Raw genomic sequence first — 72,089 nt, 5'->3', positions numbered from 1 at the left:
AAATTAATCTAGGCCATTAGATCATCAACAATCGATGGCCTGGATTGATCCGCTTAAATGGAAACGACGTCGTATGGGTTAAGTGAGACCGGTGGGTCTTTGGGTGAGACGAGTCGGGTTAAAACGTGGGTATGGAGATGTGATCTTGGCCGCTGATCATTCTGAGATCAACGGCCCAGATCAAGCATGATCAAGACGACGTCGTCTGGACGTCCCGAGGTCAGCTGATCTGGACCGGGCAAAACAAATACTTTGGGCCCGATTTGGGTCCAATTTGAAATGGCCCAATCCTGATTTTGTCCAATTTAAACTTATTTCTTTTCTTTTCCTATTTATAATTAAAATCCGAATTTACAAAAATCCTAAAAATATATTATAAAAATATAAAAATCAAAATTATATCACAAGTCATTAATTGATATTTTTAGTAACAATTAACACACAATATCATATATTCATTAAACAAAAATCAACCATTGACGCTAAAAATGACAAAATTACCCAGAAATAATATTTTTTGTGATTTTTTATTCATTCAAAACCAAATTCTATTTGATTAATTCCTAATAGTAGAATGATGTCCTAAACTTACACGCGACATATATTTTTTGTATTTTTATTTGATAAAACTAAACAATCACAGACAAAAATCACGTGCTCATAATGGTCGATGTGATCCTCGGCCCTGAAGCATTTAACCAACATGTTGTCGATGTATACCTCTATTGTTTTAATGAGCTAGTTTTTGAACATCCTCCTGACAAGTTTTTGATAGGTAGCTCCCGCGTTCTTCAACCCGAATGACATGATCATGTAGCAGTACGTTACTTGTTAGTGATGAATGCAGTTTTCTCTTGGTCATCTTCCTCCATGAGTATTTGATTATAGCCTGAGTAAGTGTCTAGAAAGCTTAGCAGCTCGTGCCCTGCCATCGTGATGATATATAAGTTGGTCGATGTGTGGTAATGGGAATGAATCCTTTGGGTAGGCCTTGTTTAGATCTAAAGTTCACGCACATTCTCCACTTTTCGTTCTTCTTTTTAACCATTACCACGTTGGCAATCCACTTGGGGTACTTTGACTCCATAATAGAGCCATTGGCCAATAGTTTCTCTACTTCCTCGTGGACGGCATCGTTGATGGTGAGGTTGAACTTTCATCGAATCTGCCTTACTTGGGGGGTAGTAGAGGTCGACATTCAAATTGTGCGTGGCTATCTCTTTGGGGATGCCGAGCATATCTGCATGGCTAAAGGCAAACAAATTTGTGTTAGCTATTAAGAATTGACTGAATTTACCTGGGTTTTAGAGTTTGCAACTGATGTGGGCCTTTTCGTTGGTTTCGTTGTGATCTAGCTAGACGGGATCGAGGTCCTCTATGGTTTATCCTGCAGCTTTGACCATTTCTAGGTCCATAATGGCATCTTTGGATTCTTCTTGATGGGACCTCGACCTTGCTGATTGTTATTCTTCTTTTTCCTTTTCTTTATTTTGTTGGTTGTCGTACCATCCAGGGCGGTCCGATAGCATTCTCGAGATGTGCGTTGTTCCCCTCGTATGCTGAATATTGCCCAAGGGGTCAGGAACTTGATCACTTGGAACAAGCTGGAGGGAACCACCCTCAAGGGGTGTATCCATGGTGGACATGCTATGGTGTTGTATGTGGTGTCCTGATCCATGATAAGGAATGTGGTCTCCAGCATCACTCCACTGGCGAGGATAGGAAGTGTGATCTTACCCGAAGTTCGTTCAACTGCATTGTTAAAACTGGTTGGTGTAATCCAGCACGACACTATCTTATCATCGAGTCGCATTTGCACGGGGACTCGAGGATGGATGATGCACGCTCATTGAAGATGATACTTTCTTTGAGTCCGTCATACTGTTCGTGGGTGATTGATCTCTTGAGTTTATGAGTAGTGGTGAACTTGATTCCTTAATGGATGCATCATCACTGCCACCAATAATCATGTTAATGGTGCGAGCGGGTGAAGGTGGTTTTGGTGGGCCTAGGCGTTCTAGACCCATTGCTGAAGTGTTCCTGCCTTTGTCGCTGTGTAACTTTTTGAGGTGTCCCTACTGCAGCAAGTTCTCCAACTCTAATCTTAGAGCGTGGTATTCTTCTGTTTTATGTCCACATTCTTGGTGAAACTTGCAGAAGGCATCAGACTTCTTGGTGCTTAGATCAGATTTCATCTTTGGTGGCGACTTCATGTTTGTTCCGAGCTTCTCAAATGCGTAGACCACCTCTGTAGGTGACACATAAAAGTTATTGGTAGATATTAAGGGGGAATACCTCAATCGTTTCCGCGGATGTCTGATCTCAGCCTAGAGGGGCCATCTTCGTGGCGGAAGTTGGGGACGAGTGCCCTGATGTAAGGTTGATGTCGATCTCTACCTGATCGCGGTACCGGAGGGTATTTCCTCGTGTTGTCCCTGCATTCCCTCCTACATTCGGATTGTACTGAGGTGAGTTGTGGAGTTGACCCATTGAGGTCTTCATCATCTGCCCTGACCTCGTCATAATAAGCATTGTGGATATTGCCCCATGTAGTTGGTGGGTATTTCATCAATTGGCTCAATAGCTTTCTGGTCGCCTTTGAGCCTTCACTATTCAGCCCATTTTGAAAGGTTGCCACAGCCATTCTTTTGTAGATGTTTCGTAAAGTCATTCTCACCCTAATGAGCCGGGCAAGGAAGTCCTTCAGTCCTTCCCCTGGGGATTGTCTGATGACGAAGATATCATCCACTTCTCGTTTTGGCTTTTTTGGCCTTGGTATGCGCCGTTACGAACTTGTTTGTCATCTCTTCGAATGTTTCTATGGAATAGACTGTCAGCTATGAATATTATGTCAATGCCTCTCCTGTGAGGGTTTCACCGATTTTTTTCAGCGAGATGGAGGACACCTGCTCTTTGGTAAGGTTGTTGCCTTTCATGGTGGTAACATAGCGGGTTACATTGTCCTCGTGATCAGTTGTTCCATTGTAGATTCGAAGGTACAGGGGCATTTTGAAAGTTTTTGGTATGACATGAGGAGCCGCTTCCTCCCTGTATGGCTATTCCGCGAACTTGCCGGCATCTCTTGTTGGTAACAATTGGGGGAACCTGGTATCTTGTCTAACCGTTTCCGGTGCTCCATCATCTGTTCTTTGAGTGCCTTGTTCTCGTGCTCCATTTCTTTCATTTTCTTCAGCACGGTGGCGAGGACGTTGTCACCTACGTTGTCAACAATAGCATGAGTGTTACTTGAAGTAGTAGGGTTTGGATGGTCATCTCATTCGTTCCTATGTTGTGCTGCATGAATCATCGTGGTTTCTATGGTCGTGCATAGGGCTTTCTTGTTCATTACACTGACCATAATATCGATTAGCCAAGCTTTGAGGAGTTTTTTCACAGCGGGTGGTGCCCTTTCTCCTACTGACATGGAAGCCCCCTTTCTATTCGATTTGGTTATGCTGCAGAAGGGTGTAGGCAAATTCCCTAATCTGAGGGATGCCGTGGGGGAAACCTCCTCATCTTGGGTGTCATACCCTTCGTCGATGGCATTCATAAGGTTGAACTGGACGTTGTCCGTTACTTTTGTTCCATTTCCTTGGTTACGTGCTATAGAATCCTTGTATACATAGAGAGAAATGATAACTCTAAAGCACATTAGGTTAAGAAGTCAGGAAAGTTGTAAATCTAGATGAAAACTAAGAATTTGACTAAGAAATCCTCACAGACGGCGCCAAACTGTATAACCCTAAATTCAAATCTAGGTTCTTATATAGTTAGATTTATAGAGAAAAATGTGTTAATATAAGTCAATATTAATATTTAAATAGCATATCTAGTGTTTTATGAAGAGTATTAGACGAATCTTGTTAGGTGAGACTGTTTTAGAGCAATAATAGAGCAATAATGACTTAAGAATGTGAAAGATAGCAATAAATGACAATAAATGACAATAAATGGTATTTTAGTAATAAGTGGAACAAGATTCACTCGATAAGGGTGAGAGTTTTTCCACTTAGCTTTCTGTCAATGATGGATGATGATAAGCAATATATTCAGATTCTTCTTGGATCGGGAGAGAAAGGTAGAAGAAAAAGAGGTGTAAAGGTAAACTTTGTTTGTATTCAATAAAGAGAGTGTTGATACCCAATTTTTCCCTCATATATTTAAAATGCATATATACTTTCAAAATAGTGCATGAACATCAACCAGTATTTTTTCATAATCTTCTGCAATTTTAAAAGGTTTTAATTGATTTATTCCAGTATTTTATTATCTAAATAATTACTAATTACATCACAAATGATTTTGTAATAATTTTGTTACTTAATTCTATCATTTACATTTATAATTAAGCTTTAATTATTTTATACATAATTATATTTAGATCTGTAGGTTATAATTACAATAACTTTGCAATAATTGCCCGTGTATGCATAATTTCTTTATTTTTACACGAAAATGACTCTTGATAATTTTATAATATTAAGTAATTATTTTAAATTATTTTTCATACATAAATATCACTTTTTATCATTTATTAACTATTTTTATAAATTATTTTATTAAATTAAATAGGTATTTAAAATATGGCCTCTTTTAATTTGATTTTCGGACCTTAGCCCAATAACTACCCCAGCCCAATACCCTAACCTAACCCAATACCTATAATCCAAACCCAATAACCCAATTGTTATAACCCGCCCCAACCCCAGATTTAATCCTGGCTGTTGATCTTAGAATATCAACGATCCAAGACAGTCCTTCCATTTTTAATTAACCAAACGACCTAAACCCTATCTATTCCCCAAATCTGCCGCCCTTGAGACCCCTCCCCCCTCTCTTCTCTCTCACCTTCCTTCTAACCCTAGCCCACCGTCACTGAAACCCCTTTGATTCATGGGTTCTTTTTTCAACCTCAGGCCTTATCCAGCCTCATATCTCTACTGGTTGTTCAATTTTCATGATACTTGATGGAATCTCAAAGAGATTCGAACCAGATTTGGTTCAAATCTCCCATTTTCTCAGTTAATCCATATGTGTATTAATATCTTCGTGCTTATGGCTTCAAATATCTAGTTCAAACCAGATTTTTTCACCTCTGTTTATTTTTTACATAACCTAACTATTTCTGGCTAAATCAGATCAGATCCCTTTAGATCTGAAGAGGTTTGAGTTTGTTTGTGTCACGACCTCGATTTTTCACCCTCGAGAGTCGTGATGGCGCCTATTAGTGAAAGTTAGGCAATCCAATTAGTCCAATTATTTCACCATTTTCATTTTTAATCTCTTAGAAATCCCAAACAACATAACAAAAATAGCGGAAATAATGATAACAAAAATAGTGCGGAAGACGGAATTTGATAATTTAGATTAATACAAACTGCGAAAGTCTAAGTACAACTCTACTCAGAATTTGGTGTCACAATTTCATAGACTATCTAAGAATACTACAAATAAGGGTCCGAAAGATAAATACAAGCTGTTTCAGAAATACATAGAAGAAACAGTATAGAAAGATAGAAGGAGACGCCAAGGCTTGCGGACGCCTGCAGGACTACCTCGGGTCGCCTGAATGGACTGAAGACAGCACCCTCGCTGCATTCCAAAAGCTCCTGCATCGGGATTTGCACATAGTGCAGAGTGTAGTATCAGCACAACCGACCCCATATACTGGTAAGTGCCTAGCCTAACCTCGGCGAAGTAGTGACGAGGCTAGGACCATACTACCAAATAAACTTGTGCAGTTAAATCATACACAATAGAAAAATAAAAGCAGATATTTACAGTTAAAGATGGGAAGGGAAAAACATGCTGCGGGGAGTATCAGATAACAATAGAATGCCAAAAGAGGAATGTAAAGAATCCAAAATTCAATTGCTAACAAGGATAAGGAAAACAAACAGAATATTCACTTTCATTTCTTCCTTATTGCAGGCGTGCAACCCGATCCTATTTCAAATATTATGTGGCGGCGTGCTACCCGGTCCCATTTCATATATCTTGTTGTAGGCGTGCAACCCGATCCCATTTCATATATCACCATGGTGGCGTGCCACCCGAACCCATTTATATATCTTGTTGCAGGCGTGCAACCCGATCCCATTTCAAATATCATCATGGCGGCGTGCCACTCGCTCCCATTTCATATATCTTGTTGCTGGCGTGCAACCCGGTCCCATTTCAAATATTATTGTGGCAGTGTGCCACCTGCTCCCATTTACAAATCAACATCAATCATAAAAGAATCCCGGCAAGGGAATAAGAGTATAACAACAACATCCCGGCAAGGGAGACAATATCGTAAATAATATCATCCAGGCAAGGGAACTAACAATGATAATCAACATATTAAGCATGAAAAATAACAACAGAGTCACAACAATAACAATACGAGACTCACGGGCATGCTTGACACCATTGTATAGATACTCGTCACCATGCTTATACGTCGTACTTCATAATTAACATATAGTGTAACGACCCGACCGGTCGTTTTGAGCTCTAGCACGTCGTTTCGTGGTGTGATGCCATGAGCAACTTCACTTCAGGTATTACGACTTGTATGTGTGGTTGGAATTGAATTTCGGGAGGTTCAGAGTTGATTTGGAAAGAGAATTCTCATTTCGGAAACTTTAAGTTGAAAGAATTAACTAAGATTGGATTTTTGAGTAAATGACCTTGGAATCGGGATTCGAAGATTCCAGTAGGTTCGTATGATGATTTCGGACTTGGGCATGTGTCCAGATCGGGTTTTGGAAGAACCGAGAACGTTTCAGCACCTATTGTGGAAGTTAGTATTTTTGGAAGAATCTCACAAGTTTGGGTTGAAGTGCATTTCAGTGTTATCGATGTCCGTTTGGGATTCTGAGTCTGGGAACAGCTCCGTGTGGTGATTCTGGTATTGGGAGCGCGATCGGAAGTGAATTCGGAGGTTCGTGGGTCATTTTGGAGTCATTTGGCTAAAGATAGAAATTTGAAAGTTTTTGAGAAGTTTGACCGGAAGTGGACTTTTTGATATCGGGGTTGAATTTCGATTCCGGAAGGTTCCAGTAGGTCCGTAATGTCAAATATGACTTGTGCACAAAATTTAAGGTCAATCGAACGTGATTTGATAGATTTAAGCAACGAAAGTAGAAGCTTAAAATTTTAAAGTTCATTAAGCTTGAATTGGAGTGCGATTCATGATTTCGACATTGTTTGATGTGATTTGAGGCCTCGAGCAAGTTCGTATCATGTTTTGGGACATGTTGGTAAAATTGGTTAAGGTCCTGAGAGCCTCGGGTGAGTTTCGGACGTGCGGGAGAGGTTGGAAACACACCAGATTTTCTGGTGTTCTTGACAGCAGTTGCAGGTCTCGTAAATGCGAGAAATAGTTCGCATTTGTGAACTCACATTTGCGATGGAGCCTGGCCTGAGGCAGAGTTCGCATTTGCGATGTTTTAGTTGCATTTGCGATCTCAGCATAGTCCGCATTTGCAACTCATTGGTCGCATTTGCGACCTTGGCAGGGGAGGCCCATGTTCGCATTTGTGATCATTTTGTTTCAATTGCGACCGTCGCATTTGCAAACCAGGTGTCGCAAATACGACATCTGAGGCCTGTACACAGCTATTAATTTCGAGACTTAGTCCATTTAGCTCATTTCCTTTCATCTCTTGGGCGATTTTGGAGCTTTTAGAAGGGGGCTCTCACCTAGAACTTTAAGGTAAGTAATTTCTACACAGACATGAGTTAAATACATAGATTATGGGTAGATTAACATTTGAAAATTAGGGAAAAATCAAGGGTTTTAGATGAAAAACCTAGAGTTTGATAAAAAACAAAATTTAACCACGAAAGTTGTTAGGGAATGGAGTAAAATCATATATTTTTTATCCTTAGGTTGTGGGTAACAACTTTCTTCAAAAATTTCCGAAATCCGGGCACGTGGGCCTGGGGATGAATTTTAGGAACCTTGCATTTAGGGTTGGAAAATTGGTTTAATAATTAGAATATGAACTTTTGAGCATGTATTGACTAGTTCTTACCTCACTTGAATAGTTTTGGATCATTCGGCTCCGAATTGGAGGTTTGAGCGCGTTCTTGAATCAGAGTATAGACTTCGGAGAAAAGTGAGTCTCCTTTCTAACCTTGTAATAGGGAATTTTCCCCATAGGTGAATTAATTGAATATGTGCTCCTAATTGTGGGGGCTACATACGCACGAGGTGGCGAGAGTCCGTGCGTAGCTACTACTATGCTTATGTTCGGGTAGTTTAGGACCCAAAAGGCATGCTTTACTTGTAATAATGTAAACCTTATTGACAGTTTAAATTGCTTTAATTTCATCAAAGTGGCAAATGATTTTCTAAAAGAGTTAAACTTTGTTTTCTCAGCTTGTAAAAGAGAAATTGACACTTCCTTGAATAATTGTCTCCCTGATGAAGTATTGATTGACTGTTGAATGTGTGTTTCTATGTGTACCTGCGTCGCATGTATGATTCGCAAGCGGGGTGATTGTTTATTTATATTTGACCGCGTCGCATGTATGATTTGCGAGAGGGGTAATAGATGCATCTATGGTTCGAGTCGTTCGACCCTCAGTAGTACACATTTTACATTTATATTGGATCGGGCCGTCCGACCTCGGCATGATATGCGCATGCTTATATTGCTTGCCTGAGAATTATAAATGTTGATACTTGCTTTTCCTGGCCAGAGATAAATTGATAAAGATAATAAAAAGTAAATCTTTGGAAATCCCTTATTATTATAGAAGTTGTTTACCTGCTTTCTGGTTGTATGAGTTTATTTTTGCTTTATGAAATCCATGATTTCCTCATATTTTTAATATATTATCATTCGACCACTAGTAAGTGTCAAAGTCGACCTCTCGTCTCTACTTCTTCGAGATTAGACGGGATACTCACTGGGTACACGTTGTTTTCAAAGTCATACTACACTTGCTGTGCATTTTTGTTGCACAAGTTCATGTGTGGCTAATGGCTTGGTGGCATAGCGGCATGGTTGATTCTTAGACTTAGGAGCACTGCATTTATCTAGACGACCCGCAGCCAGCAGAGTCTCCTTCAGAGTATTGTACTGTATTTTCATTTCTGTCCATTTTGTATTCCAGACAGTTATTATATTTTATTGCACTCCCTAGTAAATGCTCATGCACTCGTGACACCGGGTTTTAGGATGATTATGGGGTACCTTGTATTAACCCTTAACATCATATTTAATTTGAAATGATTACATTTTACTAGAAAATGCGAAGGAAAATCATAGTTTTCAAAATTATTAGAATGAGAATTTAATTAAGTAATTTGGTTGGCTTACCTGACAGCGGCGTCTGGCGCCATCACGAACCTTATTAGATTTTGGGCCGTGACAACATGGTATCAGAGCTCTAGGTTCCCTTAGGTCTCACGAGTCATGAGCAAGTCTAGTAGAGTCTTGCAGATTGGTACGGAGATGTCTGTGCTTATCTTCGAGAGGTTACAGGGATGTTAGGAGCACTTCCCTTCTTGATTTCTCATCGTAAAATTTGATTTCTTTGAGTCTTATGCCTTTGTTTCCTTCCTACTCGATCTTATGCAACGCGAAGCGCTCATTATAAATCAGGAATTGAGGAATTTTAATGGTACTACAGATGTGGTGCGGGATGTTTCTCCCTGCGTGGTTGTTTGGGATATTGTCATCTCCTTGTGAAAGGGTATTCTATCATTTCAGCTCCGTAGCTGTACTTCTAAGAGCGTTGAGCTATGCACAGGTTGCTATGATGCTCAGGAATGGTTATTGCACGGTATTTGATGTGATGGTGGGATGTTTGTCGATGTGTGGAAGAAGTGTATGACTTGAAAGGAGGTCTACTCAGTGCATGATTCCGAGATTCGGTATTTCATTTCCGGTGGAGAAAAGCAATTGGCCTATGAATGTCCAAATTTGGATCGATGGAGTAACGAGACTTGGTGTTTTCAAGTGTGGTGGAAATTTTTATCTGTAACACGGTGTCGTCATCTTTGATGGAATATGTTAAGGTCATCGGTGTTATGATCTTCTGCGATTCGCCTTTGGGGATGGATATTGTGAAATAGTATTAGAGAAGCGGCTGCCAGAGATCGCGGTGTGCGGTGGTTCAGGATTGAACTGGTGATTCTAGTGGTCATGGCCCGAGAAAGATGTTCTTCAAGGAGATTTAAAGTCAGTGGTGATCTATTGATTCAAATGCTGCAGAAATAGGGTTCAAATCAAGGCAACAACTAGCATCAAGGGAAGAAGAAGGACATGTGAGAAGTGTCATGCAATGGTTAAATTTCCAAGGAAGCCAGGTGTAAGGAGCAAAAGTCGAATAGTTTCTTAAAGAAGGGGGTTCGGCCAAAGTGGGAGAATGGCACAGTAGTATATGGATTCAGTGGCAGGATAGCTACATTCTTGAAGAAAGTTTGGAGTGATTTAGGAGATCTAGTGGACGGTGATTGGGTCTGCTGATTTAATTTGAAGTATTGACTATTATGCGGTGGGAGATTTGATATAACGGAAAAGAGCTGCTTGATATGAAGGAGAATTCAACATAACTTTGAATTGGAAGATATTGTCGCACATTCAGTTGAGGTCCACGAGGAGGGAATGGACTTGTGCAACTAGTGAATGAGCATAGGCTCAGGATGGGTTATGGATGTCGTGGTGAATGTACCCCATGCAGCAACGTTGGAAGATGTCGGTAGGTAATTTCCACAGGTGATTTATCCCATGTGAGCAGGTCAGCGGTCGCGTGGTTGGCGAAGCTTCCGCGAAGGATTTACTGGCTATCCGGTAAGGGGTGGAATATGTGGATGTTGATAGAGACTCAAAGTGTTCATGAAATGCTAATTGAAGGATTTCGAGGAATCTGGCAGTATAATTTCGCAAGGTCATGTCAGTAAGAAATAAAGAATTTTGGTGGGTTTCAAAGATGTGTAATAGTGGCTTCAAGCTAAGTGGGAGAGTCCCACCGCTTGCGGTTGGAATGCATGGCCGTCTATTAGTGAGATTTCTGGTCATTAGCATATTGATGGGTTATTTCGGCTAAGGGAAGAGAACATAAGAGGTAATTTGAGCAAAGGAATTGTTAAGGTGTGCTATGGTTGGCCTTATCGACTCATGTTCAGACTTGGGGAAGGATTTAGGATTATGTCTTGTGTAGATGCGGGTTTCAATTAAAGTGATTCGGTCGAGTGCTTTGTCGAGGGGGTATTCATGCCAAGTCAGAGTGGTGGCTCTCAACAACGGTCCTAGTGGATTCAAAAGTTAAGGTATGGTGCCGAATGATTTCGAGCCTATAAGTATGGCTAAGAATCGAGCTTCTATAGAAGATGATGACGAGAGGCTCGGAATGTTCTATGATATTTTCGACTTGCAGTGTAGCATTGGGAGGAAAAAGAGAAAAAGACTTTGGATTTGTAAAGGAGTTATCAAAACGGGTGTATTAGTTGAAGATGCGATTGTGCATGCAAGGGGTGTATAAAATGATTTATAGGTTTGGAGATAAGGTGGTCTCGTGGAATGGGGTCACTCAAGGTGAGTGCGGATCTAGGTTGGTGACGTAAGGGATAGAGATATTATTATCTCTAGGGCAAGTTAAGGATGAACTATAAGAAGATAGGTTGGTTAGCCATGGTTGAATTGGCATAGTGATGGCGGTGCGTGCGAGGCTCGACGGTTGCCGTAATTGATTAAATTTGGAAGTATATAAGTGTTATGGCCTGTATGTATAGGCGAATCCCGGAATGGTTATGGTGGTTTAGACCACTACTTGAGGATTTGAATGTTCTTTGGTTATGAGAAGTTTCTCGCGTGATGCTATGGTCCTCTTGGAATGAGTTAAGTAAAAAGTTTCCAGGTGAGGAAGTGTTTACCATATCAGGGGTTCGAGATGTTATCATGAAGATCTTGTGCTATCGCATATTAGCATGTTGGGTGCAGTGAGTGTTACAAAATTTGAAAGTGAGGATCAAGGTTGCGGTTCGGTGTTGGCAAGGATGTCGTGCTCTCGGATGAGCAGGAAAGGAGTTTGGAAGTTTAAAGTAAGTTGGTATTGTCTTCAGCGTCACCTGAGATCAGTGCCTTGTACAAGAGGCTTCGTGTATTGATTTGTGGATTCTTGATTGCTTTATAGCATGGTATGGTCGGTGGTGGGGATGTGCAGACCTGTTATCCGTTGCATAAGGTCGTGGGAGCGTGCCCTACGGGAAGGTTGTATAAGTGTGCCAGGTAATCACTTGATTGATTGAAGAATTAAACCAAATATGAAGATTGTGGTGATATCGTTAATCTAAGAATTTATGCCTGGAGGGCACTCGATTTATCGGGTTGTGGACTGTGGAGGATTACTCTAGTTATGATGGTTGTTCATGTGTGTATGGGAAAAAGATGGGGTTATTATGGACCCAAGAAAGATTATTGGCCTAGTTCAGTACAATCAAAATCAGCTTGAGTTCTGCGAATGGATTTAAATATGAATATGGGCTCTATATCAGGCCGGATATGTTCATTTCAGCATAGCGCTCCTTATGGAGGAGTATTCGGACGTTGGATGTTATTTTGTCATCTCTGTTTCATGTAATGCTATATGGTGCCGTGTGAGTTGTGAATGGCTTGATAATTTTCTTACGTGTTGAGATTTCGCGTAGCAATGGTGTTATGTGAGCAGGATGGCTCTTTAGTTTCAGAACATGTATCACACCTTAGTTGTGCTTGAGTTTGTGGCATATGGCGCTATATGTCTCCCCAGGGATGGTATTATGCACTTATCTTGCTCGGGATCGATATTTGGTATTTTTGTTGTAATGAGCAATTTAGCTTGGTGTGTATCTCCTTATGCAAATTTTATGTGTGGATCGGGTGGCACGCCGCCATGGTTATGTTGTTTGGATCGGTTTGCGCGCCGTAACAGTGTGATGTTGAATACAGTTCCCTATATCTGTTTTATGTGTTTTGTTTCCCATTTTCTGAGAAAACAAACTCATATTAGTTGCGTGAGTTGAGTAGTCCATTCAAGAATTCGTTTTCCTTAGGTATCACGTTTAAGTCTGTAGCCTATTGGCACATTGTGGCATCATGTGAGACTTTTGACCATGTCTAGGGTGGCTTATTGCCTGAGTAGTTCGTACTGGGTGAGACGGGATTATTGGACCTAGGATCGGTTCGATCGGATTATATGAAGTATATTAAAGAGCAAAGACCATTATTTAGTTCAGAATGAGGTGATGGTTCTTGTCAGGAGTATAAACCCAAGGATTTGTTGATCCGGCAGTTGGTTATGAAATTCTACACGTCTCTTCCGTTGTGGCGGTATCGTAAGATTTAGAGCAAGACCTATGTATGTCATGAAGTGCAATGGGAACATCAAAATCGTGGAAATTCCGGCTATTGCTATCAGAAGATGTTATTGTGGTCCTGTGAATAAAGCGGTGCAAGGTGTGAATTTAGCAAAGGTATGCAGTCATGTTATAGTACATTGTTGGGTGATTGATGCGATGTTCATATATTGGAAACAAGCCTGGCAGAGAATTCTGGATGTTAGGATTGGGCTCTAAGGCTTATTCGCTTAAGTGAAAAGGGATATCTTCAGATTGATCAAGCTAAGGTGCCCAGCTGAGTTTTGGTAGCATGGGCAGGTGCTCGAGGTGTTAAACAGTGATTCCGAACAGCTCCAGCGCAGTTCTCAGCACGTTCGAGGACGAACGTATGTTTAAGTGGGAGAGAATGTACTGACCTGGCCGATTGTTTTGAGCTTTAGCAGGTCGTTCCGCGGTGTGAGGCCATGAGCAGCTTCACTTCAGGTATTATGACTTGTATGCGTGGTCGGAATTGAATTTTGGGAGGTTCGGAGTTGATTTGAAAAAAGAATTTTCATTTTGAAAGCTTTAAGTTGAAAGAATTAACTAAGATTATATTTTTGAGTAAATGACCTCGGAATCGGGATTTGAAGGTTTCACTAGGTTTGTATGATGATTTCGGACTTGGGCGTGTCTCCGGATTGGGTTTTGGAAGACCCGGGAACATTTCGGCGCCTATTGTGGAAGTTAGCATTTTTGGAAGAATCTCATAAGTTTGGGTTGAAGTGCATTTCAATGTTATCGATGTCCGTTTGGGATTTCCAGTCTGGGAAAGCTCTATATGGTGATTCTGGTATTGGAGTGCGATCGGAAGTGAATTCGGAGGTCCGTGGGTCCTTTTGAAGTCATTTGGCTAAAGATAGAAATTTGAAGGTTTTTGAGAAGTTTGACCGGAAGTGGACTTTTTGATATCGGGGTGGTATTTTGATTCCGGAAGGTTCCAGTAGGTCCGTAATGTCAAATATGACTTGTGCAAAAAATTTAAGGTCAATCGGACGTGATTTGATAGGTCTAAGCAACGAAAGTAGAAGTTTGAAATTTTAAAGTTCATTAAGCTTGAATTGGAGTACAATTCATGATTTCGACATTGTTTGATGTGATTTGAGGCCTCGAGCAAGTTCATATTATATTTTGGGACATGTTGGTATAATTGGTAATGGTCCCGAGGGCCTCGGGTGAGTTTCGGACATGCTGGAGGGGTTGGAAACACACCAGATTTTCTGGTGTTCTTGGCAGCAGTTGCAGGTCTCGTAAATGCGAGAAATAGTTCGCATTTGTGAACTCCCATTTCCAATTGAGGCTTCACATTTGCGATGGAGCCTGGCCTGAGGCAGAGTTCGCATTTGCGATGTTTTAGTCGCATTTGCGATCTCAGCATAGTCCGCATTTGCGACTCATTGGTCGCATTTGCGACCTTGGCAGGGGAGGCCCATGTTCGCATTTGCGATCGTTTTGTTTCAATTGCGACCGTCGCATTTGCAAATCAGGTGTCGCAAATGCGACATCTGAGGCCTGTGCACAGCTATTAATTTCGAGACTTAGTCCATTTAGCTCATTTCCTTTCATCTCTTGGGCGATTTTAGAGCTTTTAGAAGAGGGCTCTCACCTAGCACTTTAAGGTAAGTAATTTCTACACAGACATGAGTTAAATACATAGATTATGGGTAGATTAACATATGAAAATTAGGGAAAAATCAAGGGTTTTAGATGAAAAACCTAGAGTTTGATAAAAACAAGATTTAACCACAAAAGTTGTTAGGGAATGGAGTAAAAATCATATATTTTTTATCCTTAGGTTGTGGGTAACAACTTTCTTCAAACATTTCCGAAATCCGGGCACGTGGGCCTGGGGATGAATTTTAGGAACCTTGCATTTAGGGTTGGAAAATTGGTTTAATAATTAGAATATGAACTTTTGAGCATGTATTGACTAGTTCTTACCTCACTTGAATAGTTTTGGATCATTCGGCTCCGAAATGGAGGTTTGAGCGCGTTCTTGAATCAGAGTATAGACTTCGGAGCAAAGTGAGTCTCCTTTCTAACCTTGTAAGAGGGAATTGTCCCCATAGGTGAATTAATTGAATATGTGCTCCTAATTGTGGGGGCTACATACGCACGAGGTGATGAGAGTCCGTGCGTAGCTACTATTATGCTTATGTTCGGGTAGTTTAGGACCCAAAAGGCATGCTTTACTTGTAATAATGTAAACCTTATTGACAGTTTAAATTGCTTTAATTTCATCAAAGTGGTAAATGATTTTCTAAAAGAGTTAAACTTTGTTTTCTCAGCTTGTAAAAGAGAAATTGACACTTCCTTGAATAATTGTCTCCCTGATGAAGTATTGATTGACTGTTGAATGTGTGTTTCTATGTGTACCTGCGTTGCATGTATGATTCGCAAGCGGGGTGATTGTTTATTTATATTTGACCGCGTCGCATGTATGATTCACGAGCGGGGTAATAGATGCATATATGGTTCGAGTCGTTCGACCCTCGGCAGTGCACATTTTATATTTATGTTGGATTAGGCCGTACGACCTCGGCATGATATGCGCATGCTTATATTGCTTGCCTGAGAATTATAAATGTTGATACTTGCTTTTCCTGGCCAGAGATAAATTGATAAAGATAATAAAAAGTAAATATTTGGAAATCCCTTATTATTATAGAAGTTGTTTACCTGCTTTCTGGCTGTATACGTTTATTTTTGCTTTATGAAATCCATGATTTCCTCATATTTTTAATATATTATCATTCGACCACTAGTAAGTGTCAAAGTCGACCTCTCATCTCTACTTCTTCGAGATTAGACGGGATACTCATTGGGTACACGTTGTTTTCAAAGTCATACTACACTTGCTGTGCATTTTTGTTGCACAGGTTCATGTGTGGCTAGTGGTTTGGTGGCATAGCGGCATGGTTGATTCTTAGACTTAGGTGCACTACATTTATCGAGACGACCCGCAGCCAGCTGAGTCTCCTTCAGAGTATTGTATTGTATTTTCATTTCTGTCCATTTTGTATTCCAGACAGTTATTATATTTTATTGCACTCCCTAGTAAATGCTCATGCACTCGTGACACCGGGTTTTAGGATGATTATGGGGTACCTTGTTTTAACCATTAACATCATATTTAATTTGAAATGATTACCTTTTACTAGAAAATGTGAAGGAAAATCATAGTTTTCAAAATTATTAGAATGAGAATTTAATTAAGTAATTTGGTTGGCTTACCTGACAGCGGCGTCTGGCGCCATCACGAACCTTAGTGGATTTTGGGTCGTGACAACATTGTATCAGAGCTCTAGGTTCACTTAGGTCTCACGAGTCATGAGCAAGTCTAGTAGAGTCTTGCAGATTGGTACGGAGATGTCTGTACTTATCTTCGAGAGGTTACAGGGATGTTAGGAGAACTTCCCTTCTTGATTTCTCATCGTGAAATTTGATTTCTTTGAGTCTTATGCCTTTGTTTCCTTTCTACTCGATCTTATGCAATGTGATGCGCTCATTATAAATCAGGAATTGAGGAATTTTAATGGTACTACAGATGTGGTACGGGATGTTTCTCCCTGCGTGGTTGTTTGGGATATTGTCATCTCCTTGTGAAAGGGTATTCTATCATTTCAGCTCCGTAGCTGTACTTCTAAGAGCGTTGAGCTATGCACAGGTTGCTATGATGCTCAAGAATGGTTATTGCACGGTATTTGATGTGATGGTGGGATGTTTGTCGATGTGTGGAAGAAGTGTATGACTTGAAAGGAGGTCTATTCAGTGCATGATTCCGAGATTCGGTATTTCATTTCCGGCGGAGAAAAGCAATTGGCCTATGAATGTCCAGATTTGGATCGATGGAGTAACGAAACTTGGTGTTTTCAAGTGTGGTGGAAATTTTTATCTGTAACGCGGTGTCGTCATCTTTGATGGAATATGTTAAGGTCGTCGGTGTTATGATCTTCTGCTATTCGCCTTTGGGGATGGATATTGTGAAATAGTATTAGAGAAGCGACTGCCAGAGATCACGGTGTGCGGTGGTTCAGGATTGAATTGGTGATTCTAGTGGTCATGGCCCGAGAAAGATGTTCTTCAAGGAGATTTAAAGTCAGTGGTGATCTATTGATTCAAATGCTGCAGAAATAAGGTTCAAATCAAGGCAACAACTAGCATCAAGAGAAGAAGAAGGACATGTGGGAAGTATCATGCAATGGTTAAATTTCCAAGTAAGCCAGGTGTAAGGAGTAAAAGTCGAATAGTTGCTTAAAGAAGAGGGTTCGGCCAAAGTGGGAGAATGGAACAGTAGTATATGGATTCAGTGGCAGGATAACTACATTCTTGAAGAAAGTTTGGAGTGATTTAGGAGTTCTAGTGGACGGTGATTGGGTCTGCTGATTTAATTTGAAGTATTGACTATTATGCGGTGGGAGATTTGATATAACGGAAAAAAGCTACTTGATATGAAGTAGAATACAACATAACTTTGAATTGGAAGATATTGTCGCACATTCAGTTGAGGTCCACGAGGAGGGAATGGACTTGTGCAACTAGTGAATGAGCAAAGGCTCAGGATGGGTTATGGATGTCGCGGTGAATGTACCCCATGCAGCAACGTTGGAAGATGTCGGTAGGTAATTTCCATATGTGATTTATCCCCTGTGAGCAAGTCAGCGGTCGCGTGGTTGGCGAAGCTTCCGCGAAGGATTTACTGGCTATCCGGTAAGGGGTGGAATATGTGGATGTTGATAGAGACTCAAAGTTTTCATGAAATGCTAATTGAAGGATTTCGAGGAATCTGGCGGTATAATTTCGCAAGGTCATGTCAGTAAGAAATAAAGAATCTTGGTGGGTTTCAAATATGTGTAATAGTAGCTTCAAGCTAAGTGGGAGAGTCCCACCGCCTACGGTTGGATTGCATGGCCGTCTATTCGTGAGATTTCTGGTCATTAGCATATTGATGGGTTATTTCGGCTAAGGGAAGAGAACATAAAAGGTAATTTGAGCAAAGGAATTGTTAAGGTGTGCTATCGTTGGCCTTATTGACTCATGTTCAGACTTGGGGAAGGATTTAGGATTATGTCTTGTGTAGATGCGGGTTTCAAGGAAAGTGATTCGGTCGAGTTCTTTGTCGAGGGGGTATTCATGCCAAGTCAGAGTGGGTGGCTCTCAACAATGGTCCTAGTGGATTCAAAAGTTAAGGTGTGGTGCCGAATGATTTCGAGCCTATAAGTATGGCTAAGAATCGAGCTTCTATAGAAGATGATGATGAGAGGCTCGGAATGTTCTATGATATTTTTGACTTGCAGTGTAGCATTGGGAGGAAAAAGAGAAAAAGACCTTGGATTTGTAAAGGAGTTATCAAAACGGGTGTATTAGTTGAAGATGCGATTGTGCATGCAAGGAGTGTATGAAACGATTCATAGGTTTGGAGATAAGGTGGTCTCGTGGAATGGGGTCACTCAAGGTGAGTGCGGATCCAGGTTGGTGACGTAAGGGATAGAGATATTATTATCTCTAGGGCAAGTTAAGGGTGAACTAGAAGAAGATAGGTTGGTTAGCCATGGTTGAATTGGCATAGTGATGGCGGTGCGTGCGAGGCTCGACGGTTGCCGTAATTGATTAAATTTGGAAGTATACAAGTGTTATGGCCTGTATGTATAGGCGGATCCCGGAATGGTTATGGTGGTTTAGACCACTACTTGAGGATTTGAATGTTCTTTGGTTATGAGAAGTTTCTCGCGTGATGCTATGGTCCTCTTGGAATGAGTTAAGTAAAAAGTTTCCAGGTGAGGAAGTGTTTACCATATCAGGGGTTCGGGATGTTATGATGAAGATCTTGTGCTATCACATATTAGCATGTTGGGTGCAGTGAGTGTTACGAAATTTGAAAGTGAGGATCAAGGTTGCGGTTCGGTGTTGGCAAGGATGTCGCGCTCTCGGATGAGCAAGAAAGGAGTTTGGAAGTTTAAAGTAAGTTGGTATTGTCTTCAGCGTCACCTGAGATCAGTGCCTTGTACAAGAGGCTTCGTGTATTGATTTGCGGATTCTTGATTGCTTTATAGCATGGTATGGTCGGTGGTGGGGATGTGCAGACCTGTTATCCGTTGCGGAAGGTTGTGGGAGCGTGCCCTACGGGAAGGTTGTATAAGTGTGCCAGGTAATCACTTGATTGATTGAAGAATTAAACCAAATATGAAGATTGTGGTGATATCGTTAATCTAAGAATTTATGCCTGGAGGGCACTCGATTTATCGGGTTGTGGACTGTGGAGGATTACTCTAGTTATGATGGTTGTTCATGTGTGTATGGGAAAAAGAGGGGGTTATTATGGACCCAAGAAAGATTATTGGCGTAGTTCAGTACAATCAAAATCAGCTTGAGTTCTGTGAATGGATTTAAATATGAATATGGGCTCTATATCAGGCCGGATATGTTCATTTCAGCATAGCGCTCCTTATGGAGGAGTATTCGGACGTTGGATGTTATTTCGTCATCTCTGTTTCATGTAATGCTATATGGTGCCGTGTGAGTTGTGAATGGCTTGATAATTTTCTTACGTGTTGAGATTTCGCGTAGCAATGGTGTTATGTGAGCAGGATGGCTCTTTAGTTTCAGAACATATATCGCACCTCAGTTGTGCTTGAGTTTGTGGCATATGGCGCTATATGTCTCCCCAGGGATGGTATTATGCACTTAGCTTGCTCGGGATCGATATTTGGTATTTTGTTGTAATGAGCAATTTAGCTCGGTGTGTATCTCCTTATGCAAATTTTATGTGTGGATCGGGTGGCACGCCGCCATGGTTATGTTGTTTGGATCGGGTTGCGCGCCGTAACAGTGTGATGTTGAGTACAGTTCCCTATATCTATTTTATGTGTTTTGTTTCCCATTTTCTGAGAAAAAAAACTCATATTAGTTGCGTGAGTTGAGTAGTCCATTCAAGAATTCGTTTTCCTTAGGTATCACGTTTAAGTCTGTAGCCTATTGGCACATTGTGGCATCATGTGAGACTTTTGACCATGTCTAGGGTGGCTTATTGCCTGAGTAGTTCGTATTGGGTGAGATGGGATTATTGGACCTAGGATCGGTGCGATCGGATTATATGAAGTATATTAAAGAGCAAAGACCATTATTTAGTTCAGAATAAGGTGATGGTTCTTGTCAAGAGTATAAACCCAAGGATTTGTTGATCCGGCAGTTGGTTATGAATTTCTACACGTCTTCCGTTGTGGCAGTATCGTAAGATTTAGAGCAAGACCTATGTATGTCATGAAGTGCAATGGGAACATCAAAATCGTGGAAATTCCGGCTATTGCTATCAGAAGATGTTATTGTGGTCCTGTGAATAAAGCGGTGCAAGGTGTGAATTTAGCAAAGGTATGCAGTCATGTTATAGTACATCGTTGGGTGATTGATCCGGTCTTCATATGTTGGAAACAAGCCTGGCAGAGAATTCCGGATGTTAGGATTGGGCTCTAAGGCTTATTCGCTTAAGTGAAAATGGATATCTTCAGATTGATCAAGCTAAGGTGCCCAGCTGAGTTGTGGTAGCATGGGCAGGTGCTCGAGGTGTTAAACAGTGAGTCTGAACAGCTCCAGCGCAGTTCTCAGCACGTTCGAGGACGAACGTATGTTTAAGTGGGAGAGAATGTACTGACCTGACCGGTCGTTTTGAGCTTTAGCACAACGTTCTGCGGTGTGAGGCCATGAGCAGCTTCACTTCAGGTATTACGACTTGTATGCGTGGTCGGAATTGAATTTCGGGAGGTTCGGAGTTGATTTGGAAAAAGAATTTTCATTTTGAAAGCTTTAAGTTGAAAGAATTAACTAAGATTATATTTTTGAGTAAATGACCTCGAAATCGTGATTTGAAGGTTTCACTAGGTTCGTATGATGATTTCGGACTTGGGCGTGTCTCCGGATTGGGTTTTGGAAGACCCGGGAATATTTCGGCGCCTATTGTGGAAGTTATCATTTTTGGAAGAATCTCATAAGTTTGGGTTGAAGTGCATTTCAATGTTATCGATGTCCGTTTGGGATTTTGAGTCTGGGAATAGCTCTGTATGGTGATTTTGGTATTGGATTGTGATCGGAAGTGAATTCGGAGGTCCGTGGGTCCTTTTGGAGTCATTTGGCTAAAGATAGAAATTTGAAGGTTTTTGAGAAGTTTGACCGGAAGTGGACTTTTTGATATCGGGGTGGTATTTTGATTCCGGAAGGTTCCAGTAGGTCCGTAATGTCAAATATGACTTGTGCACAAAATTTAAGGTCAATCTGACGTGATTTGATAGGTCTAAGCAACGAAAGTAGAAGTTTGAAATTTTAAAGTTCATTAAGCTTGAATTGGAGTGCAATTCATGATTTCGACGTTGTTTGATGTGATTTGAGGCCTCGAGCGAGTTCGTATCATATTTTGGGACATGTTGGTATAATTGGTTAAGGTCCCGAGGGCCTCGGGTGAGTTTCGGACATGCTGGAGGGGTTGGAAACACACCAGATTTTCTGGTGTTCTTGGCAGCAGTTGCAGGTCTCGTAAATGCGAGAAATAGTTCGCATTTGTGAACTCCCATTTCTAATTGAGGCTTCGCATTTGTGATGGAGCCTGGCCTGAGGCAGAGTTCGCATTTGCGATGTTTTAGTCGCATTTGCGATCTCAGCATAGTCCGCATTTGCGACTCATTGGTCGCATTTGCGACCTTGGCAGGGGAGGCCCATGTTCGCATTTGCGATCGTTTTGTTTCAATTGCGACCTTCGCATTTGCAAACCAGGTGTCGCAAATGCGACATCTGAGGCCTGTGCACAACTATTAATTTCGAGACTTAGTCCATTTAGCTCATTTCCTTTCATCTCTTGGGCGATTTTGGAGCTTTTAGAAGAGGGCTCTCACCTAGCACTTTAAGGTATGTAATTTCTACACAGACATGAGTTAAATACATAGATTATGGATAGATTAACATATGAAAATTAGGGAAAAATCAAGGGTTTTAGATGAAAAACCTAGAGTTTGATAAAAACAAGATTTAACCACGAATGTTGTTAGGGAATGGAGTAAAAATCATATATTTTTGATCCTTAGGTTGTGGGTAACAACTTTCTTCAAAAATTTCCGAAATTCGGGCACGTGGGCCTGGGGATGAATTTTAGGAACCTTGCATTTAGGGTTGGAAAATTGGTTTAATAATTAGAATATGAACTTTTGAGCATGTATTGACTAGTTCTTACCTCACTTGAATAGTTTTGGATCATTCGGCTCCGAATTGGAGGTTTGAGCGCGTTCTTGAATCAGAGTATAGACTTCGGAGCAAAGTGAGTCTCCTTTCTAACCCTGTAAGAGGGAATTCTCCCCATAGGTGAATTAATTAAATATGTGCTCCTAATTGGGGGGGCTACATACGCACGAGGTGACGAGAGTCCGTGCGTAGCTACTATTATGCTTATGTTCGGGTAGTTTAGGACCCAAAAGGCATGCTTTACTTGTAATAATGTAAACCTTATTGACAGTTTAAATTGCTTTAATTTCAACAAAGTGGTAAATGATTTTCTAAAAGAGTTAAACTTTGTTTTCTCAGCTTGTAAAAGAGAAATTGACACTTCCTTGAATAATTGTCTCCCTGATGAAGTATTGATTGACTGTTGAATGTGTGTTTCTATGTGTACCTGCGTCGCATGTATGATTCGCAAGCGGGGTGATTGTTTATTTATATTTGACCGCGTCGCATGTATGATTCGCGAGCGGGGTAATAGATGCATCTATGGTTCGAGTCGTTCGACCCTCAGTAGTACACATTTTACATTTATGTTGGATCGGGTCGTCCGACCTCGGTATGATATGTGCATGCTTATATTGCTTGCCTGGGAATTATAAATGTTGATACTTGCCTTTCCTAACCAGAGATAAATTGATAAAAATAATAAAAATTAAATCCTTGGAAATCCCTTATTATTTGAGAAGTTGTTTACCTGCTTTTTGGTTGTATGAGTTTATTTTTGCTATATGAAATCCATGATTTCCTCATATTTTTACTATATTATCATTGGACCACTAGTAAGTGTCCAAGTCGACCTCTCGTCTCTACTTCTTCGAGATTAGACGGGATACTCACTGAGTACACGTTGTTTTCGTACTCATACTACACTTGATGTGCATTTTTATTGCACAGGTTTATGTGTGGCTAGTGGCTTGATGGCATAGCGGCATGGTTGATACACAGACTTAGGTGCGCTGCATTTATCGAGACGACCCGCAGCCAGCAGAGTCTCCTTCAGAGTATTGTACTGTATTTTCATTTCTGTCCACTTTGTATTCCAGACAGTTACTGTATTTTATTGCACTCCCTTGTAAATGCTCATGCACTCGTGACACCGGGTTTTGGGATGATTATGGGGTACCTTGTATTAACCCCTTAACATCATATTTAATTTGAAATGATTACCTTTTACTAGAAAATGCAGAAAAAAAATCATAGTTTTCTAAATTATTAGAATGAGAATTTAATTAAGTAATTTGGTTGGCTTGCCTGACAACGACGTCCGGAGCCATCACGACCCTTAGTGGATTTTGGGTCGTGACACATAGCAAATAAGACACAACTCCTAATTTCTCAAGCTAAGGTTAGACCAAACACTTACCTCGATGTCACGAACACAATTCAAGACTCAACTACCGCTTTACCTCTTGTTTCCACCACCAATTCGCTTGTATCTTGCCACAATTTACGTAATTATATCAATAAATGCTAAATAAATCAATTCTAATGCATGAAAATAAGTTTTTCAATGATTTCCCCAAAAAGTCAAAAATCGACCCCGGGCCCACATGGTCCAAGCTCGAGGTTCGAAGCAAAACCCGATTACCCATTCACCCACTAACCTAAATATATAATTTATTTTGAAATCGGACCTCAAATCGAGGTCCAAATCCCCAAAATTTGAAAAACCTAAGTTCTACCCAAAACACCCAATTTCCCCAATGAAAATACTTGATTTTTAGTTGAAATCATGTGAAAAGATGTTAAAGATAAAGGAAAACGAGCTAGAATTGACTTACAATCGATTTGGAAGAGTAGTTGTCTTTGAAAAATCGCCCAAAGATGTTTAGGTTTTGAAAAGGTTTGAAAAATGAGAAATTTTCGGCTAAGTTATGATTTAGCAGGTTGCAGATGTCGCAATTGCGACCAGGGTTTGCAATTGCGAACCCCTTTAGGAACTGCTATCATCGCATTTGCGATCAGATGTTCGCAATTGTGAACTCGCATTTGCGAAGGGAGTGTCGCATTTGTGACAACTGGGGATTTATGGGTAATTCGCATTTGCGAAGAATTGCTCGCAATTGCGAGAAAGGCTGGCCAGGGCATACTTTGCAATTGCGAAGTGACCCTCGCAATTCCCAAGCCTGATAGACTCGCAATTGTGACACCTGACCTAGCAATTGCGAGATCAGGGCCTGCAACACATACTAGTTGAAAATATGCAACTTCCTAAGTTCAATTCCACTCTGTGGCTTATCCAAAACTCACCGGAGCCCTCGAGGCTCCAAACCAAACATGCACACTAACCTAAAAACATCATACGGACTTGCTCATACAATCAGATCATCAAAATAACATCAACAACTATGAATTAAACCCCAAATTCATGAAATCGTTCAAGAACACCAAAATTTCCAATTTCTCAACTTTAAGTCCATTTTAAACCAAACCAATTCCGATCTTTACCAAATTTTACATATTCAACTTGATTATTATTTCAAACTTGTACCGGGCTCCGAAACCAAAATACGGACCTGATACCATCAATTCAAACATCTTTCATTTCCAAAAACTCTTATATATCTTAGAAAATAATTTTCTTTAAAAATTCATTTCTCGGGCTTGGGACCTCGGAATTTAATTTCGGGCATACGCCCAAGTCCCATATTTTCCTATGGACTCTCCGGGACCGTCGAATCATGGGTCCGGGTCCGTTTACCCAAAATGTTGATCGAAGTCAACTTAAATTCATTTTAAAAGCAAAATTTATCATGTTTCATAGATTTTCACATAATGGCTTTCCGGATACATGCCCGGACTGTGCATGCAAAATCGTGATGAGGCAAAAAGAGGGTTTTAAGGCCTCGAATCACATAATTTACTTGTAAAACAAGTGATGACCTTTTGGGTCATCACAGTTTGTTACTTTTCCTTTAAGATTCTTCTGTTTTTCCTACTATTGTCAACCAATTTCATTTTTCCCTAAAGCTAGGGTTTTGGTTCTAAGATATTTCTGCAAAGTTTTAAAATGTTTAAGTGTTTAACTCCGGATTTCTTGCTTTACTTTTTCGATTGATTTTCATCTTTATGTCTTTATGCCCAAAGGTATTCAATTATTCTATTGTTTGTTATAATGTTTTCCTGTTTACTTTGGTTGTCAATTAAAATGATTAATTGATTTACTTGCCTAATTATGGTTCGAAATTGTGCTTTTTTTTTTTTTTTAAAAACTAATATTTCCTTGATAGATTTTTACCTATTCTTTTCTTATGTGTGATTCATAATTGATACTACTTTCCTTAATTCTTTTGCTAGCCTGTTTCTGTACTTTGATTATTAGGACCGACCTTTAATTGATCTCTGGACTTACTACTTACCTTATTTAGACCTCAATTTTGACTGTTGATTTATTCTGTGTTAATTTAAGTGATACTTCCGTGATTCTGCCTATTAATTGATTCCTGTGAGCCCTAATTGATGATTAACTTATCTCTTCGCCTTATTTGTGTGCCATTGATTCTCCTACCTTATTTGGTTTTACTCTAACTCTATTGTATGCTATAAAAACTTTTTTGATAGATCTTAAATACTCTTGCCTTATGTTTTGATGATCTAACAAACTTACTGTTAAGAACCAGATAGGGAACCTGACCTACTTGGATTGCTGCAAGCTTTAACGGATTCCAGCTAAAGTGGCTTTGTAACTAGGATAGTCACAAAGTGGCTTGTGTTAAAGGTACCGAAAGTTAGTTGAGTAAATCCTTTGCAATAGGAATTATTGTAAAGTGGCTTGTAATAGGTAGATTACAAGTTAGTGAAGTTAAAAGCTTACAAGTGTAGGTCGTGGTTTTTTGATCCCCTTGTGTGGGATTTTTCCACGTAAAAATCCTCTGCCTCATTTACTTACTGTTTTATTAAGTGCTCTTAGTAGAACCTCATAGAGGACCAGGTACTCTACGATCTGGTGGACCCATACAAACTAACAATTGGTATCAGAGTAGGTTCCTCCTATCAGGCTAACACCTAGGAAGGATCCTCATGGCGGCTCCACCAAATTTTGAATAAGGTCAATCCATATACCGACACCCCAAGTTTGATGGACAATGTTATTGGTGGTGGAAAGCTAGAATGCACGATTTCATTATGGCTGAGGATTGTGAGCTATGGGATATCATTTGCGATGGTCCTTATGTTCCAATCAAGGTACTAAATGAATTTCTATATTCAATGGCAAAAACCAGCAAAGAACTCACTGAAGCAGACAAGAAAGCTGTAGAGAAGAATTTTCGTGCCAAGAAAATTCTGGTATGTACAATGGGACCTAAAGAGTATGATAGAATCTCTACCTGTGACACTGCAAAGGAAATATGGGAAGCTTTACAAATGGCTCATGAAGGAACTACACAAGTAAAATATTCTGAAGATAAACCTAATACCGGTGATAGTTCCTTGATGGAAGTTGAAGGCGAGGAGATTGGATATGACTCAACTTTTACTTTGATGGCTCAATTAGAAGATGATGAAGATAATGGCAACAAAGAGGTAAACTTCAGGGATGTTCAGAGAAATCTAAAATACTATTCTTCGAAAAAACTCATGTGTTTAGCTGATGTTTTAATCACTGCCTTTTGTAGTCTTGCGGAGGATAGGGACTCCTTGATCTTAGAACTAGAAGAATATGAACATACTAGATAAGACTTAGTGGCTGCAGTTACTGACCACAAGAAAACCATTGAAATCCTTAGAAAAGAAAAGAGTGATATGTTGGCAGAAATTGTAGACCAAAGGGAAACAATAGTAAAACCATGGACTAAGTCAAAACCTAAAAGTTCTGAAAGAGGAAAGGAGATAGCAAGTGAGGAATACCTTAGGCTTGAAGATGAGGTGAAAGCTATTAGATGTAGGATGTGTGCTGAAATTGAGAAAAACAAGCTCCTCCAAACCAATCTAGAAAAAAGTAATGAATGACCTTGAAAGGTCTCTAAAGTGGACCTAGTCCTTAGAAGCTACCATTGCCTTGCTTCCTAATGATAGTGAAAAAAGGCAGGGAACAGGGTTCCAAAGGGAAAAAACTCCTTATAACCCTCATAGTAAGAGCATCACTGTCTCTGATAACTGGACTCGTACCCAATGTGGGAACATTGGGCGCTTCAAGGAAAGTGTCCAGGCCAAGAATCAACCAGTTTAGAAAGACAAAGTGGCTGCTGAAATCGTGACCACAAAAGAGGGACCAGGTTCCACTCACAAAAAACGCACATTACCTACATGGACTAAGAGAGCTCTTATTCATCCTTTTGCTTGCTACAAGGGACCCGAACTTGTTTGGGTTCCTAAAACTAACTTCTAATCTCTTGTGCAGGGAACAGTGAAAGGAAGCGTTCAACAATGGTTCATGGGTAGTGGATGTTTGAAACATATGTCTGGGAACACCACAGACTTTCTTTCATTAAAAGCCCTGCAAGGAGGGAGTGTATCCTTTGGCAATGGCAAAAAGGGATACATTCTTGGAGTTGGAAAAGTTGGGAAGTCGCTCACTCATTCTATTGAAAATGTGTACTATGTCAATGGGCTTAAGTACAGTCTCCTGAGTGTTTCTCAAATCTGTGATAAAGGAAACAATGCATAATTCTTGTCCAAAATATGTACAGTCACTGACCTTGTGACTGGTGAAATAGTACTGGTGGCCAAGAGATACAAGAACATCTATGTTGTTGATTTTGAGTCCTTACAGAGTGGTGATCTGAGTTGTCTAAAAGTTGTTGACGATGATGCTGAAATATGGCACAGAAGACTGGGCCATGCTAGCTTTTCCCTTCTAAACAAACTAATTTAGAAGGACCTGGTCCATGGTCTGCCTATGTCACAATTCAAGATGTAAAAAGTCTGTGATGCCTGTGCTAGAGGAAAACATGTGAAGTCCTCCTTTAAGTCTAAAAGAGATGTGAGCACCTCAAAGCCGCTTGAGCTTCTGTATATGGATCTGTGTGGACCTATGAGGGTGCAAATAGAGGAGGAAAAAGATATATTTTCGTAATTATGGATGACTATTCCAGATTCACATGAACTCTGTTTCTCATAACCAAAAATGAAACTGTTGAAGTGTTTGTGGACTTTGTGAAGAAAATCCAGGTGAAGATGGAGTCTAGAGTTGTATGCATTAGATCAGATCATGGGATAGAATTTGACAATGTCAAATTTGATGAATTCTGTAATGAAAATGGCATCACTCACAATTTCTCAGCTCCCAGAACTCCCCAGCAAAATGGAGTAGTAGAAAGGAAGAATAGAACTCTGGAAGAAATGGTAAGAACAATGCTGATTGACAGTGGACTTGCAAAGAACTTCTAGGTTGAAGCTGTAAACACTGCCTGCTACTTAGTGAATAGGTGCATGATCAGATCACTTCTGAACAAGACCCCGTATGAATTGTTGAATGGAAGAAAACCCAAGCTGACTCACCTAAGAACATTTGGATGTCAATGTTATGTTCTCAATAATGGAAAGGATCAACTTGGTAAGTTCGATGCCAAAAGTGACGACGGAATATTTCTTGGTTACGTTTCTCAAAGCAAGGCCTACAAGATATATAACAAGCAGACTCAATATGTTGATGAACGTGTCCATGTTATTTTTGATGAATCTCATCTATCATTTGAGAAGAGTGATGAGGAAGATCAAGACGGAGAACCATTACTTGTTCCTGGTGGAAGTCATTAACATGACAAACGGAAAAGCAGATATGATGAGTCAAGTGAAGGAGCCAATGAAGACAATGCTATATCATCATCAACAGAACCAAACACTTCAATTACAACCACTGAAGCTGAAGAAATAGTGGTTGATGCAGTTCAGGGAACTCCACAAGCACTTGAGAGAAGGATAGAGAAAAATCAGCCAAATATACCTTCCTCCTCTCAGAATGAACCTCAGATGTCCAACTAGAGATATCAAAGCTCTCACCCTATAGACAACATAATCACTCCTCTAGATTTCGGAGTTCAAACCAGGTCAAGAGCCAGAAATTCACTTGCCTTCTCAGCTTTTCTCTCCCAGATAGAACCCAAAAACATCAAGGAAGCCTTGAAAGATGCAGATTGGATTACAGCCATGCAAGACAAGCTGCATCAGTTTGAGAGAAACAATATGTGGCACCTGGTACCCAGACCCCCAAATAGAACCATTATAGGAACCAGATGGGTATTCAAAAACAAGCTCGATGAACATGGAATTACCACAAGGAACAAAGCCAGACTGACTAGTGGTCCAAGGCTACAATCAGGAGGAAGGGATTGACTATGATGAAACGTTTGCTCTAGTGACTCGCATGAAATCTATCAGAATTCTAATCGCTTTTGCATCTTATATGGAATTCACCTTGTTACAAATGGATGTTAAAAGAGCATTTTTGAATGGACTCCTTAAGGAAGAAGTCTATGTGAAGCAACCCCCAGGGTTTGAATGTCATGAGCACCCTAAATATGTGTTCAAACTGGACAAAGCTCTGTACGAGCTAAAGCAGACTCCTCGAGCTTGGATGAAAGATTATCAAAATTCCTCTTAGAAAATAGTTTTAAGAGAGAGAAAATTGACAATACTCTTTTCTTAAAGAAACGAGGAAGGAACCTGCTCATTGTTCAAGTTTATGTTGATGATATCATTTTTGGAGCAACAGCTGACTCTCTGTGTGAAGAATTTGCAAAACTTATGGGAAGAAAATTTGAAATGAGCATGATGGGGAAATTAAACTTCTTCCTGTCTCTTCAAGTAAAACAGTCCCTAAAGGGTACTTCCATCTGTCAGCAAAAATACATCAGGGAACTCTTGAAGAGGTTTGACATGGAAGCATCAAAGGTGATAGACACTCCCATTGCAACTACTACTCGACTGGACATGGATGAAATCGGATCTCCTGTGAATCAAACAATGTATAGAGGCATTATTGGGTCTCTCATCTATCTCACTACTAGTCGACCTGATACTGTTTTCAGTATGGGGATGTGTGTAAGGTTTCAATCGAATCCTAAGGAATCTCACTTGAAGGCTGCCAAAAGGATACTAAGATATCTATAGGGAACATAGGACCTGGTGATGTACTATCTATCAGGTGAAAATTTTAATCTAATTAGGTATGCTAATGCAGACTATGCAAGTTATCTTGTATACAGAAAAGGCACTTCTGGAATGGCTCAATTCTTAGGTTCATGTCTTATCTCTTGGGGAACAAGAAAGCAGAATTCAGTGGCTTTGTCAACAGTTGAAGCTGAATATGTAGCTGCAGCATCCTGTTGTGCTCAGCTTCTATGGATCAAGCAGCAACTGGAGGATTTTGGGGTACTCACTGAGAGTGTTCCCCTTCTATATGACAACACTAGTGCACTCAACATGGCCAAGAATTCAGTTCAACATAAAAAGACAAAACATATTGAAGTGAGGCATCATTTTCTGAGAGATAATGTGGAGAAAGGGTTGATATGTATGAAGTTTTGTAGCACAGAAGATCAAATTGCAAGACATTTTCACCAAAGCACTAAGTAGGGAACAGTTTGAAAGAAACAGAGTAAAGCTGGGACTATTGAGGCCAAATTAAGAACCTGATTCCTCTTTGGCTGGCACGTTTCCTTAAGAAATAACTGGCTTAAAGTGTTTTCTGGCCCTGTCTAACTCACTTCAATACCGTTTCAGGTAAATACGCATGATGAGCAGAGAAGCAATAGATGCAGTGCATGACTGATAAAAGAGGATTGATTCTTTTCAAACAAAAAAAAGAAAATGTTTTTTCAAGAACCAGGTTCTTATACTAAAGGTTAGTAGTTTTGTGCATCTTTTTAATACATGTCTTAAAAAGGGTACAAAATACAACTGCCATGTCATCAACTTTTCAGATCCTGCTATCACGTCCTTTCAATTCAAAACGTTCCATCTCCTTCTAAAACATTGCAATTCTCCATGCCCAACCTCCGTTTCAGAACTGGTTCTTATTCCTCTCCCTTCATAATTATCTTCTCCTTTTAAAAAACCTTACTTCTGCCCTTCTTAACCATATTCCCTACTCTAGATTCACCCAAAAGGGAAGGATCATCACACATCTTCTTCCAATGGCTGAGAAAACTTTTGATCTCTTTGCCTCAACCGTAACTACCTCTGACCCGTATATGGATCCTCTCATTTTCACTGAGCCTTCATCATCCTCTATCACTCCTACTCCTGCAGTCACACCTTCCCCAATTTTCCAATCTCTTCCCAACTCAGAAACCCTTGAAACTGCTGCTCCGTTCTCCCTATCGTCTGTTGTTCCCACCAGTCAAACCCTAAGTGGAGAACAAGGTCAAAATACTAAGTTCACAAAGGGTTCTGCCATCATTGCCGCTGATTCCATGGTTGTGGAAGCACCGGTTGAAGAAGAGAAGGTGTCGTAACTATGTTTGTAGTATCTACTAATGGGATATTGCATGAAATTACTTCCCAAAAAAATGAGTCACACGGTGTGGGGGAAGAAGGGGCCATTATGGCTATTGAAGGGGATGCAGTAGCAGATACTACTGGGGCATCACATGAGGAACCTGGTCCCTATCCGGAGGACCTAGGTCAGGACTCTCATCCCTAGGATAGTGTTGTTCCTGCATTCGATGTTGTTCCCCAGGAAATTCAAGCACCTAAAATGTGATCTAGTGATGAAGAAGACCTGGACAACATGGCCCTTGATGCATTCATAAGTAAGCGAAGGGTTGTATCCACCCCTGAGTCTGAAATCAAGCGACCTACTACCAGGCTTCAAGTCAAAGTGGCCTACGACTCTGCTCTCCAAAAGAGCAAGAAGAGTAGTAAGAAGAAAAAAAGAAAGTTGGTGAAGGATGGTGTACCTGTAAGTGATGAGGCTATCCTTGTAGTCGAGGTGGAAGAGGGAACTCCTGAGGAACCTGGTTCCCTTGTTAGGCGGTCCTCGAAAAAGGAAGAGCCTGTTTCACTAGAGAAAGGGTCAACATCTAAGTCTAAGATGAAGGAGGTAGTGAGTGATGAGGATATACTAGTCAAGTCCAAGGGAAAAGGAAAAATCAGTGGAGAAAATCTTAGAAAACGCAAGTCTAAAACTGTTGAAGAACCTAGTTCTGGGAAGAAAGTGAGAAGTGAGGTCTGCCTTGGCTCTGAGCGCATGAGGCATCAAAAAGTTCTGCTGGGTCGTACGTTTGACCCAATAATCTCTGAGATGGCCGGAATGCGCCAAATTCTGGAAATGGTCGAGTTTCAACAATGGGTGCATCTATTTCACATTGATGCACCTAAAGTGTATGAGGAGGAGGTACAAAGTTTCTTCGCTAGTCTATTTCCAGTTGATATTGACCATGTCTCTGCTTTGGTCAATGGGTAGACATCGTCTTTGATGTGAAATTGCTTGGAGAGATTTTGAAAGTTCCTATAGTTGGGGTGTCGAGTGTACGAGATATTTGTCAGTATAACTTCAGAAATACAGTGGTGAAAGACAATGTTAATCAGAAAGGGGACCAGATCCATAACAAAGCACTACTCCCTATCTACCAGCTGCTGTTTGAGTTGGTTAACAAAGTCATGTTGCCTTGAGTAGAAAGGAGGTCTGTGACTTCCAAGTCTGACCTATTCCTAATGGAGCAACTAGACGGTTTCAACCTTATGAGTCTGCCTGCCATAATGATTGAACACATGTAGAAGGTTTCCAGTTTCAAGGACGGTAATCATGGGCTTCCCAATGGATTCTTGCTTACTCCGGTGTTCAAATTCTTTAATGTTCCACTAGGAACAGTTAAAGTGGGGACCCAAAAGCAGACATTCTCATAGACAACCTTGGAAGAGTGCGAGTGTGTTGAGAAATATGGGGGGTAGGAAGTACATCAATTGTTTCTCAGCTCATCAATTCCTAGAACAGTGCAGCTGAGGAAATTCGTCGGTTGAAGGCCAGGAATGCTATCCTGGAGGTCAGCAAGCCCGAGCGGTTCCCATGTCGAATGATGAAGTGGTTCGTTTAACATGGGAAAATGTTGATCTTAGGGCGCAAGTTGAGAACCTGAAAGCTGAACTGCTCAATGAGCAAAAGTCGGGAAACGCCCGAATAGACCTTGTTCTCCAGTCACTTGCTGCAGCTACCAAGAGTTTTTCCTTCTAGTGCCCCCTAAGAACCCCTTCAGTGACCATTTTTCTGGATATGTTTCTTCTGTTTTTTTGTTTCTTCTTTGATGTTTGGTGGATGTTTTTTTGTGTTTTTTTTATTTGATGGTTGGGATGTACTGCTACTGCTCCTGTGAACAAGTCCAATGTTGCCTCTTCCTTTTTCAAAAGGCAAAGGCATATTAAATCATTATTAATATAAATCCTTTTTTATTATGTCTAGTACTCTTTCTCTGTGTTCTATTCTCTATCATGATTATGTGCACATATGTGGCATGAGTTAGCTTAGCTGGACTTCTTTGTGATGTTGTTCTTTTTAATGATGCCAAAAGGGGGAAAATACTCAGAGGGAAACACATTGGGGAACTGGTTCTTATGCTCTATTACTCTGACCATGTAAGATAAGACATAGTCTCATGGGGAACTCAAGGCATAGTCCCGGGGGAACTCTGTGTTCCCTAGTTTCCCTGAGACTTTAAAACTGGTTTTTACTGCCCCAATTCCTACTTATAAATGTTAAGTTTGTCGTTATCAAAAAGGGGGAAATTGAAAGATCTTAAATACTCTTGCCTTATGTTTTGATGATCTAACAAACTTACTGTTAAGAACCAGATAGGGAACCTGACCTACTTGGATTACTGCAATCTTTAACGAATTCCAGCTAAAGGTGAACTGCTACAGCTTTAGGAGTTAGGAACCAACACAAGAACCTGATGCTCTTATGGTTTCCTCATAGCAGTATAAAGTCAATTGGACACAACTGGAAATGAAGTGACTGACAGCACTGTTTCTACCGCACTGTACTACACTGTCAGCCAACTCATTCTCTAACCAAATAAAGTACTCACATCATTTCAAGTGATGTGATCAAGATGTACCCAATGAGCTTTATACAAAAACATCACTGGAAGGGTTCTATTTCTTATTCAAGCCTCTTGCAAAAACAAGAGAAATCAATCCTTACAGCTTGAAGAACAAGGTTGAACGCTACTATGGACCAGTTCCTAAAAGATAGATTATTGTTGTCCTAGTTGAGTTGTAACCTTGTTATTGTACTTACTGTATCTCCTAAACCGGTTACCTAGAAGCATTCTGATTAGGAATCCTCTTGTAAATCCGTAAACTCGTTGAGTTTATGTTGTGACTAGATTTAGTCATAAGGAAAAGTCTTTGTAATCATAGAGTTACAAAGTGGCTTGTGGTGATAGCATCACAAGTCATAAAAAGCCTTTGTAACTAGGATAGCCACAAAGTGGCTTGTGGTAAAGGTACCGCAAGTTAGTTGTAAATCCTTTGCAATAGGAATTATTGTAAAATGGCTTGTAATAGGTAGATTATAAGTTAGTGAAGTTAAAAGCCTACAGGTGTAGGTCGTGGTTTTTTTATTCCCTTGTGTGGTATTTTTCCACGTAAAAATCCTCTGCCTCATTTACTTACTATTTTATTAAGTGCTCTCAGTAGAACCTCGTAGAGGACCAGGTACCCTACGATCTGGTAGACCCACACAAACTAACACTTTCATTACTCTAATTTTAAAACACATGCTCATGCTTACAGACTTACACTCACTCTTACACACTCTTACAATTTCTTCACTTTACAACTCAAAAGCTCTCTGCTTTTCCTCAAAGAATTTAAGTTCTCGCTTTGTGCGACTACTCTGATTTCTGCACTGTTTAGCAGACTGGAAGCCAAGGCTAAACTCTTTGGATCCAAATTGCCATTATATTCATGTTTACTTTCTTCCTAATTGTTATGTGTTAACTCCTGTTATCATATTCTGTTCCCTGTGCTTATGTGGTTAGTTTATTTCAAACCTCTGCATGTTTCTGTGTGATCTATGATTCCTTTTTACTCCTTTCTCAACTGGCATGTTTCAGTTCCTGTTATTTTATTCTATCTTATAATTTATTTCAACCTCAGCATATTTTCTGTTACTGCTTTCTCAACTAGCATGCTTTAGTCTCTGTTACCCTATTCAATCCTACGTGCTTTTGTTTGCTATATGCCCATATGACTTCACCCAATGACAAGATTAATTAGGTTATCTCTAGTAATATGAAACCCTGTATAATCAGTTGTATGTTCCCTCTGCAAACATGTAATATGTTGCCAACTCTGTCTATTAGTTCAAGTACCCTGGCTCTTTTGTGATTGCTTAAATTCTAGTACAGTCTCCATGTCTGAATCAATACCAATCTATTTGAACTATTTACTAAATAAGGATTCTGTTTGTTTTAGGTGAAATTCTGTTTGCAGTCCTAAAATTTGAATCTGTTTGCTCCTAAAAATCAAACTGTTTTCTAAACATGTTCCCCCTTACCCTCTACATACTGGATTTTAAACTTCTACTCTTAGTTATCTAGGTTCCTACCACCCCCAATGTGAGCACTGCCTAGGGTCCCTGGACTCCTTTGAACTTTGACACATTGGGGTTGGTTTTCCAATCTCTTATGAATTCTGTGTTGGACGTGTGGTTCTAGTGTGAGCAATGCCCGGGGTCCTTGAGGCTCTTTGGGAACTTTGACACACTGGAAGCCTGGTTTAAGGTGTTGTGTATCCCTGCTATTGTTTCAAAGTTGTTGTGTTTGAAGGCCTGGCTCCCAGGTTTATATTGGGCCTGCTAAGGCTCCCTATAGTGTAATAGATACTGTAATATAATTTATTCATTCTGGGCTGTAATAATCTTTGTAACAAACAGATCTGGGGTTTATTAGTAAAAGTTGGGGGGATTTTTCTATATCTTTGTTTGAACTCGGGTAGAAATCCTGCCTATAAGTTTATTGGTGATTATGTGAATATTACGACTTGTTTAGAGATCATGCCTATAGGACTTTCTGATTGCTTTGTTCTGTATTTCACTTGCATGCTAGAAATCCTGTTAATAGGCCCCTTGCATTAGAAATCCTGTACATAGGATCCATGCACATTTTTTTAACTTACATGCATTAGTGACCATACCTATAGGATTCTATCTGTTTAAATAATAACTTTCCTGGAAACGTGCTTAAAATTCTGCCCACATGTGATTAATAGATATCATGCCTATAGGAGGTAAAAAAATCGGTTTCAGCTTAGATACCATGCCTATAGGAATAAAAGGAATCAGTTTCGACACCTAGAAATCATGTCTATAGGAGTCAGTTAATTCTGCAAATTAGAAAGCATGCCTATAGAATCTAAAGAGATAAAATCTGTTTTCATGAGTTAAAAATCAGTAATTCGCTTAGAAATCATGTTATAGGTCTTTAATCAACCTTTAGATATCATGCCTATAGGATTCTATTCTAGTTATCAGTAGGTAAACTTGTAGGTTTATTAAGCCAAAAACTGTGATCTCATGCTGCTTGAAACATGCCCAGATTCATAACTTAATCAAATCAATAGGTAAGCCCATATGTCCCAATGCTCATTTTAATAAGCCACAACAACAACAACAACCCAGTATGGTTCCACAAGTGGGGTCTGGGGAGGGTAGGATGTACGCAGCCTTACCCCTACCCTGGAAGGGCAGAGAGACTGTTTCCGATAGACCCTCGGCTAAAGAAGGTAAGAGAAGCCCTGTTAGCAAGTAATAGCAAAACAATAATTAGAAAACTAAATCAGAAATAGCAATAGATAATATGAAAGGGGTACTGATAACAAGTAGTAGCAAGATAACATATTTAGAAAACTAATTCCAAGGCAGCAAACGAGAATATTAACGAAGTACTGCTAGCAAACTACGGAATTACCAATGGCAAGTAACAACGAAACGAGACATGAAAATATAGCAAACTAAGGAAAAAAGGGTACCGTACTAGCGCTAATACTATCGAGCTAGAGAAGACAAAGGGAGATGCACGACTACCTACTAACCTTCTACCCTAATCTTCAACCTCCACACCCTTACCTTGCCTCACGCATCTTTGCCTCCACAGGGGCCACTCCTACCTTGTCTCGAATAACTTCATTCCTAATTCTATCCAACCTAGTATGCCCACGCATCCATCTCAACATCCTCATTTCCGCTACCTTCATCTGCTGGACATGAGAGTTTTTGACTGGCCAACATTCTGTCTCATACAACATAGTCGGTCTAACCACTACCTTGTAGAACTTACCCTTAAGTCTCAATGGCACATTCTTATCACACAAGACACCGAAATCGAGCCTCCACTTCATCCACCCTACTTCGATACGGTGTGTGACATCCTCATCTATCTCCCCATCCTTCTGTATTATAGATCCCAGATACTTGAAACTCTCTCTCCTGGAAATGACTTGCGTATCGAGTTTCACATCCGCGTCCGCCTCTTGGGTAACACTACTGAACTTGCACTCCAAGTATTCTGTCTTGTTTCTGCTCAACTTGAAACCCTTAGACTCCAGGGTATGTCTCCCAGTATTCTTTCTGATATTCTTTTCTACTCATATAGATATCCTGCTTGTAGGATCCTAAATCAATAAATTTGTCTATTTAATTGCGTGCATTTGGTGTCTATTTGTGGAGGTTAACATGAGCACTTATTTGTTCCCTATCTGATAGTCCTATCTGATTTTTGTCTGTCGCCTTGCTTTTTCCCATTTTAAGCAACATAGGTAAGTCCAGAACTATCCAAAATAGAGGTCCTAAATACCTCCAGGACCATAAGAGGCGGGTAGTGCACGCATAAGGCACGAGTTAGAAGTTATTAGAACGCTTAGGTAACAATTGAAAGATAGTAATTGGGTAGTAAAGGAAACGGTAGCCCATGCGCTAATGCTATGAGTAAAACCCCGACTTGTGGGAGTTACAAATCATTGCATGGAATGATCATATAGGCTAAAAAATCTAGGACCCCTTTAATTCCTGTTTTAAAGTAATATATATTTGCGTAAATTATTTTATTTTCCCATAAGGCTAATTCCTTAATTTAAAGTTTGGCCGGGACCCACCGTTGTGGACCTCGAGGGGTGCATAACACCTTCCCCTGAAGGTAATTTCGAGCCCTTACCCGATCTCTGGTGATGTAAACTGGTTATATGAGTTAACTGTTCTAGGTGCCCTAACGCACCTTAATCCGTTAGGTGGCGACTCTTCAAATCCCTTACCCCATCACAAAAGGAAAGGAGTTGTCCCAAAAATGTCGAAACCCGATTTCACGAGAAAAAGGGGGCGCAACAGAGAGAATCTTCATAGAGAATATCAATGTCTTTCTTTACAAAAAGTTCAATCCCCCTTTTTAGAACTACATCTCTTCCTATTTATAAGGGTGCATGAGCCACAAAATTCTAGATAGTACAACAGAGAGGAATATTCGCTAGAATATTCTCTTTGGAATACAAATCCTTAAACTAGTCATTACTGCGTACTAAGGGCAAGTGCTCGTCGTCGTCCTCGTCTTATACAAACCACCTTGTCCTCGATGATGATTTGCCTTCTTTACATGGCCTCGACCTCTTAGGGTCAGGTTGACGCGTCATAACGTTGACACATCAAAGCCTTCAAAGGCTTTATCTCTGTTGACCAGGTCAACGTATGACACGAAGTTTTTCGCCCATACAAAAATGACAACATCTTTTTAATTCTTCATTGAATACACCCAACACTTTTCTTCTCCACTAAGTCACCATAAACACTCTGTTCAAAACCACCTCTAAGTTGCCGCTACTCAGCCACAGGGGCGGACCCACATGGTATCGAGCGGGTTCAGTCGAGCCCGCTTCGTTAAAAAATTATACAGTGTATAATGATAAATTATATTTAAAGCGGATGAATTACTAGTATAAAAACTAGTTTGGCGTCCTCCCAATGGAGGTGGTCGAGCGGGTTCAAAATTACCAAGAGATGTTGGGTTCGAATCCATGTTGGGCATCTGCCATTTAGTGTTTTTAATCCGTACTTGGTTTAGAGTGAAGTACAACAAGGAAAACTCTAGATTTATTTAAATATCATAGAGTTAGTAAATGTTAAATTAAATTTTTGAAGTAAAATTTGTTAAATTAAATAAATAAATTCTTAAAAAAGAGATAGATAATTTTTTTAAACCTTCTTTAAAAAAATTCAACTTTGTTAAAATTATAAAGTGTCAACTTTAAAATAACTTCATTTTGAGATTGTATTAAAAACAAAAAAGATAATAAAATGATCAAACTCCACTCGTCATACCCAACACCACTTACACTATTAGGTATGCTCGTCTTTAACTGAATCCGATTGCATAAAATTCTAGGTCTGCCACTGCTCAACCATCTGCAGATCAGTTCAGTCACATAAAGTATTTTTACTCCAGAACTTGGAGTTTCAACTGCATATATCAAACTCCATGAACAATTACTGGATTTTGAGCTTCCTAAAGCTTTTCGTATTTTAGCTGGGGGGGGGGGAGGGTGTATTTGTTTTTCCAAATTTTATCCCCGTATTAAAAAGTGGCTAGTTTTTAGGGTTAAAAGTTGTTAATTTTTTATTACATCTTAAATACTGGCTAAACTCTAATGGCACGGTTAACAATGGCTATTTTTCAATTTCTTCCAAAATGAGGGACGGAGTATATTAGTAACCACTTTTAAGCCTATTATTTAAAATATATTCACGATTTATAATGTACTCGAAGATTAGTCAATTTTAAATAACATGCTGAAAAATGGCTACTTAGTGTTAATTCCACCCAAAGTCCACTAACCTTGAAAACTGTTGTCGGGAGAGTTCGGCCTGTGCCTAACCCACCTCAACCATGCAATCCAATAGCTCAATGTATCCAAATAATAAGCCCACCAAAAGCTGATGATGATCATCCGTATTATGGTTTAGCAATAACAGAGTAATCTATAACTAACTTGGTTCAAAAGAAAGTCACTGAATTTGTACTTACTAACCCATGAAAGAAATGTCAACCCTCTAAATTTAAAACTTAATCAAATTATTCTGTTTGTTGTTCTCAATTGTTATATTATTTAAATAATCTCCAATAATCAAACCTTTGACTACAAACACATCATCATACAAAAGTCCAAACTTGATAGTTAATTCTTAATATTACTAGAGAAAAATGCATATGTTCTGTTGTTAATCTTTATAAAGTTAAGGAAAGGAGTCGTTAAGTTGGAAATCTTTTAAACTGCAAAGATAGAAAATATGAATTTAAACTTTTTTGTTTCTGACTATAGTTATAAAACTTTAGGAAGTCCAAGAATAGTAGTTGAGATTATTAGATAACTTATAGACATAGAGATTGTAGAAGCATTTTAAGTTGTCTTATCGGTAAACAGAAGAATAATGGAGTAAAATAAGAAATTAAAACAAATATACCAGCTAATCAGGATACGCAATTGAAACCTAGGATAGTAGAAGAGAAAAATAATCCATTACTCATATGGTCACTCAACTTTCCGAAATTATCTACCAAAATCATCTTTCTTTCGTTTGTAACAATAAAGTCACTTAACTATGCATATAACGCTCAGAAGGTCACTCAACCAGATTTATCAAACTTTTGATCGCCAAATACCTATTTTACCCTCTAAATTATCAACTTTTATCTTCTTCTTTTTTTTTTTGCTTTTTTAATATTATAATTTTTTTTCTCTTTTTAATCAACATTATGGACTTACCTATAGAACAAAAATATTTTATTTAAAAATAAAAATAAAAAAATATTTTTCTAGCATATATAATATCAAAATAATAATATAATTGAGCATAATATTCAAGAATATGTAAAGTATATTACAAAAATATATTTATTTTAAATAATTATTTTCTATAGTACGTGCATGGAATATATATTTTAAAACTTTTATTTTCTTTCATTCTCCATTATGTAAATAATTTTTTAAATTTTTTTATTAATATCAAAATTATTATTAGGAACAAATTGTTCTAATTAACTTTCTACTATGCTCAATATTTTATTAATTCAATATTGTATATGCTTAAATATTATTTTAGTTTTTTAAAAATATATAAATAAAATTTATTTATTCTAAGGTAAGTCCATAATATAAATTAAAAAGAGAAAAATTATTATATTAATTAGCTAAAAAATAAATATAAGATAAAAGTTGATAATTTAGAGGGTAAAATAGGTATTTGGTAATCAAAAATTTGAGAAATATAGTTGAGTGACTGTGACGACCCAAAGGGTCATCACCTATTTTCTTACCCATTATGTACTTCCGAGGCCTTGAAAACCTCATTTAGAGTCGCCTCGAGTTGCGTGCGCAGTCCGGGCACGTAGCAGAAAGCTTAAATATAAAATTTTGCGAAAATGCTAAGTTTTGATGTTAAAATGAATAAATTTGACTTCGATCAACATTTTAGGTAAACGGACCCGGACCCGTAATTTGAAGGTCCCGGGGGTCCGTAGGAAAATATGGGACTCGGACGTATGCCCGGAATCGGAATCCGAGGTCCCTAGCCCGAGAAGTGAATTTTTTTAAGGAAATTATTTTTCTGAAAATGTCTAAGGAAATTGAAATAAAAATTTGATTAGAATGAGTTGGTATCGGGCCCGTATTTTAATTTCGGCGCCCGATACAAGTCTTATATATGACTTGAGTCATTCTTGTGAAATTTGGTTAAAACGGACGTCGTTTGACGCGATCCGTACCTTAATTGAGAAATGTGATGTTTAAAAGAGTTTTGAGAAATTTCTTTGATCTCGAGGTATAATTCGATGCTCGTGATGTTATTTTGGTAATTTGATGACATGAATATGTCCGTAGGATGTTTTTGAGGTTGTTTGTATACTTGGGTTGGAGTTTCGAGGGCTCGGGTGAGTTCGAGTAGGTTGCGGAATGCCTTAGGCTTAGAAAGTCAGATGTTGCAGGTTCAGGAAGTTGCAGGCCTCTGAACCCTTTAGTGCGGTCCACGAGAAACTGCGTGCGGTCCACGAGAAATTGCGTGCGACAGCGGAGGGGTCAGCACGGTCGCGGTCGCCTTTGTGCGGGGCGCGGTGGAGGCTGTGCGGCCGCAGTCGCCTTTGTGCAGTCCGCACAGGATGCTGAACTGCAGGTCTTCAGGGAGGCCTGTGCGGCAGCAGTCCATTTAATGCGATCCGCGGTGGAGCTCCGCGGCCGCGGTCCTTTTTACGCAGTCCGCGGTGAGGGTCTGAGAGGGGTATAAATAGACGGAATTTTCAGCTATTTTTCACTTTTGAAATCCCCAAAAACATAAGAGGCGATTTTTCAAACAACTTTTCTTCTCCAAATCAATTGTAAGTCATTTTAAACTAGTTTTGTTCAATCATTAACATCTTTTAACATGGTTTCAACTTAAAATCAAAGATTTTCATGGGGGAAATTGGGGTGTTTTGGGTAGAACCTAGGTCATCCAAAAATTGGGGATTTGGACCTCAATTTGAGGTACGATTTCAAAACAAATTATACATTTGGATTCGTGGGGGAATGGGTAATCGAGTTTTGGTTCGAACCTCGCGTTTCGACCATGTGGGCCCCGGGGTGATTTTGACTTTTTGGGTAAAACTTTGGGAAAATTCATTTTCATGCATTGGGGTTGATTCATTTAGCACTTATTGATGTAATTAAGTAACTTGTGAGTAGATTCGAGCGGATTGGTGATGAAATCAAGGGGATAGAGCTATAATTGAGGCTTGAGTGGTGTTCAAAGCTTCGAGGTAAGTGTTTGGTCTAACCTTAGCTTGAGGGATTAGGAGTTGAGTCTTATTTGTTACGTGCTAATTGTTGAGTACGACGTATAGGCATGGTGACGAGTATCTATACGTTGGTGTCTAGCATGATCGCGAGTCTTTATATTGCGGATATTATGATCTTGTTTTATCTTTCATTCCTTAATGATGATTTTTATATGTTGTAATAAGCATGTGAAAGAAATTGTGATCTTTGGACTTCGAGAAGCATTGGCTCGAGTGGTAATACGAATTGTGAAAGTATATGAGATAAATGGAACCCTTTGGAGCATTGGCTCAAGTGGCAAAGTGAGTTATAAAGTAAGAAGTGAAAGAAAGAGAAAGAGTTATTAAATTGTTCCCTTGCCGGGATGCTTGTTGCTTTGTTGATTATCTCCCTTGCCGGGATGTTGAGATTTATTGATATTGTTCCCTTGCCGGAACTTAGCTGTTTAATTGTATTACCTTGCCGGAATTTCTATTATTATTATTATTTGTTTAATCCATTGCCCCTTGTTTGTGATTGTTGTTTGGGTGAGGAAGAGCGATAAAACACGAAGAGTGATGTCGTGCATTGTTTGCTATTGTGAGGAAAGAGTGTAAAGCATGAAGGGTGATGTTGTGTCGTACGATGTACCATTCCGTACCGATATTCATTGACTATATTGTGAGGAAAGAGAGTAAAAGTACGAAGGGTGATGCCATGCACATTATTAAGATACGATTGATTTGGTGAGGACGAGAGTAAAAGTACGAAGGGTGATGTCGTGCATTTGTTGATTTCTGATTTCCTTGTTGATATCCGAGTTATGTTGTTTCTTTCATTACTTGTTGTTATTTGATTTACTTCGAGGTATTAGATTTCCTTACCCTATTTGCCTTGTGATTGTTGTTTGGGTGAGGAAGAGCGTAAAGCACGAAAGGTGATGCCGTGTATTATTTTGGTGAGAATGAGAGTAAAAGCACGAAGGGTGATGCCGTGCAAATTGTTGATTTCTGCTTCCTTGTTGATATTCTAGTTACATTGTTTCCTTCCTTACTTGATGCCTTTCTATTCGAAATTATGTTCACCCCCACAACATGTTTCCCCTTCTCGCAGTGACTGGTTATTCATGTATCTCTTTTCCGCTGTATATATATATGAACTGCACAGGTTTATTTGGAGTCTGATCCTAGCCTCGTCACTACTTCGGCGAGGTTAGGCTGGACACTTACCAGCACATGGGGTCGGTTGTGCTGATACTACACTCTGTGCTCTTTTACACAGATCCATGTATTGGACAGCAGCAGTAGCGCGGGAGCCAGCCTTCAGTCCACCGAGACACCGAGGTAGCCTTGCAGGCGTCCGCAGGCCCGACGTCTCGTTTATCTTATATTTCATTCTGTTATCTCATATATTCGAGACAAACAGTGTTATATTTCTTTCAAACGGTTGTATTTAGTACTCTTAGTAGTTCGTGAGTGATATGACACCAGTTTTTGGGTAGAGGCACATGTTGACTTTCGCATTATTGTTCAGCTTATTTAATTTAGGTCTTCCGCTTATTTATCTAATTCCGTTGTTTTCATGCTATCACTGATAATTGTTAAAAGAAGTAATTTGTTAATGAAGTAGCAGTTAAGAATTGGCTTGCCTAGCTTACATTAGTAGGCGCCATCACGACTCCCGAGGGTGGGAAATCCGGGTCGTGACAGTGTGAGTGCTATTGGCATAGTTAAGTGACTTTGTTGTTACAAACGAAAGAAAGATGACTTTGGTAGATAATTTCGGATAGTTGAGTGACCATCTGAGTAATGAACTCGGAGAGAAAATAGCACTAAGTATATACTGAACCATAATGTTAATCGATACAACAAATAGAAAACCAAAAATGATACACGACGATTTGCTTCGTCCGTTGATTGATGTTTACAAAATTTAACAGCAGACCCAAAAAAAGAAACGAAAAATTTAGGTTTCTTTATATACCTAAGGACTTGAGAAAAAAGGGGCTTTGATTTTCACAATACCTATATTGAATTTTTCTTGCTCTATTATACTTTCACTTGACTCATCCTTGTCATTGTCACACCCATATTTATAGTCAGAAAAGCAAACAAATAAGAGAAAGTAGATCAAAGAAACGATCGTTCCTGACAAAAGAAAGCTCTAAAACTTGAAAGAAATAAAATTTTCAAAGAAAAGGAAGCAATAATACTTCAAAGAAATAATTATTCTTAAAAAAGGGAAGCAATAACACTTGCAAAAGATTGAACTATTGTCTGTTATTGAGCTATTATATTAAAATTAAATAGAGTTATCAACTTTAACTTTATTAAAAAATTGAGATTAAGTAGATAACCTTCAATTTGTTGAAATGAACATAGTACAGAGCGAGTCAGAACAAACTCTGATTTCTACAAATACAATTTTGATAGTAGAATTAAAGCCATGTAAGGATAGTGGCTAATCCTAATAGATTACAAGACAGATATATATCTATTTATATCTATATCTATCTATCTATATTTATATTATTATAAAAGCACGAATGTCCAATGCTAAATGTTAAACGACTAAAATATCCTCAAAAGACGTTTATACCCTTAAATATTTATATTATTTTTGACAAGAACTCATGATGTAAGGACACAATAAATAATACACGTTAGATAAAGAGTTGTATTAGAATAAGGCATAATGGAAGAAGGGTAGAGACAGGCATCAGGATTATTCCAAAATCAAATCGGACTATATTAGGCAGAAGACGTGCAAGACTATATACCGAAACCTTCTTTTATACAAATATGATTACCACGGGGATCTAATGTTTGAAGAATTAAGTTGTTAGAAATGCAAAATATGAGGTCATTTAATTATGTTTACTACGTTATCTATATATAATCATTGTTATTCCCTTGAGAATATATCAAGCAGGTGGATGTAGTGATATCATGTGATAGATAGTAAAAGTTAAATACAACCTCTATTTCTTCTACTTTTTGTTCAAGGCTTTATAGTTATGCACTATATTTTTGAGTAATAGTTATCTATGCATATGTAGGTTACAAAAAAGAGCACATCCTAAGTAATAGCTATCTGCTTATTCTCTTTTTTGGTTTTGGTTTATTAACTAAACAATTTTTAGATTCTTTTTCTGTGTATGAGGAATGAAGGCTCTTGATCATTTGTACTACTAAAAAAATATTTATTTATACAACGACATTAATGTGTTTAAATATGGCATAGACTAAAAAGAACTAATCAAGTGCAACAATGGAGATTAGACAATTAAAGGAACGATATTAATATTGTCAAAGACGTCACAGAGTGAAAAATGAATTAAGTACCACAAGGTCACTGAAGATTTCCCAGAGAAATGACAAAGGAGTTCAAAAGTATAATAAAAATGTTAAATAATGAATGATATTAATGGAGGCCAACTTGCCAACACTCAAATCTTAGTATTACAAGAAAGAGGAAAAGGTGGAAACCTAAAAAGAAGAAAGAAAAAAAAAAGATGTGGTAAATTAATTACAAGAGTATGAATGTTACCACTTTTAAATTAACTGCAAGGCTAACATTGTTCATATATTCCAGGACCAAAAGCTTCTTCTCTTTCCTATAATGAATGATAACTCACAACATGAAGTTCTTATGATTCAGTTTGTCGTTTTTTTTTCAAGTGCTGACAAAAGTCGATCTTCTTTATCCACTTTTATTATTATTCATACAAGTAATTAAGAAGTAAAAGTTATAATAAAACATTCATGTTATGAATTAGCTAAATGTAATATGCTCATAAGCGGCATAAAATCAACTTTTTTTTTGGTGACAAAATATAACATATGTTAAATTAATTATTGATCGCGTTTTTCGTTGTATATTTTTAATATGTACTCTCTTATATTGCTTTTTTATTTTTCCATTTATCTATTCTTAGTTCTAAAGTGTTACACGTACATAGATACTAGTATTATTATAAAAGCTCGAATAATTTAAGCTAAATGTTGAAAGACTAAAATATCGCTAAAATATTGATCGACTTTTATAACCTTAAATATTTATATAAGTTAAAGAATCTAATTGTAAATCATCTAAAGGTGGATTTCTTTTTCATTTAAACTACACATGCACCAAACCTACAAAGTCTATTTTGGGTCAAATTCTGTTTCGGGCTTTACGCGCGTCTCCATTATGCTTTCTTCTTGGACAAATTAAACTATGCACTTATCTTCATTATGCTTGTGGTATGGGTTTTCATTGTATAGTTAGACTTATCCTCTTATTAACTATTACTCCACAAACATGTTTAACTATTTTTACTTTTTTGTAGTTTACAAATAGTTAATATGCTTACGGTATTCCATAAAATATAGATGGAGAAGAACCAAACTTTATATCTATATCTATCTATCTATATTTATATTTATACTATATTAAAAGCACGAAGGCCCTTAGCGAAATATCGTTCGTCTTTTTTACCCTTTTTAAAATAGAGTTCACAATAGACAAAATAGTCATTGATTATTTTCCTAATATTTAAAAATAATCATTTAATTAATTCCCTACTATTTAGGAATAATTATTTAATTACTATTCCTATAATACTTATAATTGACACACATACTAGGAAATATTTTCGTTCTCTACACAATAAGAAGTTTTCATCCAACTCTATATTTAGGAGTATTATTAAATTTTTCTTTCTAATTTAGGAGGATCTTTTTTAGTTAATAAAAATTTGTCTAATTTACACACAATAGGAAGATTTCAGTTTTTCTTTAGTTAATAAAATTTTAACTAATTCACATACTAGGAAACTTTTGATACTTTCAACTATATTCAAATTTAGGAGTATTAAAATTTCTTTTGACTAATTCATGCACACACTAGGAAAGTTTTGATATAAATTTTTGATACTGAGTTTTTTATAACTATATTAGATGAAGACAAGCTCTTTGAAAACTTATAAGAGTCTTTTTTTTAATAAAATTTTCACCCAATTTTATATACTCCTGTAATTCTATAAAAAGAAGTTACAATTTCACCTTTTCATCATCATAATTTTGCCTTGTTGGAGCAACAACTACAAAATTAAGGGTTTTAGGTTTTCTTTCTTTGAGCACTGTTTTTACTAGCAGTTGAATTTTGCATTCATGTATTTGTATTAGTAGTTGAATTTTGCATGCACGTATTTAGTCAATACATCTTATTTTGCTGATCTGGATTGTAAAGCTTGGTTGAATAGAATCCTTTTTGTATTAGACTGTATGCTTTAACCTTTAGTCAAGTTATTTCTTTTACTATTTTTTCGTGCTCTTATTGGACCTTTTTTCTCCGTTTTTAGTTGCTTTTAATAGTTCTTATATTGGACAAAACTGTATTAAATTATTTTTCTTAAAATTTTAAGATTTTACAATTAACTAAAATTTTAGTTATAATTTTTTTATTTGAACTACGTAGGAAGTCCTAATATTTAATACTCTAGGATATATTAAGATTTTATCTTATGAAATTTTTAAAAATAATTTATTCATTGGAACTAAAAAGCACGAAGGCCCTAAACGAAATGCCGTTTGTATTTTTATCCTCTAAATATAAAGTTCACACTAGATAAAAAATTCATTTAATTATTTTTCTAATAATTAAAAATATTTTGTTTAATAGATTTTCTAATATTTAGGAATACTCATTTAATTATTCTCCTACTATTTAAGACTTTAATTTTTCTATTCCTTTTAGATCTACAAGTCGTGCCTTTTCAAATCCATGTAGATTTAGTAGTATTAAATTTTATGAACTTTCAATTACCACTAGAAAAATTTCTGAAACTTTGTACCACTTATATGTTTAAGATGATCTTTTAATAAAATTGTCGTCACTTTCAAATTCCATTTAATTTTAGACTTATGATGGTTTTTCACTTTCTACCTCCACTTAAATTTAGCAGTATTAAATTTTAAACACGATTTATCCTAGGAAAGTGACCACTTTGTAACTCCTTTTAGTTTTAGAAGGCTTTTTAAATAAAATTTTGACTCAATTAAATTTCAAGCACTTTCGTTTTATACTAGGAAAGTTTCGATCACTTTGTACTCATTTTAGATTAATTTTTTATAAGTTATTAGGTAAAAAATAAGCACTTTGAACTCCTTTTTGTTTTAGGAGTCTCTATTTTTTTTTAAAATCTTTATTTATTTTAACTATATATAATTTTACCTTACATAAATCTTTTCCTGTTTCAGTTATATATGTAATGCTTCTATAAAAGAGGCTTTACTATTCTATTATTTTTATCATCGAAACTTACACAATTTTACTTTAGAAAGTGTCAAAAAATTTGCACTGAACAAAATAGTTATTTAATTATTTTTTGAATATTTAGGACTTTAATTGTTTCTTAAATATTTAGGACGTCAAAATTAATTAAATTTATGTATTAAATTTTTTTCTATTCTGATTATGTACTATACCTTATTTGTAAAAGAAAATCACGTTTTTAAATTTAGAAGCTTAAAATCCATATATTACAAATTCAAATTAGGACTTCCAAGTTCCAAGGCACGTAGGCCATATGCCTTGAAATCATACTTTTAGCTTCGAACATCAATTTTAGGTTCAAGGGTCTTAATTATTATAGTTTTAAAACTTTCAAAGCGGGTAGACACAAAATATAGTTTCACCTTTCAATCAAATGTTATTCCTCTGATATTTTTATATAATAAAGCAAGTATTAGAACAAACTAAAGGAAAAACTACTAGAATAGATCAAATTCCTAACACATGATTAACATAATTATCATATAAAACTTATAATTTTTTGTTAATTCTTATATTATAACGTAAACACATCTTTTGAATAATATTTATGTTATTTTTAAAAAATTATTCTCATTAATACGAGGTAACACCCAGCGAACATACAATAAGATGCAACGCGTACTTTCCATCTGTTGATACTATATTAAAAGCGAGAAGCTCCTTAGCAAAATTTTATTTGCATTTTTTATCCTTTAAAATAGCTTTCATATTAGTCAAAGCTATAATTTAATTAATTCTATTATCTAAAATTTTAAAATCAAATAAAATTTTAATTTATTAAAACTTATTTTTTTTCTTATTTTAACTATATAGAAACTCCTAATATTTAGAACTACATCGTTAAATTTTCTTTCACATATTTGACATAAAACTTTACTCTCCAAAATATTGTTACTACAGTTTTTTTATCTAACATTAAATGTACGCACAATATTTTACTCCTATGATTAATATTTTTTTTTAGTAATTTACATGTATTTTTTTCCCACAATAATATACATGCATATTTACTTTTAATATTCTTTGCTAAAATATTTGGCATTTTAGTAAATGCATCATAACAAACTTAATCAAATTATTTATCATTGTAGGTCCAATTATTGTAACTCTAACTATCGCATTAACTTAATAAATAAATATTTGCATCTACTTTAATGTCCATTACAATTTTCCATAACTTGTTCTTTTACATAAATTTTAATTGATTGACGCGATAAACACGTGCAACGCATGTACCCTAAAGCTAGTTATTATAAAAGTATGAATAATTTATGCTAATTTATTAAACGACTAAAATAACCTCGAAATATTGGTCGATTTTTATAACCTTAATTATTTGTATAATTTAAGGATATAATTATAAATCACATGAGATTGGTTTTTCATTCCATTTAAACTACACCAACGCTACATAGCCGACTTTGAGTCAAATTCTTTTTTTCTTTTTTTTTTCTCCTCGCTGCTTACTTCTTGCTATCCCACTTTTTGTTGGACAACAATATGGCAGATTTGGATTTTTGGACTCTACTCGTCACCGCCTACTTTATTTGCTAGCCTATTCCTTTTTTTGACAATAATTTGCTTTCTTATTTAATCTACTCCCGTTTGCATATGATTCGAATTTGTTACATGAATTCATGTAGGAAAAGAATAAGCTTGTTATTCTTATATTAGTATTAGTATCTGTGCGGTGCACGGATAATATTAAAGAATGTGAATTATATCATGTGATCTAATTTGTTTGAGCACATTATATCATATTGTCTTAATCAAATTCTAATTACCTTCTTGTTACCTAAGAAAACATACTCAATAAAGAAATCTTATAAAGTTATAAAAGGGTTCATATAGTCATCGAATTACTCTCAGTTCATCATTTTTCTTTATTACATAATCTACTATACTTAGTATTATCTCATTATGTTTTATTAGCTTGTCACTTGACTTAATATTTTCTTAGTTGCTCTCTTTTAATATAACATAAATATCTATTTTCTTATGCCTAAATTTTTCTCGAAACTTTTATTCCGTTGTCACGTTCATCTTCAAAAGTCTAAAGTTATTATAAACTAATAAATATTATAAATATCAAAAAATTATTTCTATCCTTCACTTTGTACATTTTATATGATGTTTTAATTGATTAGTCTCATTTATAATTTCACCTATCAATATTCAGTACTAAATTGTGAATTTGAATGTGTTCTTTGCTATTAAGTTATATATTTTTAATTATTATTATTATTTTTGTACTACAGGCAATAAGAAAATTTATAGAAGATAATATAGAAGACATAGATGCATACTACCCTCCTTTTAAAATAATATAAATAGATTATAATATATTATAGATGAATTTTGTTTTTCTTTTTATTGTAATAAATTTTTTTGTTAACTTTTATTCTACTACTTAGATTAATATTTAAATTTATTAATAATATTATTTAGTATTATTTATTATTTTTATTTTATTTATTATGTAATTGTAAATTACAAATTATCACACACTATCTCCACCCCCTCTTCCTTTATTATTTTCCCTATTATAAATTTTATAAAGTTATTCTATTTAGTATTTAAGTCAATAATAGATTAAAAAATAGAAGAGTATCTGCTCATATTTTTTCATTCTTGGAGTTCTCTTTTCATATTCAAAAACTTGGATATGATTTTCAATTCAAAAGCTTGAAATGAATTGAGTTGATTTGGTTTAAGAAAATAAATTAATAAAATAGATATAGATTATTCTTGTTCTTACTTGTAGTTATTATTTTTATCTTTTTTAAAATATTATCAGTAAAGATAAGATAGTAGGTTGTATCTTAGAAAAATATTAACTTTCTTTCTATTCAGATTCAAAAGAATCTTATTTAATATCTTTTCATTTAAATTCAAAAAATAATTTTACCCTTAAATTAAATTTAAATCTTATTATAGATATTATCCTAAATTGCCAAGTGACTTTATAGCAGTTTTCCCCTTGACTTAACCATAATATATATATATATATATATATATGACATTTCATATCATATTTGTCAAACAAAATATTTTGCTAATACGTACCAAAATTAAAAAGATAATATCACCTAAATTTTAGTTGGAAATGTACCATGAAGAAAAATCAGTCCAAATTCAACCCTTTCGTTTTTCACTTTGACCAAAATTAAAGAAAGAATCTTCCTTAAATAAAAATATTTACTACATAAAAATTTCTTGAACAATTTACAGATTTGGTATTCTTCTAATCAGCATAATTTTCCTAAATATACCACATTTCATATTATCTTTATCCTAATCTTATCAATCTATATCGGATTTTGTCCTAAAATCTATTTTAATTTTGTCTTAAAAGTATCAAGTGTTATTTTTTCAATAAGCCACTTGACTTAACCTCATGCTTCACTACCCTCCTTTTAATATAATATAGATTACCTAAGGAAGCATACCCAATAAAGGAATATTATAAAGTTATAAAAAGGGTTCATATAGTCATCGAATTACTCTCGGTTCATCATTTTTCTTTATTACATAATCTACTATACTTAGTATTATCTCATTACGTTTAATTAGCTTGTCACTTGACTTAATATTTTCTTAGTTGTTCTCTTTTAATATAACATAAATATCTATTTTCTTATTCCTAAATTTTTTCTCGAAACTTTTATTCCGTTGTCATGTTCATCTTCAAAAGTCTAAAGTTATTATAAACTAATAAATATTATAAATATCAAAAAATTATCTCTATCCTTCACTTTGTACATTTTATATGATGTTTTAATTGATTAGTCTCATTTAGAATTTCACCTATCAATATTCAGTACTAAATTGTGAATTTGAATGTGTTCTTTACTATTAAGTTATATATTTTTAATTATTATTATTTTTGTACTACAGGCAATAAGAAAATTTATAGAAGATAATATAGAAGATATAGATGCATACGACCATTCTTTTAATATAATATAAATAGATTATAATATATTATAGATGAATTTAGTTTTTCTTTTTATTGTAATAAATTTTTTTGTTAACTTTTATTCTACTACTTAGATTAATATTTAAATTTGTTGATAATATTATTTAGTATTATTTGTTATTTTTATTTTATTTATTATGTAATTGTAAATTACAAATTTTCACACACTATCTCCACCCCCTCTTCCTTTATTATTTTCCCTATTATAAATTTTATAAAGTTATTCTATTTAGTATTTAAGTCAATAATAGATTAAAAAATAGAAGAGTATCTGCTCATATTTTTTCATCCTTGGAGTTTTCTTTTCATATTCAAAAACTTGGATATGATTTTCAATTCAAAAGCTTGAAAATGAATTGAGTTGATTTGGTTTAAGAAAATAAATTAATAAAATAGATATAGATTATTCTTATTCTTACTTGTATTTATTATTTTTATCTTTTTTAAAATATTATCAGTATAGATAAGATAGTAGGTTGTATCTTAGAAAAATATTAACTTTCTTTCTATTCAAATTCAAAAGAATCTTATTTAATATCTTTTCATTTCAATTCAAAAAAAAATTTTACCCTTAAATTTAATTTAAATCTTATTATAGATATTATCCTAAATTGCCAAGTGACTTTATAGCAGTTTTTTCATACATATATATATATATATATATATATATATATATATATGATATTTCATATCATATTTGTCAAACAAATATTTTGCTAATACGTACCTAAATTAAAAAGATAATATCACCTAAATTTTAGTTGGAAATGTACCATGAAGAAAAATCAGTCCAAATTCAACCCTTTCGTTTTTCACTTTGACCAAAATTGAAGAAAGAATCTTCCTTAAATAAAAATATTTACTACATAAAAATATCTTGAACAATTTACAGATTTGGTATTCTTCTAATCAGCATAATTTTCCTAAATATACCATATTTCATATTATCTTTATCCTAATCTTATCAATCTATATCGGATTTTGTCCTAAAATCTATTTTGATTTTGTCTTATAAAAGTGTCACGTGTCATTTTCTCAATAAGTCATTTGGCTTAACCTCATGCTTCACTACCCTCCTTTTAATATAATATAGATAAGATGTTACTGTTCCATATTATTCATTATTCTCTAAAGGTATTGGTGTAGAAAGAAGCAATTTTCTCCAAAGGTATTATTAGTTCTCTCTATTGTTCCCATTTTTTTTTTGTAATTGAGTAATATTTTAGGATCATGTATATGGAATAGAGAGAAAAACAATGAATATTAACTTTTGTTGTAATTGTTTTTATGTCGTACTTCTTTATTTTTCGTCATAATTTTTAGTTTTGGATATCAAAGACTTTTACGTTGACATAGTATGTATGTTTAAATTTTATACCTTTAGAGATCAATGATTTCTTTTTGGACTGCAATTAATACTGCAGCAATCCTAAATCTTAGTGGACAACAAGACTAGATAGTATACGAAGACTAATCCAAGTTAACTTTACAATAGAACTTGACTCCTTTCCTTTTTCTATTTGAAGTACTACAAGTATTCACAGTTCAACCTGATTTTAACTTATTGCATGTATCCATTTTGAAAAAGGAAGAGCCAAAACACTTTTATAATAGAGGTCACTTTTCCAAATTCTCCATCTCAAGCTTTGTACTGCTGCTAAAAAAAGTTAACAGTTTTTAACAAACTTCTCGACTGGTATTAATTATTAGCTCTCGAATAGCTTTTCTCTTATTTGTAACTGAAAATTGTTTGCACTTAGAATCGTATAACGTTGGACAAGAAAATCAGTGGTTTATGTTCAAAATTACGTATTATAGCAATATGATTGGCATTTAGTTCCGTTGAAACAACAAACACGATGACAACAGGACCCATTGGGAAACAACTATATTTCAACAAGAAAAAAGTTTGGAGGATCAAAATCATATTTAGAGTATAAGTTCATATTTCAATTCCAACGTCGTCGTTATGTTAATAATACCAAAAATCATCTATATCTAGAAAAATAATTCATGTGTGTTTTCCATATATATATTTAGTGGTCTTTCAAATCTAAAAGAACCTATAATAATCTAACTTTTATTTTTTACTAAGTATATACTACATGTTAGCATATTCATCTATTCCCTAAACCTAATATCAATACCTCTCAAGAACACGTTATACTTTCTAAAAATTCCTATATTTGATAACCTCTTATTATATTGTCCGAATCCTAAACCTAATACTAATACCTCTAGGAACTTGATAAACTTCTTAAAATTTTTTATAGTTAACAACGTCTTATATTGTCTGAATCCAATCCTATTACTAATTTCATTAGAGAATTTATTATATTGTGTGAAAGAAGTATTTCTCCATAACATAAACTTTTTCATTTGAGAAGTATTTCTCCATAACATAATGAAATCCAATCAGCTTGAATTCATATATTATGCTAATATATGTAATAACATTTATCGGCATTTTAAATTAAGGCCGCATTCCATGGTTACGGCCCGGATTTCTCATCCTCGGGAGTCGTGATAGCGCCTACTAGTGAAAGCTAGGCAAGCCGATTAGTTCAATTATTTAACCATTTTCAGTTATATCCCTTAGCAATTCCAAAACAACATAACAAAAACAGCGGAAATAATGATAACAACAACAGTGCGGAAGACGAAGTGTGATAATTTAAATTAATATAAACTGCGTAAGTCTAAGTACAACTCTACCCAGAATTTGGTGTCACAATGTCACGGACCATCTATGAATACTACAAATAAAGTCTGAATAGAAATACACGAATCTGTCTCTGAATAAATAAAAACAGAAAGGGAATGATAGAAGGAGACGCCAAGGCCTGCGGACGCCTGCAAGACTACCTCGGGTCGCCTGAATGAACTAAAAACAGCACCCTCACTGCGGTCCAAAAGCTGCAGCACCGGGATCTGCATACAGTGCAGAGTGTAGTATCAGCACAACCGACCCCATGAGTTGGTAAGTGCGTAGCCTAACCTTGGTGAAGTAGTGACGAGGCTAGGAACAAACTACCAAATAAACCTGTACAGTTAAATATATACAACGGAAAATAAAGGCAAAACTTTACAATTAAAGATAGGAAGGGGAGAAACATGTTGCGGGGAATAGAAAAATGGCAACAGAAACCAACAGTTAAATGTAAAGAACACTGTAACTCAATTATCAATAGAAATCAGGCAAATCAAAGACAAGTGCACGACATCACCCTTCGTGCTTTTACTCTCGTCCTCACCATAAAATCAATATAATTGACACGACATTACTCTTCATGCTTTTACCTCACATAATCATGGCACGGAATGATCCTTCATGCATTATCACTCATCTAAAGACACGGAATTGTACATCGTGCGGCACGACATCACCCTTCATGCATTAACACTCTCTCACAAATATCATATACGGCATCACCCTTCGTGCTTTAACACTCTCTCACAAAAATCATGCATGGCATCACCCTTCGTGCTTTAACACTCTTCCTTACCCAAACAACAATCATAAAGCAATAAGGGCAAGGGAATTAATAAAATCACAATAAATCCCGGCAAAGGAATAATAGTACAACAATCATATCCCGGCAAGGGAAAACAATATCAAAACAATAACATCCCAGCAAGGGAGATAACATTAAAACAACAACATCCCGGTAAGGGAGACAATATCATAATCCTCTTTTCTTTTTCATATTTACTTCACAACTCAATTCATAATTTGAGCCAATGCTCTATAATGTTCAATTGCCAATTATACTTCCACAAATCATTTTACAGCTTGAGCCAACACTGTTCAATGTTCAAATACTAATATTACTTCCACAAGCCTTTCTCAACAATAGAAATCATCACATAAAGCATGAATAATACAAACGGAGTCACATTAATCATAGTATAAGACTCGCGGGCATGCTTGACACCAACGTATAGATACTCGTCACCATGCCTATACGTCGTACTCAACAACTAACACATAGCAATGTCACGACCCTGGTTTGCCCTCCGTGAACCATCGTGATGGCACCTAGTCTCTACGACTAGGTAAGCCTAACTTTGCGGAAGAAAACCAAACTTGCAGACGTAAAACAATTTAAAAACAGAAATAAAGTAATATCAATGTGTAAATGTGCCGCTCGGCATACACCATGTTTAACTCTCAACACCAAACATAAATCCAAGACCCGAAAACCCATGAATCACAAGCTAAGAAAAGAAATACTACATAGCTCTAACTCCGAAATTTCTAATAAAGAACAGAAAAGTACAAAAGGGCTAAATACTACAGGCAGGAATAGAAAAGGGACTCCTTGGTCTGCGGACGTGGCAGATATACCTCGGAGTCTCTAAGCAGTCGCCTCTCTCAACAATAGCAGGCCTGATCAGCGGTACCTGGATCTGCACATAGAAAAACATGCGCAGAAGGGGCATGAGTACACCACAACAGTACTCAGTAAGTGCCAAGCCTAACCTCGGTTGGGTAGTGACGAGGAAGGACATGGCCCTACTGAGATTAAATAAATATAGAGAATATGAGACATGACAGTATAAGATAAGCAATATAGTTGAAAATCTATAGTAAGAATCTACGCAGGGTAATAAGGAGTACAATAACGGAAACAGAAATAATGGCAAACACTAGGAAGTACCACTCATAACAAGGATGATAACCAGGGATCTCTCAGAATCCCGAGGATCTCTTAGTACCCTCAATATATGCCAGGGATCTCTTAGTATCCCGAGGATCTCTCGGTATCCTCAATGTATGCCAGGGATCTCTTGGTATCCTCAATATATGCTAGGGATCTCTTGGTATCCCGAGGATCTCTTGGTATCCTCAATAATGCTAGGGATCTCTTGGTATCCCCGAGGATCTCTTGGTATCCTCAATAATGCTAGGGATCTCTTGGTATGCCCTAGGATCTCTCGGTATCCTCAATGTATGCTAGGGATCTCTTGGTATCCCGAGGATCTCTTGGTATCCTCAATATATGCTAGGGATCTCTTGGTATCCCGAGGATCTCTTAGTATCCTCAATAATGCTAGGGATCTCTTGGTATCCTCAATATACGTGACAGGGATCTCTTGGTATCCCGCACTTCGGTCCAGATCATAAATACATACAGGGGATCTCCCGGGATACCGTCCCGTAGTCCCAAATTAAAAACACATAGAAACAACACAAGAATACACAATTAAATACAAAATTTCGTACCAATTAACAGTTAATTCTATCCTAACATGCTTCACGTAATGCAATTAAGGTAGTTTAAGCAGATAGGCGATTAAATCAACTAAATATGCTTTTCTAAACTATAACAGGCTAAATTCGCAAGTAGAATAAAGCAGGAAAAAGGAACTCAATTGAAATACTTAAAGTAAAACTGGATTTTCAATAATTAGCTCGAGTACGCACTCGTCACCTCACGTACAAGGCATCTTAATTACCAAATATATCAAGGGGAAGGTCCCCCACACAATGTTAGACAAGCCACTTACCTCGAACCGGCTCCAAAATCAACTCGAAACTACATGTTTGCCACGAGTATCCGACTCCAAATGGCCCAAATCTATTCAATTCAATTACATATCGTAAATAACATCTCACTCAACCTATTTTACGATTTAATTCAAAGCTAAGACGCGAAATTAGGTAAAATGACCAAAATGCCCCTCAAGCCAACGTCTCGGAATCAGGTAAAATTAACATTTTCAGAAACCTCATACTCTCACGAGTCTAACCATATAAAAACTCTCAAATCGGATGTCAACAACCCATTCAAAACTCAATAATTCGGCCTAAGAAGTTTCTTCCAATTTTTCCCAATTTTTAATCCCCAATACGAATTTAGATGATGAAATTAACTATAGATTGATGGAATATAACTAGAAAGGGGTAAAGAATCGTTACCCAATGATCTTCTCTTCAAATCTCTCTCAAAATCATCCTCTCCCGAGCTCCAATTTGATTTTTCTAGATTCTGAAACTAAACCCTTGAATTTCATATTTCAGCCCAGTGACTTTCGCGTCTGCGGTCAAGGGACTGCATCTGCGGAACATTGGTCACATCTGCGACTTTCATTAAATGGCACAGGAGCCGCATCTGCGATACCACTTTCGCAGATGCGAAACCGCATCTGCGGACACTGAAGGGACACCCAAATTCTGCTTCTGCGGTCTCCAAAGTCGCATCTGCGGTACCGCATCTGCGGTCCTTAAACCGCAGATGCAAAAATACCAGAAGCAGCAAAAAAATCTGCAACTCTTCAACTTCGAAATTCTTTAGTCAACCATCCGAAATGACCCCGAGGCCTCCGGGACCTCAACCAAAAGCACCAATATCACCTAATACCTTATTCAAACTTGTACCAATCCTTAAAACACCTAAAACAACATCGGAAACTCGAATTAATCAAGGATTTAAGCCTAAGAACTCCAATTTTTCCTCAAAATACGCTTTTGATCAAAAACCTAACCAAACCACGTCCGAATGACCTGAAATTTTACACACACATCCAAAATGACATGGCGGAACTACTACAACTTTCGGAATTCCATTCTGACCCTCAGATCAAAATCTCACCATCAGACCGAAAACTTCAAAAATTAAACTTCGGCATTTCAAGCCTAAATTAGCTACGGACCTCCAAAACACAATCTGAACACGCTCCTAACCCCAAAATCACCTAACGGAGCTAACGGAACTATCAGATTTCCATTCTGAGGCCGTCTTCACACTGTTCCGACTATGGTCAACTTTCCAATACTTAAGCTCTCATTTAGGGGCTAAGTGTCCCAAAACTCTCCGAAACCCAAAACCGAATATCTCGGCAAATCAAATTAGCAGAATTAAACTTGGGGAAGCAGTTAATAGGGGATAGGGGCGTTAATTCTTAAGACGACCGGCCGGGTCGTCACACCCTCCTACACTTAAACATTCGTTCGTCCTCGAACTAGCATAGAGACATACATGAAGTAGTGAAATGATGAGGGTAACGACTGCGCATATCCTTCTCGGTCTCCCAGGTCACCTCCTGGACCGGCTGGCACCGCTACTAAACCTTTACCGAAGCAATGTTCTTTGACCTCAGCTTTCTAATATGCCTGTCCAATATTGTCACTGGCTCCTCAACATAAAGATCCTTGTCCAACTGGACTGAACTGAAATCCAACACGTGGGACGAGTCGCCATGATACCTCCGAAACATCAAAACATGAAACACCGGATGAACTCCTGCCAAGCTGTGAGGTAAGGCCAGCTCATAAGCAACCTCCCCAACACACCTCAATATCTCAAAAGGGCCAATAAACCTCAGAATCAGCTTCCCTTTCTTCCCGAACCTCATAACGCCCTTCATAGGCGAGACCCGAAGCAGAACCCGCTCTCCAACCATATAGGAAACATCACGAACCATCCGGTTCGCGTAACTCTTCTGTCGGGACTGGGCTATACGGAGTCTATCCTGAATCACCTTAACCTTCTCCAAAGCATCCTGAACCAAGTCTGTTCCCAATAGTCTGGCCTCACCCGGCTCAAACCAACCCACCGGAGATCTGCACTGCCTACCATATAAAGCTTCATACGGTGCCATCTGAATGCTGGACTGATAGCTGCTATTGTAAGCAAACTTTGCCAATGGCAAGAATTGATCCCAAGACCCTCCAAACGCAATCACACACGCACAGAGCATATCCTCAAGAATCTGAATAGTGCGCTTGGACTGTCTGTCCGTCTGAGGGTGAAATGTTATACTCAACTCTACCCAAGTATCTAACTCATGCTGAGTAGCCCTCCAGAACCGTGATGTGAACTGGGTACCTCTATCTGAAATGATGGAAACTGGAATACCATGCAGGCAAATAATCTCCCGGATATAAATCTCCGCCAACCGCTCCAAAGAATAAGTAGTACATACAGGAATGAAATGAGCGGACTTGGTCAGCCGATCCACAATCACCCAAAAGCATCAAACTTCTTCAAAGTCCGTGGGAGCCCAACTACAAAGTCCATGGTGATTCGCTCCCACTTCCACTCCGGAATCTCTATCTGCGGAAGCAACCCACCCGGTCTCTAGTGTTCATACTTCACCTGCTGACAATTGAGACACCGAGCTACAAATCCAACTATATCTTTCTTCATCCGCCTCCACCAATAGTGCTGTCTCAAATCCTGATACATCTTCGCGGCACCCAGATGAATGGAATACTGCAAGCTATGGGCCTCCTCTAGAATCAACTCTAGAAGCCCATCGACATTGGGTACACAAATCCGACCCTGCATCCTCAATACCCCATCATCACCAATAGTCACCTCCCTAGCATCACCATGCTGAACCTTGTCCTCGAGGACAAGCAAATAAGGGTCATCATACTGCCGCTCCCTGTTGCGATCAAATAAAGACGACTGAGAAACCACGCAAGCTAGAACCCGACTGGGCTCCGAAAGATCCAATCTCACAAACTGGCTGGCTAAGGCCTGAACATCTATCGCCATAGGCCTCTCTGATGTTGGTAAATAAGCCAAACTCCCCAAACTCTCTGCCCGGCGACTCAAAGCATCAACCACCATATTGGCCTTGCCCGGGTGATACAAAATAGTGATATCATAGTCCTTTAGCAACTCCAACCACCTCCTCTGGCGCAAATTTAGATCCTTTTGCTTGAACAAATGCTACAAGCTCCGATGGTCAGTATAAATCTCACAGGGAACCCTGTATAGATAATGGTGCCAAATCTTCAGAGCGTGAACAATGGCAGCTAACTCAAGGTCGTGGACAGGGTAGTTCTTCTCTTGTATCTTCAACTATCTGGACGCGTAGGCAATCACCCTACCGTCCTGCATCAATACTGCTCCGAGGCCAACCCTTGAGGCATACAATAGACTGTATAAGACCCCGAACCTATAGGAAATATCAAAATTGGGGTTGTGGTCAAAGTTGTCTTGAGCTTCTGAAAGCTCGCCTCATGCTCCTCCGTCCACTGAAACAGAGCACCCTTCTGGGTCAACCTGGTCATAGGGGCTGCAATCAATGAAAAACCCTCCACAAAACAACGGTAGTAACCTGCCAAACCAAGGAAACTGCAGATCTCCGTAGCAGAGGATGGTCTGGGCCAACTCTGCACGACCTCTATCTTTTTCGGATCCACCTGAATGTCCACACTCAATACCACGTGGCCTAAGAATGCCACTGAATCGAACCAAAACTCACATTTCGAGAATTTTGCATATAACTTCTTCTCTCTCAGAGTCTGGAGCACGGTCCTCAGGTGCTGCTCATGATCTTCCCGACTTCGGGAATACACCAGTATATCATCAATAAAAACAATGACGAACGAGTCAAGATAGGGCCGGAACACACTGTGCATCAAATGCATAAAAGCTATTGGGGTATTGGTCAGCCCAAATGACATAACAAGGAACTCGTAATGACCATACCGGGTCTTGAAAGCAGTCTTCGGGATATCTGGCTCCCGAATCTTCAACTAATGGTAACCTGAACACAAATCAATCTTAGAAAACACCCGTGCACCCTGAAGTTGGTCAAACAGATCATCAATACAAGGCAAAGGATAACGGTTCTTCACTGTAACCTTGTTCAACTAGCGATAATCAATACACATACGCATGGAACCATCTTTTTTCTTCACAAATAAGACAGGAGAACCCCAAGGTGATACACTAGGACAAATAAAACCTTTATCAAGCAATTGTTGTAACTGATCCTTCAACTCCTTCAACTCAAGAGGAGCCATACGATCCGTAAGGATAGAAATGGGCTGAGTACCCGACAATAGGTCAATGCCAAAATTAATATCTCTATCAGGCGGCATGCCTAGAAGGTCAGCTGGAAACACATCGGGAAAATCCCATACTATAGGGACTGAGTCGATAGAAGGGGTATCAATACTAACATCTCTCACATAAGCTAAATATGCATCACACCCCTTCTCAACCATATGCTGGGCCTTAAGGAAAGAAATAACTTTACTGGGGGTGTAATCTAAGGTACCTCTCCACTCAACACATGGTACACCTGGCATAGCCAGCATCACGATTTTGGCGTGACAATCAAGAATAGCATAATGGGGAGACAACCAGTCCATGCCCAAGATAATATCAAAATCAACCATGCTGAATAACAATAAATCGGCTCTGGTCTCAAAACCACTAAGAGCAACCAAACACGACCAATAAACGCGGTCCACAATGAGAGAATCTCCCACAGGAGTAGAAACATAAACATGGGAACTCAAAGAATCCCGAGATACCCCCAAATGTGGAGCAAAATAAGAAGAGACATAAGAATAAGTAGAGCCTGGATCAAATAGAACCGATGCATCTCTGTGACAGACCGATATAATACCTGTGATGATAGAGTCGGAGGCAACAACCTTAGTACGGGTAGGGAGGGCATAGTATCGAGCCTGACCTCCCCCTCTAGGGTGACCTCTACCTCCCCGACCTCCACCTCTAGCTGGATGAGCAGGTGGGGTAGCAACTAGAGTTGTAACCATAGCCTGAGAACTCTGCGGGATACGCTGTGGCTGGGAAGTCTGCAGAGGTGCACTTCTCCCAAGTCTAGGGAAATCCCTCACCACATGACGTGTGTCACCACACTCAAAAACAAGCTTTGGGAGGATGTGGTGGCTGTGACTGGCTAGGGCCAGGTCTACTAGACTGACCTCTGAAAACACCTCGCGCAGGAGGCACGCTAGAAACTGGAGGTGCATAATACGTCTCTTGAGGCGTAGAAGGAGCTGGAGCACTGCTGGTTACTGGAAGAGATGAATGAATGGGGCGGCTCATATAACCCCTACCATGACGACCAGAAGTTGGGGTACGGGTACCAGAATAATGGCCCGAGTTTCGAGACCTCTTGGCCACCCTCTCCTCTCTCTCCCTAGCATGCATACCCTCAATCCTCCTAGCAATGCTCACCACCTGCTGATAAGAGATATCCATCTCCAACTCACGAGCCATGCTAGACCTGATTTTGGGAGTGAGCTCCTCAATAAACCAGCGAACACTCTCGCGAATAGTGGAAACCAAGGCTGGTGCATGCCTAGCCAATATGGTGTAACGGATAGCATATTTTGAAACAGTCATAGTGCCCTGTCTGCGTGCCACGCATCCCTGAGGCTCTGAGGAACAAACTCTCTCAGGAACAACTCATAGGTGCACCACCACTCATAGGCGGCTCCCGAAGCTGGAAAGTAGTGAAGGAAACCCTGCTCGATCCTGATATACCCATAGTGCGAAGGATACGGTGGCACTCCTCTAGAAATCCCAAGGCATCATTTGATGCTAGTCCACTGAATACCAGAGGATCATACTTCTTAAACCTCTCAAGTCTCTGTTGCTCATCCTCTGAAGCAGCTTCCCCATCCTCGGGTTGAACTGGCATTGCAGGTGGTGATGGAATGATCTCTAGGACCTGCTCAACATGCACTCTCTGCTCAGGAGTACGGGCAGCGGGAGTCTGTGCTCTTCCCTGGGCCTGGGATGTGGCTGCAGCAAGGGGAAGCAACCCTACCTGAGCCAAGGTGGTGTACATACTCATGAACTGTGCTAGAGTCTCCTGGAGAGCTGGGGTGGTAGTAGAAGTAGGCGTGTCAGGTGCTTGGGCTCCAGATGGATCCGCTTGCGGTACCTCGGCGGCAGCTCACGCAGGTGCTCTGGCTGCACCACGTGTGTGTCCTCGGCCTCTACCCAGGCCCCGGCCTCTAACGGCTGCAATAAGGGCGTGGGTGCCTGATCGTCTCGGGTAACTTGTGTCCTCACCATCTGTGAGAGAATAAAAGACAGAAGTTTAGAATTATGATGTCAAAAATTATCGCACGACAAGGAAATCAAATGAAGGGGAATTTTCCTAACAGTTACATAGCCTCTCGTAGATAAGTACAGACGTCTCCGTACCGATCAACGAGACTCTAATAAACCAGCTTGTGATCCATGACACCTATGAACCTAGAGCTCTGATACCAAATTGTCACGACCCTGGTTTGTCCTCTGTGAACCATCATGACAGCACCTAGTCTCTACGACTAGGTAAGCCTAACTTTGCGGAAGAAAACCAAACTTGCGGACGTAAAACAATTTAAAAACAGAAATAAAGCAATAACAATGTGTAAATGTGCCGCTCGGCATACACCATGTTTAACTCTCAACACCAAACATAAATCCAAGACCCGAAAACCCATGAATCACAAGCTAAGAAAAGAAATAATACATAACTCTAACTCCGAAATTTCTAATAAAGAACAAAAAAGTACAGAAGGGCTAAATACTACAGGCATGAATAGAAAAGGGACTCCTTGGTCTGCGGATGCGGCAGATGTACCTCAGAGTCTCTAAGCAGTTGCCTCTCTCAACGATAGTAGGCCTGATCAGCGTACCTGGATCTGTACATGGAAAAACATACGCAGAAGGGGCATGAGTATACCACAACGGTACTCAGTAAGTGCCAAGCCTAACCTCAGTTGGGTAGTGACGAGAAAGGTCAGGGCCCTACTAAGATTAAATAAATAGAGAATATGAGACATGACAGTATAAGATAAGCAGTACAATTGAAAATCTACAGTAAGAATCTACGGAGGGTAATAAGAAGTACAATAACGGAAACAGAAATAATGGCAAACACCAGGAAGTACCACTCATAACAAGGATGACAACCAGGGATCTCTCAGTATCCCGAGGATCTCTTAGTACCCTCAATATATGCCAGGGATCTCTTAGTATCCCGAGGATCTCTCGGTATCTTCAATGTATGCTAGGGATCTCTTGGTATCCCGAGGATCTCTTGGTATCCTTAATATATGCTAGGGATCTCTTGGTATCCTCAATAATGCTAGGGATCTCTAGGTATCCCTAGGATCTCTCGGTATCTTCAATGTATGCTAGGGATCTCTTGGTATCCCGAGGATCTCTTGGTATCCTCAATAATGCTAGGGATCTCTTGGTATCCCGACGATCTCTTGGTATCCTTAATATATGCTAGGGATCTCTTGGTATCCTCAATAATGCTAGGGATCTCTAGGTATCCCTAGGATCTCTCGGTATCTTCAATGTATGCTAGGGATCTCTTGGTATCCAGAGGATCTCTTGGTATCCTCAATAATGCTAGGGATCTCTTAGTATCCCGATGATCTCTTGGTATCCTCAATATATGTTCCAGGTATCTCTTCTTGTCCCGCACCTCGGTCCAGATCATAAATACGTACAGGGGATCTCCCGAGATACCGTCTCGTAGTCCCAAATTAAAAACACATAGAAGCAACACAAGAATACACAATTAAATGCAAAATTTCGTACCAATTAATAGTTAATTCTATCCTAACATGCTTCACGTAATGCAATTAAGGCAGTTTAAGCAGATAGGCAATTAAATCAACTAAACATGCTTTTCTAAACTATAATAGGCTAAATTCGCAAGTAGAATAAAGCAGGAAAAAGGAACTCAATTGAAATACTTAAAGTAAAACCGGATTTTCAACAATTATCTCTAGTACGCACTCATCACCTCACGTACAAGGCATCTCAATTACCAAATATATCATATCCTAAGGGGAAGGTCCCCCACACAAGGTTAGATAAGCCACTTACCTCGAACCGGCTCCAAAATCAACTCGAAACCACACATTTGCCACGAGTATCCGACTCCAAATGGCCAAAATCTATTCAATTCAATTACATATCGTAAATAACATCTCACTCAACTGATTCTACGATTTAATTCAAAGCTAAGACGCGAAATTAGGTAAAATGACCAAAATGCCCCTCAGGCCAACGTCTCGGAATCGGGTGAAATTAACATTTTCAGAAACCTTGTACTTTCACGAATCTAACCATATAAAAATCTCTCAAATCAGATGTCAACAATCCATTCAAAACTCAATAATTTGGCCTAAGAAGTTTCTTCCAATGTTTCCCAATTTGTAATCCCCAATACGAATTTAGATGATGAAATTAACTGTAGATTGATGGAATATAACTAGAAAGGGGTAAATAATCGTTACCCAATGATCTTCTCTTCAAATCCCTCTCAAAATCGCCCTCTCCCCAGCTCCAATTTAATTTTTCTAGCTTTTGAAACTAAACCCTTGAATTTCATATTTCAGCCCAGTGATTTCCGCATCTGCGGTCAAGGAACCGCATCTGCGGTCCCGCATCTACGGTCAAGGGACCGCATCTGCGGTCCTGCTTCTGCTGAATATTGGTCGCATCTGCGACTTTCATTAAATGGCACAGGAGTTGCATCTGCGATACCACTTTTGCAGATGCGAAACTACATCTGCGGACACTGAAGAGACACCCAAATTCCGCTTTTGCGGTCTCCAAAGCCGCATCTTTGGTCCTTAAACCGCAGATGCAAAAATACTAGAAGTAGCAAAAAAACCTGCAACTCTTCAACTTCAAAATTCTTCCGTCAACCATCCGAAATCACCCCGAGGCCTCCGGGACCTCAACCAAAAGCACCAATATTATCCAATACCTTATTCAAACTTGTACCAATCCTTAAAACACCTAAAACAACATCAGAAACTCGAATTAATCAAGGATTTAAGCCTAAGAACTCCAATTTTTCCTCAAAATACGCTTTCGATCAAAAACCTAACCAAACCACGTCCGAATGACCTGAAATTTTACACACACATCCCAAATGACATGATGAAACTATTGCAACTTTCGAAATTCTATTCCGACCCTCGGATCAAAATCTCATCATCGGACCGGAAACTTCAAAAATTAAACTTCGGCATTTCAAGCCTAAATTAGCTACGGACCTCCAAAATACAATCTGAACACACTCCTAACCCCAAAATCACCTAACGGAGCTAACTGAACCATCAGATTTCCATTCTGAGGCCGTCTTCACACTGTTCCAACTACGGTCAACTTTCCAACCCCTAAGCTCTCATTTAGGGGCTAAGTGTCCCAAAACTCTCCGAAACCCAAAATCGAACATCTCAGCAAATCAAATTAGCAGAATTAAACTTGGGGAAGCAGTTAATAGGGGATCGGGGCATTAATTCTTAAGACGACCGACCGGGTCGTCATAAGCAAATAGGACACAACTCCTAATCCCTAAAGCTAAGGTTAGACCAAAGACTTACCTCGATGCCACGAACACCATTCAAGCCTCAACTACCGCTTTACCTCTTGATTCCACCACAAATTCACTTGTATCTAGCCACAAGTTACTTAACTATATCAATAAATGCTAAATGAATTGATTCTAATGCATGAAAATAGGTTTTCTAAAATTGTTCCCAAAAAGTAAAAAATTGACCCCGGGCCCACATGGTCAAAACCCGAGGTTCGAACCAAAACCTGATTACCCATTCACCTACGAACTCAAATATATAATTGGTTTTGAAATCGGACCTCAAATCGAGGTCCAAATCTCCAAAATTTGAAAAACCTAAGTTCTACCCAAACCCCCCAATTTCCCCATGAAAACCCTTGATTTTGAGTTGAAATCAAGTAAAAATATGGATTAGATTGAAAGAAATGAGTTAGAAATGACTTCCAAATAATTTGGAAGAGTAGTTGTCTTTGAAAAATTGCCCAAAGGTGTTTAGGTTTTGAGAAGGTTTGAAAAATGGCTGAAAATGCGTCTAAGTCTCAATTAACTGGTCTCTGATATCGTAATTGGGACCAGGGTTCGCAATTGCGAACCCCTCAAAAACTGTTGACTTCGCAAATGCAAAGTTTTTTTGGCATTTGCAACATTGAAGGAATATGGTCCCCTTCGCATTTGCGAGGGACCCTTCGCATTTGCGATAAATACGTCACAATTGCGACCAAGGCAGCCCAGGTCGTCTTTCGCATTTGCGAGCTAGGCTTCGCAATTGCGAAGATGTGATGAAAATTAAACTCTGTGTTTTCGAGGCCTTGAAAACCTCATTTAGAGACACCTCGATTTGCGTACGCAGTCCGGGCGTATAGCCGGAAAGCTTAAATGTGAAAATCTGTGAAAAATAATAAGTGTTGACTATAAAATGAATAAATTTGACTTCAGTCAACGTTTTGGGTAAACAGACCTGGACCAGTGATTTGACGGTCCCAGAGGGTCCTAAGGAAAATATGGGACTTGGACGTATGCCCGAAATCGATTTCCGAGGTCCCAAACCCGAGAAATAAATTTTTAAAGGAAATTATTTTCTGAAATTGTTTAATGAAAATTGAAATAAAATTTGCTTAGAACATGATGGTATCGGACCCATATTTTGGTTCCGGTGTCTGGTACAGGTCTTATATATGATTTAAGATGTTTCTGTGGAATTTGGTGAAAAACGGATGCCATATGACGTGATTTGGACTTAAATCGCAAAGTTGATGTTTAAAGAAGTTTTGAGAAAATTTCATTAATCTCGAGATTTAATTTGGTGTTCATGATATTATTTTGATGATTTGATTACACCAATAAGTCCGTAGGATGTTTTTAAGGTTTTGTGTGTGCTTAGTTTGGAGTTCCAAGGGCTTGGGTGAGTTTCGGGTAGGTTCCGGGGTGTCTTAGGCTTAAAAACTGAGTTGTTGCAGGCTTAGAGAGGTGGAGGACCTCTGAACAGGCCAGTGCGGTCTGCACGATATGGATTGCTGCCACATAGGAGCTTGTGCGGCCACACTAGTTTTGGTGCGGTACGCGGTGAAGAACACTTCACTGGTCCAACTCCGGAAGCATATATCTTTTGATCCATAGGGAATGTTGAGATGATTCAAAAACGACAGTCGTAGCCCTTCGTGTCTAGTTTCCAAGAAGGTAAAGAAATCATAATTTAGACATCTGTAGATAAAGTTATGGCCAAAATATTAAGACCAATCACTGCAAAACACAGGGAGGCCTGTGCGGACGCGGTTGATTTTGTGCGGTCCGCACAGGGCATCCGAGGGCAGTATATTTACACTAGATTTTTAGTTATTTTTCATTTTTCAAAACCCCAAAAAAATTTAATAGGCGATTTTTCAAACAACATTTCTTTTCCAAATCAATTGTAAGTCATTTTTAACTAGTTTTCTTCAATCATTAGCATTTTTTAACATGATTTCAACTTCAAATCAATGATTTTCATGGGGGAAATTGGGTGTTTTGGGTAGATGTGATGACCCAAAAGGTCATCACTTGTTTTAATACGAAACTCCGTGTTTTGAGGCCTTGAAAATCTCATTTAGAGTCACCTCAATTTGCGTGCGTAGTCCGGGCACATAGCCGGAAAGCTTAAATATGATAATTTGTGACAAATAATAAGTTTTGATTATAGAATGAGCTAATTTAACTTCGGTCAACGTTTTAGGTAAACGGACCCGGACCCATGATTTGACGGTCCCGGAGGGTCCGTAGAAAAATATGGGACTTGGGCGTATGCCCGGAATCGAATTCTGAGGTCCCGAGCCCGAGAAATAAATTATCAAAGAAAATTGTTTTCTGAAATTGTTTAAAGAAATTTGAAATGAAATTTGATTAGAACATGATGGTATCGGACCCGTATTTTGGTTCTGGCGCCCGGTACAGGTCTTATATATGATCTAAGAAATTTCTGTGGAATTTGGTGAAAAACGGATGTCATATGACGTGATTTTGACTTAAATTGCAAAGTTGATGTTTAAAGAAGTTTTGAGAATATTTCATAGATCTTGAAATTTAATTTGATGTTCATGATGTTATTTTGATGATTTGATTACACGAATAAGTCTGTAAGATGTTCTTGAGGTTTTGTGTGCACTTGGTTTGGAGTTCCGAGGGCTCGGGTGAGTTTCGGGTAGGTTTCGGGATGTTTTAGGCTTAAAACCAAAAATTGCAGGTCTCTGAATCCCACCAGTGCGATCTGTGGTCGACCTTGTGCGAAGCGCGGTGAAGGCTGTGGGGCCACGATCGGCTTTGTGCGGTCTACACAGGGCGCTACTGTGCGGCCGCAGTCGACTTTGTGCAGTCCGCACAGGGCCTTGCTGTGCAGCCGCAGTTGATTTTGTGCGGTCCGCACAGGGGGTTTGAGGGGGGTATAAATAGACGGGATTTTCAGTCATTTTCATTTTTGAAAAACCCAAAAACATAAGAGGCGATTTTTCGAATAACTTTTCTTCTCCAAATCAATTGTAAGTCGGTTTTAACTAGTTTTCTTCAATCATTAACATCTTTTAACATTATTTCAACTTCAAATCAATGATTTTCATGGGGGAAATTGGGTGTTTTGGGTAGAACCTAGGTTTTTCAAAAATTGGGGATTTGGACCTCGATTTGAGGTTCGATTTCAAAACAAATTATATATTTGAGTTTGCGGGGGAATGGGTAATCGGGTTTAGGTTCGAACCTCATGGTTTGACCACGTAGGCCCGGGGGCAATTTTGAATTTTTGGTAAAACTTTTGGAGAACTCATTTTTCATGCATTCAAATTGATTCATTTAGCATTTATTGATGTAATTAAGTAACTTGTGGCTAGATACGAGCGTATT

Source organism: Nicotiana sylvestris, chromosome 1, assembly GCF_000393655.2.
Source record: "Nicotiana sylvestris chromosome 1, ASM39365v2, whole genome shotgun sequence".
NCBI classification, from domain to species: Eukaryota; Viridiplantae; Streptophyta; class Magnoliopsida; order Solanales; family Solanaceae; genus Nicotiana; species Nicotiana sylvestris.
This window is presented reverse-complemented; position numbering follows the sequence as displayed.